Below are 72,089 nucleotides of genomic sequence, written 5' to 3' on the forward strand. Positions count from 1 at the left end.
CTCGCAAAATAAATATAGGCGTCTTAGTTGAAGAAGTGGTGCTAGAGGTGTACATTTATTTTGTGCTAAGCGTGTTGGTACATGTATTCAAGTTTAGTTGTGAAAGCAGACTCCCTACTGTTTGAACATTCTTAGTCAAACATCGCGAGCAGGAAAGTGCAGATTGTCAGTAACATCGTAAGAACTAAAGGGAAGGACGGTCTTTGATGCGTCTTGTGCTGCTTCTTTTGTCAGGTCTGTTGCCATGCAACAACACTAGTCTGCGATCAAGGCCTATTATGCAATTACTCACAGACACCAACATCTTTGAATGAATGAATGAATGAATGAATGAATGAATGAATGAATGAATGAATGAATGAATGGATGAATGAATGAATGAATGAATGAATGAATGAATGAATGAATGAATGAATGAATGAATGAATGAATGAATGAATGAATGAATCAAACAATCAATCAATCAATCAATCAATCAATCAATCAATCAATCAATCAATCAATCAATCGGTCGATCCAATCAATAAATCAATTTATCAATCCAACTATCTACCTAACTACCTACCTCCCTCATGTATCTCTATTTACAATGTCTTATAAATTTTTGAGGACTTACTCCGTCCCGTCCCCTTTTTCGTGGGGATGGGTTGGTGGGGAAGATTCCTTGTAACTCCCCCCCCCCCCCCAAAAAAAAAAAGCAACAACAACAAAAAGCTAACGAACATCGCAATCGTTGCGATATGCGTGCAAAGTGCAAGTCAAGTTAGTGAGAGAAATGATGATCTTATACTTTTTAATTCAAATTCCATTTGAATGAACTTTTAAATTATCAAAAAACAAACAAACAAACGTACAAAACATAAACATTTCACAGGAGTTGATATGCCCTGGTGTTCAGAGAAACTCAACAATGAGAAACTCTAGGTCTATTAGTTCCTGCCATACACAAACAAACAGAAACACACACACACACACTACACATCGCTTTAAATCTGATCGAAAAAAAAAAGTCATCAATAAGAGCGGGACTAAAATCATTATATCCTTCGCTGGAAAAACACGAACAAACTAAAAAAAAAAAAAAAAAAAAAAAAAAAAAAACCGACGACAAAACACTTCGTTAGATTTCCTTTCATTCAAGAAATCTGGGATTGATGGAGCAGTGAAATACTTTGACATAATAGTGCTAAGCAAAACAATTTCCTTTTCTCACAACGCCCCATTTGAGATTTTACGAAAATTAGAATACGGCTGCAATGAATGGAAAACACAATAATAAGAAAGTAGGCTTACTTCTCTGCCCAAAATATCGACTATGTGTCTCATAAATCAAGAATCATATCTGAAAGTGAAAAGAAAGAGAAAAAAATGACAACAAAAGACAGAGCGTAAAATTGTAACGCTGCCATCGGGGGAAACCGTCATACCTTTCAGAAAATTGATGTACACTGTGGATTGTTGGGTCATGTCCGATTAGCTTTGTTATTCTTAGTCGTATGGGCTGAAATGAAGACCAGAAGTACAACGATGGGTTACCTATATACAGTAATTAAATCCAGTGTGATGTTATATTCTATTCGCCATCAGCTGTTTTGCTAAGTCCTGCGTGCAAGGCTTGCGACATCAGAATCTGTATCATAATATTGAAATATATCAAGGTTCCCTGCCCGATATATCTCAAAGAAAATTGATATATTTGGGTAGCTAGAGCTACGAGAACAGGGAGAAAAAGAACAAGAAAAACAAGAACACAACGCACAACACGCACACCACAATAATAGCAAAACCCAATGAAAATTCAGATGAGAATCACATGAGTGGGTTACTTATATATCAAACGCAATGTGATTGCGACCACAACCCTAAAGAAAATATTGAGCAAAGTATTTCTTGAAAGTATTGTAATACCACAGGAGGGCGATAACATCTGCGAATAACATTACCTCACATTGCGACTTTTACACGGCATCCATAACCAGATAAATTAGGTTTCTTACCCTTGTGAAGTACAGGCAGTTTGCTACTTTTGAACGAAATGATACCAAGGAGGTCGGTTTTTAGTAATAACTCTCTTTCAATTCATCCAAAACACACTTCACATGCATCCAAACAAATCAAAGCAGAACACAATAAGCACCATAAAACAGAAATCTTAGATACGGCCTGCACCTGCAGCTCCATATGTTATGAACGTACGTGTTTATACTGTCAGAAATCATTGTCATCTGCTCTGGACTTAAATCAAGAATACATGTATTACAGGGGGCCTCACATCGACATTCAAGCACAAGAAGGACACAAATGAGTTTGAGTATAATTTGAGCACTTGTTTTTATTACAAGCATGAACTAGTTCACCCAGGGACAATGACATCAATCCCAGCACAAGCTAATGCATAACGAAACAAAACAAAAGAAAACAAAACAAAATCCCAAAACAACTTTCTATTGCACATTTGAAACATTACAATACCACTACTTTGTACCACGATAATTGCTCCCACTTTAAGTGATACTCTGAGCACCACTTCCTAAAAGTTATTCCAAAAAAAAAAAAGGCATCATCATGACATTTTCACTTACTGAAAAGTACAATGATCGAACAACAAATATCTGACATTACGAACTACACTTGTACCTTCAGGGATTCAAAGAACACAATTACACACACAATAATTCCTCCATCATTAAAAACTACTTGCGAGTTTAATGACTGACTGAATGAATACATACATTAATTCATACATAAATAAATGAATAAATACACCAAGGAAGAGACTGCCTAGCACACTTTTAAATGACACACCAGCACCACAGATCCAATATGGCATGAACACGGCAATTAGGGACCTAACTGTTCTGCATATTAAAGGGATTGTATAGTTTTGGTCGAGACCTAACCTCTGGTTTCTAACATTTTTGGGTGAGATAATGAGAAATCTCATATGAAATATGAAAGAGCATGTAATTCCAAAAGGAATTCAACGTTTATTTGATGAAAATTGGTCTTGAAATGGCTGAGATACCCAAAACAGAGGAATTCTAATAAAAGGTGTGACCCACCTTTTATTACGATTGCTTTGTTTCACTTTATTTTTGGATGTCTCAGCCATTCCTAAACCGATTTTCATCAAATAAACTTTGAATTCCTCTTAGAAAGGTATGCTCTGTACTAACGGTTTCTTGATATCTCGCAAAAAGTTAAAAGCCCAATTCTCACCTCTACTAATACTGTACCATCCCTTTAAATGCAATTCATTTATCACGCTCTGTGATTTAATCTCTGATGAATGGCATATAACTTCAGAACAAGGACTTCATTAGGGCACTGTAGGGTGAAGGTAATTAGATACAATAAAATGTTTAATCAATGTTCATTACTTTCACTTAGAATTTGCATAATGATCTATTCAGATTTTATCAGCTCCTGTATTACACAGTGGAAATTAAGGGTAAAGAGTTTGGATAGACAAATTCTGTTCGAGCAAGATATTTGGGACTGTAAGAAGTTTCTCATTACACAGGGTATATCAAAATCCTGTTAAAAGTAACTAAGTGCAATGAAGACAGAGTTACTGGACAAATCCACTCATTTTAACAGTATCTTGTATTCACGTTTATTATAACGGGGTACACCTGTCATGAAATATCTCATACAAGAAAGTTTAGTGTTCTTTGCTCCTCATGAAACCAATTCATTCATCTTTTCCTGATTGGCTACTGAAATAACCAAATATCAGAGAAAATTGACAAATTAACCAATTCCTAAAACCTCTTTACCCTGAGATCCCACAGAAAACTGAAACTTCAGAAAACATAGTCAAAACTAACATAATCAGAAAAATTTGGTGATACATGTAGCGCACTATAGCTCAAATAAAAAGAAAATAGACATATCAATTTTTCTTTCATATATATAAACACTTCATAACTTTTGAAAAAAAAAATAAACAGTTATGCCACAAGTAATGCAATCTGAACAAAATTTTCACACTAGTACTGCTATTAGTATTGTGTCATTTATAAATAATTAGAATAACAGTTGATTGTATACATTGCACAAATATCAGAACAAAAATGTCAAATAATTTAATTATTTCCCTCAAATATTTATCTCTAGTGTTTGGATGAAAGGGGTCTGATGCACTGTTTGCAGTCAGAATCTATGGAATAAAGACTAAAAGAACAACCCAATAAATGGAAAGGAATGTATGTACCCTTGACATTTTATTTTTCTTACAATGGTAAGACATACAATTTATCAATAACATACATGATACTTGTATTAATTTTACTAATCTTAAAGTCTAGTTGATCATCTTGCTATGCACAATATGAAAGACACTTACATGTAGCAAAGTTCTACAAGTGGCACAATAGTTGTCAAGCACTAAAACTACAACTCAAAAAAAAATGCAGCTTCGGTAAATTAGAAAAAAAATCATCACTTTGATTGACAGTGTCCATCATCTTTGACAGACACACATTTTATTTTTCTTTGCTCTATGACATTATTCTCATGCTTCATTGCACCACTCTCATCAGGGAATATCTTCAACACAAAGAATCTGTAATTCTCAGCACACAATGCCCCAAGTTCATGAATCTATTAAGAAAATCATAACCTCCACCTACTGGCAGAGGTAGAAATTATGGAATTCTTTATGATTATTGACCGATTCGGGTTCGTTGAGGGCAGCAGACATTTTATGGCACTGGGCGCAGCCATGAGCTCAAATTGCGGTGTCTCAGCCGACCCCCCCCCCCCCTGCTCTCCCCCACCCCCCGGGCAACATGTTTATCGCGCACTTGTAACAAACGTTCGCGCACTAAGCAAGCATTCGCGCACTAAGTACGAGACGCCCATTGGCTAAAGCAACCATGCATCAGTTTTTCATTCTGCGCGCGTGCTAATGTAGGGAGAGGGGTGGGGAGTGGGAAGGGGGGGGGGGGGTCGGCTGAGACACCGCAGTAATGGCGCTGCCCATGCCAAAAATACACATAGCGCGTCACAGAATCGGTCAATAGTTCCCTTGGAATAAGAAGCTCAAAATGTTCTTTTCAAAATGCAGTTAAGCCTTCATGCACATATACATTTCACACGATTTAAAAAAACCCCCAAAAAACTTATTTTGGGGACAAATGAAACCAGTAATGCAGCAATATTTATACTACGGATGAACGATGTTCCCTAGGTAACTTTCAATGGAAACAATTTTTGTCATATTTATCAGTAAATGTGATATTGTGATGAGATTAAAATATTGTAGGAGACCTTAAATTCATAACAATTTCTTCTACTGCAATGAAAACATAATGTACAGACATAATGCAAATAACAAACAAAGTACCTTCAACATGTGACTAACTAAACACTTCTCTTTTTACAAGAATATACTCTAGTTCCTGGATTCTTCATTTGCTATTGTCTTCAGAAATCCTTTTCCACAGAGACATTGATAAAATCAGTATGAAACATATCTATCAAATTATATAGCCAGTATCAAGTTAAATAATATAATTCCATTCAATGTACAAATATTTAATGCAATGTTACAATTAGGTGAAAAGTACATATATAATCAAAGGCTGCTGAAAGAGTAAATAAGAGAATGTCAAAATTTGGCACAATTAGTGAAAGCACACTAAAATCAACACTTCTTTCTGCATGTGAGAAGGCAAGATACTTATAATAAACATATGCCAACCTTGATGTCCATTATGTAATCAAAATCTACAAGAAAGTGACTTTACATGGTGCAAACAAGACATCATTCCTCTTTAAGAAGGTGACAACACTCATTTAAATAACTCCCATCAACACACACACACACACACACTCTCACACAAATAAAAACAACAATATAACAAAAGTAAACCCAACACCTGAAATGAAAAACCAAAATTTACACCATACAGGTTTGGTTCATATGACCTTTAACCTCCTCTGGGCCACCATCTCAAAGAGCCACTGGGTTTCTACACAGAGAGGTTGCTGACGGTAATGATGGGTTTATATTAATGTCAGAAGTACAAGTCATTACTAGTGAGAAAAGTGTGCTGATGCTAACTGAGATGGGGGAATCCCGAAGTGAAACATACCAATGGTAATGTAGGTCATGCACTCTACCCTCCTACGAACTTGCCATTCAATGGTGGCATCAACATCCAACTCTGGTTGCCTAGACGACACCAGAGTCTGCTTTGGAAGAGGTTTCCTCTTCCTCCTCCTCATCCCTTGCATCCGGACTACTCTTCTCTCCGACAACAGAGCTCCCTGCCTCCCCGTTAGCCCCCAAACTGTCCAGCTCCTCTGATGTGATCTTGGCACTCTCCAGGCTAGACAAGGAATAAGGCACAAGACAATTCAAAGTGATCTAAGAACTTTGTCAAAAAGAATCTGTAAATAAAATTGGCAAAACATGTAATTCTTCAATTGAACTATACTTGTTAGCCAGTTTTGACATGTATCTATCATACTTCTACTTCATAAGTGGAGATATGAATCATGCTCTCAGCATAATATCTCGATACAACTTCTCCTTTATACATTTCTCTCTCTGTTTTCACTTGGCATACCTGATCGTGTACTGTCACTTTCATTTCAATCCACATATATGTACTCTAACTTACAAACAGTAACTGGAAAAACTAATGGAAATACAAAACAAAGTTCAATATAATGAGAACTATGAAATAAATGTATAGTAATATAATATCTCTAACAATGTCACAGTGAACATCAAATGGGCAATATTCTCAAGAACTAAAATTACATTTTATGATGTTGTATGAAGTGTTACATATCACAAGTGTTATGTGTTTTTGGTTTTTTAGACGACCTTTCTCTTATTTCCTCTTCCTGTACCTGGATCTCTGTCATTAAAATGATAAATCAATCAACCAATCAATTTATCAGTTGATAAATCAGTCAGTCAGTCTATAGGTGGATCTTCATCAGCTGTAGCTTGAAGAATAGCATGCTTATGGGGGATCAGAGAAATAAGCCCGAAGTCAGCTGAAATGTGCAATCGCATCTTCACCAGCTCGAGCTTCAGGCACGGTCGGGTTTATAAGCTCGATGCTGGCGCATGCGCACTTAAACGAACAGTACCGGCGCGAACACACTCCGACCCAACTGCCTATATGTTCCTGTGTGGTGCGCAACGCATGCAGTGCCGATGTTTCGGCTCGAGCTGATGAAGACGTGTTAAGATTAGCGCGCTACATGTATTTTGCAAATTAGTTGGCTATTCTGCAAATAAGTCCAAGATTTTGGTGGTTTATTTTCCGATCGCAATAGCGCGCTATTTCGGTCTTCATTGCAAAATTAGCAGGCTATTTTCTGATCGGGCTAATTCTTTGGATCAGAAATAGCCGGCGATTCTTCAAGCTCGAGCTGATGAAGACCCACCTTTTGTGATAACTGTATGTCCACATAAGGATACATGTTACGTGATGCATCCTACAGAAGAAAAAAAAAATCATATTGCTATAGCGCAGCAGCTCATTTCAAACTAGGGGTCTATTACTGTAAAACCAGAAATTTTCAAGTGCATGAAACTTTTGTGAATTTTGTAAGGAGCCATGATTTGCAAAAGTAAAATACATGCGAAAGGTTTTGTCTACACAATGCATTAAATGCCACTGGCAATTCACAAAAGTTTCATGCTGCGAAAAAAGGCCATCTACTCCAATTTGCAAAAGTTCCATGCCTCAAATGTTTCTAATTCTACAGTATGTGTTTCTAGTGCAAACCCCAAGAAATCGAGTTCAGCCTCTCACATACCAGAGGCAGCCCCGTGCGGACCGAATAGCGCCCTCTCTCTTGGTAAAACTCACACTTTCTCCTTCCAGTGGTTGCATTCCATAGTGAGTTCATCGACCTGGTGCCTCAGCTGGTTCCTCTCAATGTTCATCTGGGCGAGGTGTTCAGTGAAGTCAGCAAACTGTGGGAAAGAAGGATATTCATATCATACACAGTGACCCAAACTTGCGCCTTGGAAAACTGCTATGTGCTGGGCACCCAAATAAGGTCTAGCTACAATGTTGCAACACTAAAGCATGGACCCTCCCTGACTAAACTTAGCTTTCAGCAGCATTTTAAGTTGTAAAAGATCAAACTCAAGAGAAGAAATTGAAGTGAAAACTTTTCATCTAAATCTCATGTATTTGTTTTAGATGTATTAAGTAAACTGACATATAAAAAAACAAACATCATCCACCTTGGAAAAAAAGAAGAAAATCATCAGACACCTTTGGTAACTATATATGTTTAGAGACAAGAGAAATCAAGCGACGTTTTAAAGTCTAAAGTACGTACACATAGATGTTTGAGTTGCTATCATTAGTCAACAGAAAAAGAACCTTGATGTCATTATGTTAAATAAAATGTACAAAGAATATAAAGCCTTCTTTACCCCACATATACAATGGGCTTGAGATGAATTTGCCTTCATGCACATCCCAATGCTTATCAGAAATTCATGCTGGTGATTTGAACATATGCTGGTATCAGTCTGGTGCCTCAAAAATAGACCTTGTATTGGGATCAAAAGCGCTTCAGCATTTGCATTTCCACTATCTTGGTAACATTGAGCCTTGTGAAGCATCTACTGGCTAGTCTCTATTGCTATTTGCTGCAGTATAGTAGATGCCGGAATTAATGAAAGAGTTAAGATTATCTTGGTATTATTTAGTCTTATGTGGCAACTACTGTCTAGCATCTATAGACATTTGCTGCAGTATAGATGCCAGCATTAGCAAAAGAGTTAAGAGCTAATTCCTGCTTTGTAAAGGATTACAACCATTACTTCAAACACAATGGTGACTTGAATGAAATAAAAAAAGAATGAAGAAATTTGTCTCATTCACAAAAACAAGTCACAATGAAGTACTGTATGAAATATATCATGCAAGTCCAAGAGCACATCATATTTCATGAACAGTAAACCTACAAGATATATACATATATATACATATATATATATATATATATATATATATATATATATATATATATATATATATATATATATATATATATATAATAATAATATATATATATATATATATATATATATATATATATATATATATATATATATATATATATATATATATATTATATATATATATATATATATATAATATATAAATATATATATACTTTTTTTGACAGAAGAAAGTAAGCAAGACCATAAATATCCACATACAATATTGCACCAATCATGCTTTAGATTACTGCTACGTAGAGATAGAAAGGAGATATATACCATAATGTAAATGAAAATAAAATGTAACAGACTAAACATAAACATGAGGTCTCCAAGTAGTGTGGGGACAGTGATTGAAGTTGAGAATCTGAGCAGGTGAAAATGTCTTCCTCATGACAACAAGGAACATACAATGACAGAGGTGAAATGGAATACTGTGAATCACGAAAAAAGTTGAGCTCTCCATGCAAATCTGCATTTGCACAGTACATGCTCTCAAATGATTGAAATTAAAATCTTCTAAAGAAAAAAAAAAGCTGAATTTACTTTCATACAGGGGCTTTAGAAAAGGGTGTCAACATTTTCTCCAAATCTTATTAACAAGTGTAGTCCTTTAGAATCCCAACATTTCTCTGTATCTAGGCCAAAATGGAGCTCTTTAACATCCTAACATTTGAGGGTAAAACAATAAAAATATTGAACCACAAAAAAATTACACAGATTCAATTCCTTTCACTAGTCATAGTAAGCCACTGCATAAATTCTCTCTCACAGTTCACGTAATGGAGGAATCTAAAATTCAGTCCAATTATCTGTCCTGTGGAACTTTTCTGGGCCTATGTGCAGAGTAAATTGAAGAGTCTAGCAGATACCCATGAACAGACGACATGGACTGACAGAAAAAAGCATGCAAGATTGCCAAAACTCATGATTGGAAATATCATGATGCAGAAAAGACGGCAAGATAGAAGTCAAAGCTGCGAGTGATGATATAGAAGCTGCATCCAAAAAGTCAGCATGTAGGTAATAGAGATATACAAAGTGCAATTGCAATGCGATATTACATGAAAATATGCATCATGACCGGAGGACACTGGCTTACAGGAAGACAAAAATCCGGGACAAAGTAACTTTTCAGTTACTAAACTTGTGCACCTCATGCCAAACAACACATATTCTTGGAATACAGGCTATGTTTTTCAGATATTTCCTAATGGAATCAGTGTAGTGTTGATCATACAACGTCTGGTAGGAAAATGATGCACTTCCAGAGATATGTACACGTGTATCAAATTGATGACATATTTTATGACTTACTGAAACAAGAATATTCCTTAGTTTCCCAAATACCTGTTTGACATACTCCCCCCCCCCCCGCCACACTCTTCATTTTGCTCCATTGTTTCATTCAAATTATTCATTCTTCATCTTGAATAAAACAAATCAAACATAACAAAAATCAGATAAAGACTCAAACAGTGGCAGTAACACACAGAATTATACATACAATTGCAAGTTCAGGGTTTGAGAGGAAATGAAAAAGAAACTACATGTGCTGCATCAAATCATCCAGGAATTGTACTTGCTGTAGCAGCAGTGACATTCTAAAGGGGGACATCAGTCTACTACATTGTGAACAAGCATGTAGTCTGGATATATGACTGTGAGTGGCACTACTATTGATTGAAAATCAGAATTCAAATTCTCTTTTTCTTATTTTTTTTTAGGGAGGTTAATTCAATTGTACAGAAAAATTATGATTTGTTTGTTTCACATTATTTTTTCTTGATTTAAAATGTCAGCTTGAGGATGGTGTGGAGTTTCTCTTTGAGTAGGGTTGTGCAATCTTCAAATATTTAACAAAATACAAATATTCTATGATTGCATTCTTTAACAACTGGTAACCATCAACTCTGAAGGAAGTGTAAGGAATGAAACCAAAACCTCATTAAAGGACAAGTTCACCTTCATATACATGTGGAATGAGTGAATGCAGCAATATTAGTAGAACACATCAGTGAAAGTTTGAGGAAAATCCGACAATCCGTTTACAAGTTATGAATTTTTAAAGTGTCTGCACAGTCACTGCTGAAAGAGAAGATTACTACAGTGTATGATTAATGTTACATGCGTACAACAATATAAGGAAAATATAAAGAGAATTTCACATATCTTTATTTTTTGAAAAAAGTGCACATTTCCTTGACTTGTCACGGAAGTATGTTACGGGTAATATTATTCCACCTGCGTTCTGAAAGAGGCAAGTCAAGCGTTCTTTTATTATGCGAGAAAAGTGAAAATGTGTTGAATTTTCTTTATGTTTTCTTTATATGGTTGTACACATGTGACATCACAAGCTGTAGTAGTCTTCTCATCCACCAGTAACTGAGCAGAAACTTCACAAATTCATAACTTTTGAACGGGTTGTGCAATTTTCCTCAAACCCTCACTGATGTGTTCTACTAATATTGCTGCATGCACACAATCCACATATGTATATGAAGGTGAACTTGTCCTTTAACCACAGAATTGGTCGCACTCTCCATAGCCAATAGAGGCATGGCACATCTATGCTTGACATGAAGTTTGAGATGTGCATCCTTCCTCTTTCACTTCCGAACAGAAGGACATCATGTGCTCGTGTCATAACAAAACACACACCGGCTCAATTTGTTGATAATGTTGCAGCAGGAGGAAGTGGTATCATATCATTATAGATACAGTATATTCCTCTTTATAGAATCTAGACAATGTCAAGTCTTAAAACGTGAAACTCAATTTATGTTGAACAGAGTGACACCACGAGGGACTATCAAACTTGTAACAGTAGATGGCGTTCTGTGCTTTCATGTATACATCCATCTACTGATCTTACTAGGGGGGGGGGTTGTTATTGTGCGTCTTACAATGCAAGTGTTATGTTTATGGCCCTTATTTTAGGAAGTCAAGGGTGCTACTTGCAAAACCTTTAATTCTACAGAAATACAGTTGAATTGAATTATAATCTTAAATGTTTGACAATGCTCATTGTCAATACATGAACTTCGAGTAGGCCCTTTGGAGAAGACTTTCCGTTAAATGTTAACATATGAATCAGTCAACACTAGGGTACTGAATACACCTGACTTCTTGCACGAAGTTTATAGAGGATGTCATTTAAATCCATAACGAATGCCAAGTATTTGTTACAAATCAGTACATTGAATCCATCTGGAATGGATGTACACATTCTGCCGGTCAAATCTTTGATATACTGGGATTCATTTGGCCCTCACTAAATTTTGGTTTGCTGAGTGGCTTATCCTTTGCCAAAACTCCCCCACCATAAAATTGTCCTGACTTCTTTTCTACGTGATTGTGGGTTTCATAATCTCTTTAATTCACAGGCACCATGACAACTTTTTTGCAGAACTGTCACATTTGATACATTATAAAATATTATTAGTTCGTCTCATTTCATGTTAAAGCGAAGGGGAAAGGTATTAGAATGGCAACCTAAATCTCAGCAGGTTATGCCTAAAAAAAAAACAAACGAAAAAAACAAAAACAAAACAAAAACATGAATACATGAGAGATTAACATGTTTAGATATCCCAATTAACAGTCCTGTCCATTCACAAAAGTCTTCCTCGAGTACACATGATGCATTCACAAGTATTAATAGTCATGAATATTCAGAAGTTAATGTCTATAGAAAGTCAATGCATGGTCAATCTAGTAGCACATGAGATATATATGACTGGAAAATAACTTGGAGCTGGGATTCCCTGAAAACTGTTTGAATGTTGTAGACGAATAAGTTACAGAAGATAGAAAGAGGTATTAGGTCAGTAAACCAGTTCACACGGAAGGGTGCTCTTAGATGCTGAATATTGTCGCAGAAAGAATACATTATTCTAGAGTAAATTTATACTTGCATAGACAGTAAAGAAAGTATGAAAAAAAAAGAAGAGATTTGATGTTCTAAATAAATGTGTAACTCAAATATAATGTCCAGAAAAAGAGATATTGCAGCTACATTCCATATGACATGCTATAGAGGTACAGCTCAACATATGGTCTTGTGATGGGAGTAATGCAATAAAAGATAATGGATCATGGATGGAAAACATGAATGAAGTGTTGACTTTCTAACTGATCAATAACCTATATTGAGCTGTACTCTGTGTCGTAATATATCAGTTTACACACAGGCAGAAATTTTAAATATGAGTAGATAATAGGCAAATATTGTGATATATTTCAATATACAACAATGGTATATAGATATAAGTATAGTACATACAAAAAATAAATATCATTCATAACTTCTCAAGATGCTGAAAATAATAAATATGAGCTGTGAGAAGAAATACCATGCTTCCACTAGCTAGCAGGAGAAATCAGGCAGAAAAGGCATTTTAAATTATCTCAGTTATAGGTAGAGTTAAAATGCTAGAATGGAACTTACAAGTGATTATATGAGATGTAAGTGATCATCACAAGTCCAAAGGGTGAAAGAAATCAATTAAATACTGAATTATCTCTCGGTAAGAATTATTATTATTCATTACATGAAGAAGTTATCCCTACAAACAATAGATACAATGTATGTGAAAAAGAATTTTGAAAAAAAAAAGAGGAAAAATATATGTACCTGTCAAATAAGAACTTACTAAAACTCGCTGCACACTTTTCAAAGAGAAGTAAATATTGGTGTTGTTATATCCTTCAATTTAACAGAACTTGCAAGTAACTACACACAATGCAAGGTGATAATTCCACAGGACATCACAGGTGCATAATGCTGGGCACTACAATCTGTATCTCACACACAGTTGTAGTATTTAAAGCAAAGTACCCAGTACGTAGTGAGTGCTATTATATACAGGGTGCAACTGTTACAGCTAACAAAACAATGACACCTCCCTGATGAAATGTCAAGACTGCAATTGATTTCAGAGACCAAATCAACTACAAACATGCTAGAGTCAGGGAGGTGTTTAATGGATTAAGGAGAAACTAAACAAGAATATCTCCTTTGTATCCATCTCCGTGCCGCTGACAAATTATGTTCTCTTTTGCAAGTATCAATAGACTGCTTTGACAAAAGACAGCCAAGTGTGCATCATTCCAATAAAAATACAACATACTGTCAAAGACTAGTCCCGATTATACTTGGGCAAGTGTCTACGGGAAATGGTGTTAAAACAAAATGAGCCCATCCCATAACAGGTTCATAGCAGACTTTATTCTTTAATGGGAACACACACACAAAAAGAAAGAAAATAGTGATGATCATGATAATAAATAAATAAATGAATAAATGATGATGATGATAATAATAATAATAATAATAATAATAATAATAATAATAATAATAAAATAATTGTGAAATTTTGATAACATGACTGCTCCTGACAACAGCCATGAAATAAGATGGACTTCACATCATACTAAAATTCAATGGAGGCACTCTTTGTGATATTTGGATTTTTGTACACTGAAATTATGACTTCAACTGGAAGCTAGGACATATCTCAACAGATGTGTCCCATTTTCTTTAATCATCAAACTTTAACAATTATTTAATTATTTAATTTAACTACTGTCACTATGTTGTTTTTATTTCTACTATCATATTACTATCATCGTTCCCAACATCATTATCATCAGCATCAGCAAGGTCATCATTAAAATGATATACCTTACCGAGGATTTATCATTACTATTCTAAACCGCATGCCCACAGGGGTATAAACAAGAGTCTTGCTTGGATGTGGAGTAATATTTGTAGAGATTACACCATAATGAAAGCTGATATAGTAAGAATACTGTTAGAGTAATATGAGAGTACTGGTAGTTAAAACATGATGGTCACAACACAGATCAAAAATACAACATCAATTACAGCTTAACAAGTCATTCAACTATGTCTTCCTTATCAGTGCAAGTTTTCCATAACATTTCTTTCTCACTTGATGGAGGCCCCTGATTTCTAAAGCTATGATACATTTTGAAAATATGGGTTCACCAAAAACAAAAACAAAAACAACTAGAAATGTCGCTATGGTGACTGGTATGCCTCCGTCATAATGCATGGTTCTCCGAATAGGTCTATAGCACAATGTCTTGACAATGTGTGATGACAGTTTCACATAACTGGCAAAATATCAAAATGACAGGTTTGTCATAAATGCATTGAATGTTCACTTTCCTTGAACTAGGTTTAATTGGATGAAAATGGCTATACTGTCTCAGAGTGCAGGTATTTGGGGATTTGAGGATTTGTACCCAACTTTTGACCCTTTTATAAGTTTAAAGAAGAGGTGAAATTTAGCACTTCCACTTGACCTTAGTATGACTTTTTGACCTTTGACCTTTTGGCAAGAAACTTCAAAGAGAATCTGTATTGGGTAATACATGTATACACTAAGTTTCAAGAAAAAATCCTGCAGGCATTGCATAGATACGAGGGAAATAGTGAAATTTTGAGCATTTGACCTTGACCTTGACATTTGACCTTGAGCATGTGCGCCCAAAAGATAAAATGCACAACTTCGCCCACTCATACATATACATGCAAAGTTTCATTATGATACCTCTAACGTTTTTTTAGATACGCTGTCCACAAAATTGATTACGGACGAAAGGACGGACAGATGGACGGACGGACAACATAATGCCTCCGGCAACACTTCGTGGCAGAGGCATAAAAAATGTTTGGAAAACACCACAAGGTACTCAATTCTACCTCTGGATCTAACTACTAACAGTGTACAAGTATATGGGATGTGTGTCATATGTATCTACCTAAAACTGTTAATGACACTCTATGGGTGACATGGCAACAGCGTATACCACCATGAATCCCACAAGAAATCTGGGTGAATGTGAATGAAATGTTATTAGCTGGCACCAAAGAACTTACTTGAACTCCGCAGCTTCTCCTATCAGCTTTCAATTTATCCTGGATTCAATTTCATGATTTTTTTTTTTTTTTTTTTTTTAGTTTGGAAAAGAATGGCAAGGGAAGTACAAGAATAGAACCGCACCTTTAAAACAAATCTTACACTCCAAAATCACATGTAAAAATACACACTATTAAAAAAAAAAAGTACCTTAAAAATATGTACTTAATCATTGACAAGTGAATGATACTAACTTGTAAAAATGGGGCAGCAATAGAAATTATTATGGTAACAAGAGTTAGCTGGGGGGGGGGGAACTGTTTATTCAAGAGCTCTGTTAGACCTATATTTTTACATGGCTCGTGGTCAGAAACACTTAACACATAAAACAATACTTAGTTCTGATGCAGTATTTTGAGTCATTTATCTAACATTTCTAGAACCTGCTGCTAGTGCTCCAGCTAGTATCATTACAACCACCACCACTCCTAAATCACTACAGTTACTATTACTATCACTACCCCTTGTGCACTACCATCACCTACTATTACTACTACTACTACTTCTATTACTACTGCAACTACTTCTACTATTACTACTACGTCTACTACTCCTACTACACACTACTACAACTACTATAATTACTAGTACTGCTACTGCTACTCTTATTGCTACTGCAACTACTGCTACAAATTTACTTTTAATGCTACAATGTTCTGTTACAACTATTATTGCTATTCTTGATACCACAGTGGCTCCAGCTTAAAGGGGACCTCCGGATGATTTTCAGACTTTTACATTTGAACAACTGTAAATCAGTTAAACTGAATTTACAGTGATTGGGATGAGGAATGAGAATGAGAATGTTTTCAAAATTTATAACAAATTGCAATGAACAAGGATGATGACATGGCAGCCTCACCATAAGAATGCATGAGTTGGGGTTCAAGGAAGCAGAACAAAAGAAAAAGGCATGCATAGATTCTTCACAGGTGGACTTGTTGAGCAAGTGGTATTGTAATGGAATTGCACTGCTACATTTCGGAAATATATGAGGCTCTGATGTCATCAACACTGTTCAGTGTAATTTGTTTAAGATTTTCAATTTATTGGTTTCTCTGCTCAAAGACCACAAGAAATTCCACGAATCTATACATGGAGTTGTTGATTTATGTACTACATGATGTGAAATTATGAAAATCGTCCGGCATGTCCCTTTAATTGGGAGGAGTCAGGAACAAGCTTTCTACCAGGCATTCATTTTACAATATTACTTCTGGTAATGGGCTTTAATCCCTGCAACTATTTCTCTGTATAAATTCATCAGTTTTTAGACATCAAGGAGGGACATCAGAAGTATTAAATCAAATACATCCCAAATAAGTAAGTTAAGGTTTTGATTAAGTGGTTAAAAGAGCGCACAAAAACACATTGGATTTACATCACATTTATACAGTGTTCCTGCTACAGTGTGAGCATTATGCCACAACTATTTCTACCACAGCCCCTACTACTGTAACTACATCTACTGCCCATTCTACTACCATCACTACTTCCCTTTTTAGAAACCACTACAACTGCTGCCAATTCTGCATCTACTATGATCATCTCTACTTTTACTACCACCACTGCCACACTTCTACTGCTGCCCCCATTTCTGCAACAACTATCACTCAACTTCAACACAACATCAACACCACCACTGGTACCACTACCACCATTACCATCACTATTACAGACACTTTCACCATCACTATCCTATCAACTAACATTACTAACATTACTACCAACACTCTTTCCAACACTACCACTACTACTACTGTAACTACCTACTGGCGGACCAGTAGGTACCCAGTTTCCATTTTTTACTGGTCCATTCCTGAAAAAGTTACTGGTCCGACAGGGATTTCTACTGGTCCTGGACCGTCGGACCAGTGCCAGTGTGCAACTTCTCCCACTACCACTACAACCACCACCACTACAACATTTCAAACTACCTCTACCACCACCACCACCACTACTGATGCAGAGTGTAAGTATAAAGGAAGAGGAGAATGTGAATACATACGTGGATGGCCTGTCTGGCCCCCTGCTGAGCGGTGTCCTCCAGTCGCTGCAGCTGGTGTTCTTCCACACCGGTCTCCACCAGAGTCTCCTTGATCCGGTCCCGCTCCTGCTCGTAGTCCTGTGTCAGATGCTTCAACTCTTGCTTGTGCCTGATGGTTGAAAATTTAAAGGTACTGTTTACCATCAGGAGCAGTGATTTACAAAAATTTTCAAGTTATCACATTTGATGCACATGTGCAGGTTAGTTGTATCACAAAACATCCTACCATATAAAAATTTCCCAATAATGCCTAAAATACAAGGAGATGTGACTATTTTTCTCACTAAACCATAACTGTTGACGGTTTAGTCTAGAAACAGTTTCATTATAACCATTGTTCACATTTTGTATATTTAACGATACTTAACATTGATTACATTGATTAACATTTTCACATTGGTTGTTTCTACCCCTAACTTACATTTGAGTACTATTGTGAAGCTGGGTTTTGTTTCATCTGCATAATAATGGTAAATAATGCCTTCAATTGCACACCTAGAAATGAGCTAATGAGAGATAGAGAGAAAACCCAGTGTGTTGTTGTGTAGCTCATGTGTATGTTGGTACCAATGACCTAAGTTTTTTCGCAGTTGGTTAGGCACTTCATCTGTTTTCAAAGTGACACATAAGCTTGCCTAATGTAACGATTTGTTGAATTCATGCTCAAAGAAAAAAATACTTGCATAGAGCAAGTGACCAGAATAGTCTATCAATTAACACTTGGGGAAGTTTTCATTTCATTGCACTGAATTCTTTAATGACCTTTTCCTATCAATATTGTCAAATACCAGTCTTGCTTTTATAGGTGTCTTGCTAGCAAGCATGATCTATACGGATCACATATCACATCATAGATGCTTATCTCAGTAAACTTAAACACCAACATGTCAGTTGGTACAAATCGGAATTACGAACTGGTCTATTCAGACCAAAAGAATAAATGTGGTTTCATGAATGTGGACTCACATTATTAAAAAAAGAAAGAAAAAGAATGTAATGAAATTCAAAGCTTCCACATGTCTTTACAGAATAGTTCAGTTATTCACAATTCTCCCATTGGTCCGCACACAAAAATATCAAATCATATAACTTGTGATTTCACATCATACGACAACTACAACTGTGTTATCTGTGGAGGTATTCACTGCTTTGTTATTGAAACATAGTAAGTTTTTTTATGTCAAAGGATTTTATTTCCTCACGAAGACCAACCAGCACGCAAGGACACTATTTTAACCTTAGTACAAGACAGGCAGCCATTTCCACACACCTGTGCTGAAGAGGACAGTGACTGGCTTCAGAGTCCTTTCGTCCAATAATGTACATGTATGCTAGGCAGGATTTGAACCTCTGATATCCTGATTATGTGTCTATAGAGCTTTATCCACTATACTAGGGCAATGAATGCCATGTCAATCTAGACCAACTCACTGTTTCTTTATCACATGGAGCTGCTCATACATCTCGTCAACGTTGGGGACAACCTCATCCCCAGCCTTATCCACTATACTAGGATATGAATGCCATGTCAATCAAGACCAACTCACTTTCTCTATCTCATGGAGCTGCTCATACACCTCATCAGTCTTGAAGACAACCTCATCCCCAGCCTTATCCACTATACTAGGGCATGAATGCCATGTTAATCTAGACCAACTCACTGTTTCTCTATCTCATGGAGCTGCTCATACATCTCATCAGGATTGGAGACAACCTCATCCCCATTCTTATCCACTACACATAGGGCATGAATGCCATGTCAATCTAGACCAACTCACTGTTTCTTTATCACATGGAGCTGCTCATACATCTCATCAGCCTTGGACACAGCCTCATCCCCAGCCTTATCCACTATACTAGGACATGAATGCCATGTTAATCTAGACCAACTCACTGTTTCTCTATCTCATGTAGCTGTTCATACATCTCGCCAGCCTTGGAGACAACCTCATCCCCAGCCTTATCCACTATACTAGGGCATGAATGCCATGTCAATCTAGACCAACTCACTGTTTCTCTATCTCATGGAGCTGTTCATACATCTCATCAGCCTTGGACACAGCTTCATCCCCAGCCTTATCCACTATACTAGGACATGAATGCCATGTCAATCTAGACCAACTCACTGTTTCTCTATCTCATGTAGCTGTTCATACATCTCGCCAGCCTTGGAGACAGCCTCATCCCCAGCCTTATCTACTATACTAGGGCATGAATGCCATTTTATCTAGACCAACTTACTTTCTCTATCTCATGGAGCTGCTCATACATCTCATCAGCCTTGAAGACAACCTTATCCCCAGCCTTATCCACTATAGTACCTACTAGGGCATGGATGCCATGTCAATTAAGACCAACTCACTGTTTCTCTATCTCATGGAGCTGCTCATACATCTCATCAGGATTGGTGACAACCTCATCCCCAGCCTTATCCACTACACATCGGGCATGAATGCCATGTCAATCTACACCAACTCACTGTTTCTCTATCTCATGGAGCTGTTCATACATCTCATCAGCCTTGGAGACAACCTCATCCCCAGCCTTATCCACTACACTAGGGCATGAATGCCATGTTAATCTAGACCAACTCACTGTTTCTCTATCTCATGGAGCTGCTCATACATCTCGTCAGCCTTGGAGACGGCCTCATCCCTGACCCTCTCCGCCTCCCTCAGCTCCCGCTCCAGCCGACCAAGCTCCTCCAGGAAGGCATCGATGGCATCGGTGTCCTCGTCGTCGCTGGCCGACGACGCTCCGCTGTCATGGTCGCTGTCGGCGTGGTAGGAGCTGGAGCGTCCTGGCAGTCGTGACCCTGGTGCACCGTTACTCTGAGATGGAAAAAAATGAAATTGCCTTCTCATACTGTCCCATTTTCCAAAAAAAAAAAAAGAAAAAAAAAATCAAAACAAGGGATAGTGTATAAGAAAAACAAAATGACAACCCAGATTTTGTCATAATCAAGGTTTTTGGGTGACCTACTAAATAGAAAGAGTAAAGAATCAATGGGACAGTTTAAATCATTTCACTTTCAGGTCACAATAAGAAGCAATAGTAGCTTTGAGGGTGAGGGATTGTTAGTAGTTACCCAATTAGTTAATCAAAAACAGGATTTTCTGAACACTGTTGTAAGAGTGATACTGCTGAAATCTACTGTTCTATTTGCTTAAAACTGGAAATGAAGTGGAATCTTTTGAAGAGGTTGAAGTGAATATTAATGGCCACTGCCCTCAAGGCACCTGCTGACATACTCAGCTCAGAAATAAGGAGAAATAAGGACTTGATGTGGGGCCATCAATAAGTAGCCTTTATGAAGAATATACCATTCCTTAGTAATAATATGTACACTGCATCTGGCCAATATCCTTGTTATTCACATAGTGCATTCTACAAAAAGTAAAAATGAATAAGAATACACAACTTGCACATTCCTTGTTTGCCATAATAACCTGGTAAGGAAATGTTTCTAAACATTGAATGGTGGTCCTTCTACTGGATGACAGGTTACAGCGTAGAAAATGTTCTGTGGAAAGTACTGGACAATCTTGAAGTGGGAATATTGATGGGACAAGCTTTTATGTGGGATACTACACGTAGGATCTGGGAAATGATTTCATGATCTGGTGGATGTTCAATGGATGAAAAGGATTGGTAGTGGAACATCTGTCAGTGTGTGTAACCCAAGGCACCTCACAACACAAAGCACAGTATAAACAGTTCCTCACATGAGCTGAGGAATGCCATTACATTACTACACCTATTTTGCGCATTGACATTTGACCTATCCAAGCACCCTGCTTCCCATAGATGGGGGGAGATGGAGGGGGTAGGAGGGGGTGGGGTGAGAGGTATGGATAGTGGCTCGGGAATGGTGATCCCTACGTACCAGTTTAATTCTTCTTGCACATAACTACTATATTTGACGTACTGTAATCATGACCTTTTGTAATGTACTATGCTTCACAAGATATGAGTAACATCAAACAATATGACCACTGGGTCATGATGCGTGGTTGTAGGATTATCACTGCAGAATCTTGACAATACCAGGGATCCGTTTCATGAAGTCATCATATAAAAGTCTTAAAATAAATCTCAGAATAGCCAAAAGTCTCTTTTAAGACTTTCATGAAACGGATGCCAGGTTGTCACATTACCTCTTTTAATCATTCAATAGAGATCCCTAAGCCCATGAAACACAGGACAGCTGTTCAGTTACAAGTGTTTGTCAAGCACATTTGAGTTTATTTTAGCTTAGTTTTAGTGTTGACCATTTGCACCCCTTGACAAGCAAGGTTAAATATTGACTGTTTAAAAAAAAAAAAAAAGCACACATGAGCTTTGAGATATAATTACTAGAAATGAAGGGGACAGCCAAAAAATCCCAGAACACAAATAGTGTATTGTTGAGAAGAGAAACATTAAAGCTTTTTAATGTATTGATATAACAAATGCATATAGGACTGTTACATTTTGCTTTTTCTCACCACTGCAGGCAATATTAATACAAATATCTGGAGCATAAGGTAAACAGCATGTTAAAGTTTGATAATTACAGTGCACGAATGGAATGTCAGGCACATAGAGTTAACTGGAGAAAAAAAAAAGAAGAAATTTCTGTGTACCCCATTTTTGGGACAATGGTTAATTTATCCATCACTATGACCCTAGGAGGTACTAAAATAGCTACACAATGTAGCACATTTAAAAACTGGGTTTTTAAATGGGTCCTATGGGACCCCCTTAACCCTGCCACACCACATTATCTGCAGAAATGTACTACCACATGACTGACCGTAGTAGCAAGGTATGGCCTTCAAGGTAAATTCAAGGTAAATACTCAACATTTGCCAGAACTATTACATAATTAGATAAATTCTCCGGCATCAAAAGATGAATATGGCATATCAATGAGCATCGACATGTCTTCCTTGCAATCTGGCAAAGGCTGTTAACCCTAGTATTGAAATACTGTAATCTTGGACACAGAGAGGGAAGACGTAGAAAGAGAAAGTAGTCCATGGATTAAAATATTTGCAAAAAATTGGAAATATCAGCATCTTCCAGAGAAACAATAACTGTGCAGTCAGACACTATGAAATAACTCGAGCATAAATTGCTTCGCTGATGTGCAGTTTGACTCTGTAATCGCTCTAGGACTATTTTCATGAAAATGATGTTTGTCGTGGTTGGGACTTTTTTTTTATCGTAATGCAATGGGGGTATGATGACACAGTAAAAAAAAAAATGCACGGCATGAAGCTAGGCCACATATTCAGTAACTGAGCAACGTACATTTTTGCTTTAATATGACAAAAGGGAGCATATATGACAAAAATGATGCAAATAATTGAAATTATTTTCTTTGATCAGATACACATTAGCACCAGTCTGCTTCCTCATTTTGAGTTTACGATATTAACACATTTGGAAGAACATAAATTTTTTCGTTCTTTGACAGACAAAGTTCAATCACTGATTGGAAAGTTTTTGAAATGGACTCAAAATCTGTAGTTTACTCTTTTCTACTGTTACTTGCTCCCTTTTGTCACAGAAGAAAGGCAATGGGACCACATGATTCTATTATGACATATGTGTATTTTGCAACTAAACTTGATGGAGCAGGAATTACATATCACTGCAAACAGAAGAAAAAAGAAAAAAGAAAAAGAAGGAACATTACCGAAACCTCAAACACTGCATTTCTTCTGCCTCTGTACTATATGGGTAAGAAAGCAAATAAATGTGCGATGCATTTCATGAAATTCAGTGGTACACTGGAATACAGATCACACACAAAAAATATTCTAGCATAATGCATTCATGCATGCATGTGTGCAACTCTATAAAAAGAGTTCATTGTTCTCATTGTGTGAATTCCATGCACCGTTCATACACTGCAAATCAGCTTCCTGGATGCAAATCCGTCTGTAGAAATCTGTCAAGCCTACACTTAAAATCACAATACCGGGCACAGAGTTGTCGATATATGGTGGATTTGTTCAATATCTCATTGCAAACCAGAATGTATCCACTGGTTCCAGCCTGTGTAAAATACGAGCTCTTCACTGGATTGGTGCAGGATGCAACAGAAGTTCACAGCAAATGGCCTTTACACACCAACGGTTGATGGGATAAAGGAATGGACATCTTATACTGAAAACATTATGATGCATCCATGGCATTTGTAAGAAGTTTATCTGAAGTTTATCTGAGGTTTCATTTCTTTTTTCTTCATTTTGCCATGGACTGTGGGCAGGGCTATACAAATTTGAACACATTTCCCAAGATATTTTTTTCCATATTATTTCAGTGTACCTAGTACATATGGCATTCCCTTGAAGTGGAGAGCATTTCAGGAACAAGATTAGCCATGACCTAAATGCTTGGACAAGTGCATCAAACAAATCACAATTTTGAATAAATGACTTATGAAAAGCATTAAACAATCTGATCCTAGAGAAAAAGGAAGAAGCCTAAAGTTGCACTCAAAGGAAGATACAAACATTCAAAGCAACAAATGTCTTTGCATGCCTTACTTATCACTTTAATACCTGGCAACATAAAGATAAAAATAACAGCAAAAAGAAAACATGAATGTATGCATACTCGCAAACACACTGGCTCCCATATTAATGCTTAGATTAGGGATTTTTCTTACTCTGGAAGATACAAACATTAAAGCAACAAATGTCTTTGCATGCCTTACTTATCACTTTAATACCCGGAAACATAAAGATAGAAAAAACAGCAAAAAGAAAACATGAATATATGCATACTCGCAAACACACTGGCTCCCATATTAAAGATAATATAAAGTTTTGGTATTACCTCAAAAGTTTCCCTGAATTTCCTTGTCTTAGTTTGTGTTTCAGGTTAAAGTACCTTTCATAAAACTAACACTGTGAGACTTACTCGCCCCAAAGTGCTCTCATGTCTTAGCAATCATGCAATAATGGTTTCGTACCAGAGCTGCCGCCGTACGGCGGCTACGTAGTACACGTATTGTACGAAACCATTATTGCATGATAACTGCGACCAGCAGCGTGCAGCCCCATACGCATACTGAGTAGCTAACTGCGACCAGCAGCCCCATACGCATAGCTAAATGGGGCTTCGCATTGTAGCTTACAGGATCATGACAGATTTAGTATCGCGGGTAAATATCAACTTAAAATCCAAAAATTTCTTCAATTTGAAGACTTACCAGTTAAGTTGAAGTATTGAAAACAGGCTTCGGGCAACGTTTGGTTTTGCCAATAGTCCCTTTCTGTTCGAATTGATGACTGAATGTGACTCGGTCGAGAGGACCTTGGGAGAGCTACACTGAATTGACGGCCAGCGCATGCGCACACAAACATCTTATCCGTTCATGGATTTGAAATTTGTTCGCATGTGATGTGTGCGTATGCGCAGGCCGTAGTAATCAGTGTATGTAGCTCTCCCAAGGTCCTCTCGACAGAGTCACATTCAGTCATCAATTCGAACAGAAAGGGACTACTGGCAGAACCAAACGTTGCCCGAAGCCTGTTTTCAAGACTTCAACTTAATTGGTAAGTCTTCAAATTGAAGAATTTTTTGGATTTTAAGTTGATATTTACCCACGATACTAAATCTGTCATGATCCTGAATGCTACAATGCGAAGCCCCATTACGCTATGCGTATGGGGCTGCTGGTCGCTATGCGTATGGGGCTGCTGGTCACAGTTAATTGCATGATTACTAAGAAATGAGAGCACTTTGGGGCGAGTAAGTCTCACAGTGTTAGTTATATGAAAGGTACTTTAACCTAAAACACAGAAATTCAGGGAAACTTTTGAGGTACCAAAACTTTTTATTATCTTTAATGCTTAGATTAGGGATTTTTCTTACTCTGGAAGATACAAACATTAAAGCAACAAATGTCTTTGCATGCCTTACTTATCACTTTAATACCCGGAAACATAAAGATAGAAAAAACAGCAAAAAGAAAACATGAATGTATGCATACTCGCAAAAACACACTGGCTCCCATATTAATGTTTACATTAGGGATTTTTCTTACTCTGTCCCCAGACCCGCTGGCGGAAACTGTGTTGAGAGTGGAGGATAGCCCCGGGATTCTTAGAGTCGACTGGCGGATGTTGCGCTCTGGTCGGAACAGGACAATCCAGATCTTGGGTGCAAACATGCACATGATGCCTGGAAGAGAGGCAAAATTACTCTGGAAGTGAAAATCCACACCATGCTCAAGTTCCCCCTACATAAACACAGTAAATGCCAAGTAACAAAGTGGTCAGAGTTTCAACAAAGTGGATTCTATCATAAACTTAATGACAGTATAAAGTTTTAGGGAAAAGATGGCTGTACCTGCTCAAGTTTCAACCACACCATGTTTTGTGCTCTAAACCAATAAATTAGAGTGATGCAGTGACACTGTCACTAGCTAATAGCATCATTTGTATTTGCTGTTTCAACATGTGAGGCTTCAATCTTTAATGCTTCCCTTGATTCACACCAAAGTGCGATGAACCCTCTCATGTCTGAGGGTCAATTTTTCTCCTATCATGAAAAGTATGAGTAGGAGATCCAAGAACAAGATAAAAGCCTCTAGCCATTTCTCTGCATGACAAATATTCAGCACCTTATCTACCAAAGGTCTTCAACAGTATTTTAGAATCCATTCTCTCAGAAGCGGATTTTGAGACTGATTTGAGATCGACTTTCATTGATCCTCACCACAGTAAGCCCTATGAACATCATTGCTATGACAACACACCACCAGCCCTTTTACACCAAGTTCCATCAAAAACCAACTACTGTATTAGAGAGGCCTATAGTGTGGTGTGGTATTTTGTGAAGTTTGTGCTCTACAAAAACTAAAAAACTTACAAATATTTCTGAGTGATGTCAAAACATGTGCAAAAGTACTTTCATCTCGAAAATAATAATCAACCAAAGTTCACTGTGATTCACTAAGTGCAAAAAATTTGTTGTGTGAATGTATTCACTTATCCTGTTGAAGACTAGTTCCAAGTATAGTTGGGCATGTACCTATGGAAAGTGTGTATTATAGAAAAATCAGCTTGTCCTCAATGGGTCGAACAATTAATGTATTCTTACCTGAAAATCCACAAGCCAGACAAGAGAGGGCACTAATCATAGACTTGGTCCTACCAGCAGTGGTGAAGGTAGTAGCAATGAAGATGAAGGCAAGTAGGGAGAAGGTAAGCATGGAGAAGCAGATGCCTCGGGAGTCGTTGAACTGCCCTGGCAGCTTGCGGATGCGGAAAGCCTGGAAACTGCACAGGAGTGCCAGCAGGAGGTTGTAGACTGGGTGGCACAGAAGGAGAATCATTAAAAACTGTCATTTGGTATCAACCTTATCTTTCTTTTTTTTTAAAATCTGAGCAACTTCATCATCATCATCATCATCATCATCATCATCATCATCATCATCATCATCATCATCATCATCATCATCATCATCATCATCATCATCATTTCTGGCCATAACTGACTGCCAAGATCAATAGCACAATCTACCTAACTAACACCTTTAACTAAAGAAGTCCTAATGGCATTTGCTGAAAAAATTGTCATCATCAAATTGGCACCTCTGAATTTTCTCTGCATACTGTATGCAATAGAAAGAATAAGTGCAAATGGTTAAATTCAAGTTCAAAATAATGACACAAAAATTTGAAATACACTTACTGTAGTCTTCTAGAGTGTGTTGCAAATTTAAGGATCAAATATGAATTCATTGATTATGAAAAAGGTTTTGGATAATTCTGCAACTGACATAAAGAATGGTACATGATCACAACAAGGGCTTACACAAGAATTTTTTACTACACCGAACATAACACATAACACAAGTATGACAACCCCCTAACCAAACTGCAGAAATGTGGTTTCTGGAAATTGATTGGTTTAAGGACACTGCTCTTCAATCCATCACTGTGGTGAAGCCCCCTGATTTGTTGAAAGATAATCTTGCAAGGGAAAACGATAATCTGCAGCCAGTGGTTACCATCATTTCATGCAGAAGCAAAATCTGCAATTTGATAGAAGCAAGCAATGCATGGTTGCGTATCTACCTACCGTTACGCATCATCATACTAGCAATACACTATAATATCATCCAGTGACACTTGCAACATCAAAAAGTTGAACAAGACACTCACTAAAAGCAAGAATGGAGCTAAGGATTGAGTTCTGGCACACCAGGTTAGTGACATAGGGCGATGAGAAGTCATACACTGCTCTGGGGGGAAACAGCTGGATCAGCAATATCTGAAGGCAGGCTTGAACCAAGACTATCACCAGAACGAACATCACCTGATACTAAAGACGTGATAGAGAAAGGAACAAATGAGCAACAGGAGCTGTTTCAAATTCTAAAATTTACATGCATGGTTGCTCTTATCTGAAATGTGCCATTCTTGGGTTTATCCAAACAGCATTAAAAAAAAAAATAATAGCTCACCTTAAAGGGGAAGGCTAGTAACTGATCAGTGGAAATCAGTGGAAATGCTGGGAGATGATTGTTCCAGTCCTTATGGGATTCATTCAAGAGTTCATTGTATATCTATTGTTGTGTGAAAATGATTTGCTTCAGAACGGTCTCATATTCAAGTAATGTGCAGATTAATGCTCCGTCACTGACCAGGGACGCTAACCTGGAAGCATTAAACTGCACATTACTTGAATATGAGACCATTCTGAAGCAAATCATTTTCACACAACAATAGATATACAATGAACTCTTGAATGAATCCCATAAGGATTGGAACAATCATCTCCCAGCATTTCCACTGATTCCCACTGATCAGTTACTAGCCTTCCCCTTTAACCGCTTGATGAAAATTTACATGGATCAAAATGCATACCAGGTATGTCTGAATCTCACATTCATGTTACTTATGATGGAATTCAGCGGGTCATGGATTTTCTGAGATAACTGAATGCTAATAATTATTATAATGCATGGCCTCTGCTATCTATGGCATATAAAAAGTTGTACTGGAGGCACATAACATCTTTCACATCACTTGCACTTCATGTTTACGTCTCAAATGTACTAGAACCCTAACATTCAAACCACAACCTCTTGGAAAATATCCCTTTGACTGATTCTTCCTGAAGGTCAGCAAGATTTGTAACCTCAGACCGTAAACTCACCTTGATGTTTAGAAACATGGACGGCCTGCCATCCGAAAGCTTCCTGTTGAAGATTCTAGAAATCCTATTGGTCTTGGTGAGGAGGGTGGCCACATAGAGTGCAAAACTGCAACCAAGAACACTAATCTGAAAGGAATAGGATGGACAACCACAAAATTCCTAAGCTGCTGAGCTTAGCTGCTAAGCTGATGTTTATCCTTGCTTATTGAATGCATATCTCTTCTTAACCCCTTTGAGGATGGTTTGATTTTGCTACAACACACATTTCCCATAGATGCTTGCCCGAGTATACTCAGGACTTGTCCTCAATGGGTTAATGAGGTGAAGTGGATGACAGTCTCTTGTTTGAATGTTTTAAATATAATTACCTCTAATGCAAATTGATCTGAAGACTGAGTTGCAAATCTTTGTACCTGGATGACTTTTGAATTGTGATTCTTTTCACAAACTGACCTGGAAGTTTTTACATCATTCCAGTGGATTGCCTTTCTTTATCACCCAGTAACAGTGGTACAAATACTGTACAAGTTATTGCATTTATAGAGAGATCAAAATAACCCTCATATCTCTATCTTAACTATGTTATTTTTTCCCCTGAGTCTGATCAATTATCCATTCATTTTCCACTCCTGTACCACATAAATCGTAACTGTATTTCTGTTGAAAACCATCTTCTGCAATGACTTGTCCATTTGACCCATGACTTTTGATAAATGCAGCCCAAAATCCATACTAAACTAGAAATGTCGCTTTGGCGACTGGTATGCCTCCGCCATAATGCATGATTTTCCCAGTAGGTCTAGATAGTACATGTGGACACTGTGTGATTACATTTTCACAAAATTGGCAAAATATTGAAATGACAAGTTTGTCACAAATGTGTTGAATGTTCACCTTCCTTGATGTAGGTTTATTTGGATGAATAGGAGAGCATGTATCTAGGGATTTAAGGACTTTAACTTGACTTTGACCCATTCATACATTTAGGCATTGAGTAATTTTCAAGGTACAGGTGTGGAGAAAAAGTGCAATTTCTGAATTGAATAGTAAATTGTTACCATTTTCATCTGGCCCTTGACCCTAAAATCCATAAGATAATTACTTTCAGGTAGAACATGCATAATATGTACTAAGTTTCAAGGTAACTCGAGCCACTTCCGAGATATGGAGGAAAAAGTTAGTTCAGCACTTCAGGGGCGGATCTAGCTATTTATAAAGGAGGGGGTTGGGGCGGTATGCGAGGGAGCGTAGCGACCGAGCCCGAGCAAGCGGAGCGAGCGAGGGGGGGGGGGGGGGGGAGGGTGTGGGAGGGGGTGTCCCCCCTTCCACAGTAGGGAGAATTTTTGAAAATCTGTTTGTGAAAATGCGTTTTCTTGCATCTAAAACACCACTATTTTTGGTATAGAGGTCATTGCCATACAAGTTTAAAAAAAAAGATAAGATAAAGAAAAAAATGGTCCCCGGATTTTTTATTTTCTATTTTTTATTTTATTTATTTATTTTATTTTTTTTTTTGGGGGGGGTTGCAACCCCCCCAACCCCCCCTCTAGATCCGCTTCTGCACTTTCACTTGATCTTTGACCTTTTGACCTTTGAGGCAAAAAGAGAGAAAAAAAAAAAACTTTCCAGAGAATTTCTATTAGGTTACACCCGCATACACCAAGTGTAAAAAAATAACCCTGCTGGCATTGCATAAATGTGAAGGTAACAGTAAAATTTTGAAGTCTTACACTTGACCTTTGACCCCTGACCTTTGACCCCATGAACCCTACATTCTCTAGATAATCACTTACAGTCAGTACATGTATATACTATGTTCCACGAAGATACCTTTAACAATTTTCCAAGGTACGGAGAAAAAAAAGAAGTTTTAATATTTTTACTTGACCTTTTGACCTTTGACCTCATGACCCAAACTTTCACCAGAGAATCTTAATTGGGTAATACATGAATACAATAAGTTTCAAGAAAATCTCTTCAGGCATTCAATAGATATGGTGGAAATAGTGAAATTTTATGTATTTTACCCTGACCTTTTGACCTTTGACCTCATGACCCAAACTTTCACCAGAGAATCTTAATTGGGTAATACATGTATACACTAAGTTTCAAGAAAATATCTTCAGGCATTCAATAGATATGGTGGAAATAGTGAAATTTTATGTATTTTACCTTGACCTTTTGACCTTTGACCTCATGACCCAAACTTTCACCAGAGAATCTTAATTGGGTAATACATGTATACACTAAGTTTCAAGAAAATATCTTCAGGCATTCAATAGATATGGTGGAAATAGTGAAATTTTATGTATTTGACCTCCACCTTTTGACCTTTGACCTTGAGCATGTGCACCCAAAAGTTGATAGGCACAACTTCACCCCCTAATACACATACATGCCAAGTTTCATTAGGATACCTCAACAGGTTTCGATAGTTACCTTGTCCACAAAATTCATTACGGACGGACGGAAGGACGGACGAACGGAAGGACGGACGGACGGACGGACGGACGGACGGACGGACAACTCGAAAACATAATGCCTCCGGCACCACTTCGTGGCGGAGGCATAAAAATAGACTCAAATTAAAGCAGACCTTGAACTTGAACCTTGACCTTTGACCTTTTACAGGATAATTTGCAACCTTATCTGTGAACTGCTCCGTCAAGCTTGCATACAGTGTGACAAAAATCAACAAGGACATGGCTATAATTGCAACTGAATTTCATGAATTTGAATGGATGTGCTTAGTCTCTTGCAAAAACCAATCACAAGCAAAATCTAAGAATGACATGACCACCAACTAACATTCTTATTTATCCCAACATCCTTGCCAAAGAGAAATAAAAACTATTTAGTTTCCATTATTTCCAGTCCAAAATTAAAAGTGTATTTAAGGCAGTTTCATACTAATGTTAAATCTTAGTCATTGCTGTTGTTTTGTACCTGCAGGTTACACATGAGGTCAGTGGGCTTGGCCAGATAGAGGAAGCTGCAGATCAGCGTCATGACGATAGCTGTCAGGAGGATGTAGCTCAGCTCCGTACTCGTGGCCTTTATGGTGGGCGTGTGCCGGTAGTGCACATAGATGCCGAAGCAGAAGATGACACCGACGAAGGCCACCACGGCCAGGATGCTGATGGCGATGCTAAAGGGGTCTGTCCACTGCAGATACTGAACGGGTTTGACCACACAGGCGGTCTGGGCCTCATCGGTCCGCTCACCCTCTTGGCAGGGCGAGCAGCTCTCTGAGTTGTTCCCTGCACTGATGTGTCCCTCTGAAGGTGAATAACATTCCTTCCTTTTAGCATCACTAACCCTTTGATTGAGAAATGCTTTCACTGCTACATGGCCAGTCCCATTAATAAAGTTCACATTACTGCATCTCACTGATTTGGGGCTTGTAATTCATCACAATCAGTGGAATTGCAAGCTGGAATCTAAAATGGTGCCTAACAGAAGCATGTGCCTAGTGTATTAAAAGGAAAGATTTTTTTTTTCTTTTTAGGCAAGAGTAATTCAATATAATCATTATGCATGGATGCACAATGGAGGTACATATTTATCACAAACTGCATGATTTTTTTTTCCTACTAAACATTTGATCCAATTACTAGAGAGTACCAAAGTGTGATGTCATGCCATTCATCGCCATGGAAACCAATCATAAACATTCTCACCTGGCCCAAAATATCTGTTAATACTAATGTTGCTAACCATGCTTACACCTGGTTCCATCCCAAGCTACAATGAGAGACTGTGACATCACTTCAATACTCTATAGTAACAAGAGTATGTGAGGGCTGTTCCACATGATATCACCTTTTTCAGGGGACATCTGTCTCCGAGTCTGATATAAACCCTCCTTGTCTCATGCTCAAGAAAAATAAAACTGCAAAATCATTTGCAAAAGATATCAATGACTTGGGGAAGGCTACCACAGTGCCATGAATATCTTTTCAGGAAGAATAAGCACTTTACAAGAGTCTCTATTTTATTACTATCATTATTATTATTATTATTATTATCATCATCATCATCATCATCATCATCATCATCATCATTGATATCATTATTATCATTTCATGCCTAATATCATGCATAAGTTGGCTATTTTATCATTTTCTTTTAAACATTTCATGATGGCAAAGATTGTAAATGTCTCTCACACTATTGGCATACCCTTTGGGAAAGAAGACATGAGGTCTTTGATTACAAAGTAACCTTTGACCTTTGACCTTTCCTACCTTCGCATTTGGCACAATCCCAGCAGCATGTAACAGACTGCCGGATGAGGTATGACCCCGGGGGACAGTCTGCCGAGCAGCGGGACACTGGTTCAACACCCCCATTGGGCCACACCACATCGCCAGTCAACATGAACTTCTGGTTTGGATCCCACACTCCCACTTCCTTAAACACATACTCCCCATCCACATCCTATATGAGATGACAAAAATTGAATGATAGATGCGATATGATATGAAAAGATGAATATATTATTTCAGCTACGTAAAAACAAAACCACAGAAAACAAAAACCTAAAAAAGATATTTCAAAAGGTATCAGTTTAGAAGCTCCATTTTCCACTATATTCATAATTTCCTTATCATATCATCAAATCATGCACTGATTCTTTTGCACAACAAACTGAACTGATAACAGAAATATGATAGATAATCACATAATATCATGACGGTGGGATAAGGGTCTGTGAAAGTCAAAATATTTTTGATTTTAGAGGTCATATACACAATTGAGGTGGGCATTTTGAAGCTATCCCCTTTTCTAGACTCTGGACTTGCCAATACATTGTGCAAATGTTGTGAAATAGACTTTGAATAGCTGGTCACTCTAGAAAGAAATACCATGTGAACTGATATCTACAATTATTCTCGTCCATCAGCACTGTTCCCTGCTACCAACTGCCTCTGACAGTGGAAGAAAACTTCTCAAGTATTCACAGAATCTCATGCATCTATTGAATGCATCACCTTCTGATAGTTTGGCAATAATATACACTCGCATGATGGGATACCTGGAGATTGAAGATGAAGTATTGTGCCATGGGGTCGCCATTTTCATCGAAACGAAAAGATGGATTGGTGAGACCGTTAAAAGTCACATTCCTGACATACTGGAAGAATTCGTCTGTGTCGATCGCAGATGTTGTGGAATTGACACACGAAGAGCCTAGTTTGGTATGGAGGTGCAGAACATTGCAATAATAACCATGTATATCTCCAGTATGTCAAGTCATGTCATGCCCTTTCATTTTATTTCTGTCACTTCTAAATTGCGTTAAAATTTACTTCGACTTACTGAGAGTTACATCAGTTCATATGCTAAACTAAAACACACAAAAGAAAAAATTGGCAACTTTGCTCTTAATACTCTCTATAAATGACACTGCTGACACTGAGATTTGGCAGTTTCTTCTTGAAATCAATTGAAATTTGCACCTTAATATCATGGATATACACTGTACATGACTCCAAACAATTGGGAGTATCTACGATAAACATCTAAGGTTACATACATGAATATTATATGACACTTTCATGGGAAGAGAGGCAGAAAAAAATTCTTGTCGATTTAGAGAGCTATTTCAAGCAATAACTGTAGAAGTTTGTGATTACTGCATATGCAATGACAAAATTAAAGCAACAGCAAATCCACACAAAGAGTATGTTGGAGATACAGTGTATATGGTTGCAAAAAAAATCTATGGAATACATTAATATTAGGAAAATCTAGATAGGCCTATTCAGAATTCATAGCCCTGCTCTTGGAAATAATTTACAGTATAGACTTTGACAGAATGTGTAAACTGTACCTTGGCATTCATACAGCATGTTGTGAAGGCCATAGGCCAGTGAGTGCACTGCATCAATAATGAAGGATGACCAGGCTCCCTCGCTCCTAGTATCCAGCATGTCGGCAAAGGTTTCGTTGCCATGGCAACTAGGCACTCTCTCATCCTTTGCCTCTGTCGGGTCAAAGGTGCAGCCATGGCGAGCACCCAAGGTGAGTTGGTACCAGGGGTTGCGAGTGTTAGCACTGGGATCAAGGGATGCCAAATACCTGATAGACCAATCAGAGCAATTCATTGTGTGGCATAAAGGACCCCTAATTTGAATAGCATACCAAATACTGTATGACAAACAAAACCTTTACAACATTGATTATTTAAACTTTACAAGTTCAGTAATTATCAAATCCTTGAACTCAGTTTCATACCAAACAAAGACCTGACACACTGCTTTACGATCAGATTACACCAAAGGATATGATGCCACCCTAAAAGGAAAGAAGACATCAGTATGTATATGTCCATTAATGAATAAATAAAAGTGCTAATGGAACTCATCAAATTGAAAAGGTCTTTCTCTCCACTTGTCTTTCTCCCCATAGATGACATGATGGACAGATTATCAAATACTCCTTAAAATTTGTTTATCCAATTGATAAAACATTCACATATAAAATGCAATGAAAGGGAATTTTCACATTACAATAAAGGGAAGATAAATACACAAGGAATTTGACAAAAAAAAATCAGAACATTCGGACACAAACAACTAATTATCTATGCTTAGGTGTCATATTTCTTTTTCCTGAATAATGCATTCTGCTCACGTACACATAACACACACTTTCAGAACAACATACAATGGTAGGCCTTTGCATAGTAACGCACCTGCCAATCACATTTTCTGTAATGGAGCAATTGAAAAATATGTGACTACGCAAACAAAATTATGCTTGCAAAATATACTCCAAGGAAGAACTGCTTGTGAAATACATTTCTCTCTCTTCTACAATGTACTTCTCTTTCTCTCCCTCTCTCTCTGATTTAGTACAAATTTTAGTCCCTGTCACTGATTTCAAAGACACTAAATGCAATGTAAGTACATATCTCAATGAAGAGTGACTGAATCGTGTGAACATAATTGAATCAACTAATTGAATCAGTAAAGATTGAAAGTACAGTGTAACACAGAGTAGAAGTGAGCATAACAGGTGTCTCTGTAAGTCAGCCATTCTCAAACTTGAGTTCTGCACGGAATGCAAACTGTAATCAAATAAAGCTCACAACTTAGTTAGCTTGGCAGGCACCTTGCCAAGAGTGATTTTGAATTCAATTAAATTACATTGGAATGTAAGTGTGTGTAGTGAGATGACGTAAATAAGCAGAAGATACACCAGAGGTTTTTTCCTAGATCAAATGTGTCTATTCTCTCTCGATTTCTTTCCTTTAATTTTTCGTTCTCTAAGCAGGAACTTAATATGCCTGTATCATCACCTTTTTTTTTCCCCTTTTATGATCAACTCTATCTTTGGTTCTTCTCTCATTTCATTCCTGTCCTGCCTTTCTCCTTCTATGTCCTTACATTGAATTTTGATCCCTTTGCTCTAATCTTGTTGCCAAAGTGCATTCCTGACACAGTGTATTCGTCTATCTATTAAATTCTACAGGCAAGCTGAGAAATATTTGGGCAGAGTGGAAGGTGATGTGTACAAGGAAGGAAGTTGATTCTGTTAAACTCTAGCAGAGTAATGATCATAACAACTCTTAGAGCCAGTGGAATTCTAATTACTGAGCAACATAATGATAGAATGAACTCTGTGGTTGCTAGGAAACAGATGTGGGGGGGGGGGGGAGGAGAGAGAGAGGGAGATAAAAGAGCCTACAAATGGGAGAACAAATTATCAGTTGCTAGGAATTAGAGGAAGAGAGAGATAGCAAGAGGGGAGGGGGGTAGAGGAACTTGAGAGAGAGGGAAAATGACTTATGTTCGATGGGAGAACCCTGTTGGATGCATCGCCAAGATAACCATAATCTCACTGTACAGTTATTTGTTATCCTTCATACACATACACCTGTACTCCTATCACTTGGCTACAGTAATCTTTTTTTTGGCATGGAGACGAAAATTGAAGTACATCCACTAATTCTCTCCATTGGGACTCTCAATCTTACAGTGAAATACTGTGAGATTTTACAGTCTTGCCATGATTAAAAAAAAAAAAACCCAAAAAAAACATAAATAAAAACATGAAAACTAAGACATATAATCATTTGATGCTCATTATCATGCATTAGTTTCTCTGATTAAGCCAATAAAAAGATTTAAATATTTTGGCTATACGAAATGTCATTCGGATTTGTTTCTGAGCAAACACAATTTCTGGTAGTCAGCTAATAATGCAAAGCTGTCCAGCAGATGTGCTGAACAACAAGCAGAGTAAAACAATTGTAGATTACAGGAAAACTCTTTAAAAAAAAATAATTTTGACTTTAGTAACATCTATCATATGCATCACTTTGATTGTACTAAACAAATTTCCAGTCAAGACTGCAATCTAAAAGATCAATCAACAAAATTACTGCTTACAAAACACAAAAAACACAGGCTACTCACCCTTTAAGGTTTGGATCAATGCTAGCCTTGGGGACAATGCCAATCATACCCTGGACAATGGGCTCAAAACCGGACACCACAGCCATTGAGTCCCCCCAGGAGTCACTGGCAATCCAGGTCCGCCCAGTCAAGCCTTGGGTCCTGGCCTCTATGAGGGCGCTGTTGATGTCAGTCTTGCTCATAAACGTAAAAATCACCTGAGGCAGAGAAGGAAGAGTTATACAAAAATCATTGTAGACACAAAAGAAGTTGAAAATTGACACACACAAAAAAAAAAAAATGACGTAAAAAAATGGATAACATGTACAAATTATAACTTGATTATAAGGGAAGTTTGACCCCACACTCAAACAAATGTTCACAATGAGAAGTTAAACAAACCAAACAGGAAACATTTCAGAGAATTTTGGAAGAAAAAAATGACATCTATGGAAATATAACATTCCTTGACTTCTTGTTGATTCTAAGTTTTTGATTTATAGATCTTTCTGTCTGAGTTTATTCTTTCTTTTGAAGTTAACTTCTACATGGATCAGTTTTTCCCTCTTAGGGCAGAACAGATCATGTTGATCTTGGAATGATTCCTCAGACTCCATCCTTTGAAATCATCTCTCACTCCTTTCCTTCCCCCTCTGCACTCCCCTCAAGGCTGACAGTTGCTAGTACTAACACACTATAACTGCACTTGCCTCAATCTTGGCATCGGCCTTCAGATTTGCGATGACGTCCTGTAACGATGTTGATGCGGCGCTCTCGCTACCAATGAAGTACTCTTGCACAACGCAGACATTCCTGGATGTAAGGTTGTCTTGGAGAGCGTTCTTGCCGGGCACGCCGTAAGAATTCGCTGAGTAGAGGATGGCTACGTAGTTCCAACGCATGACCTCAGCCAGGTCGGCCATGACCCTGGCCTGGTTCTCGTCAGATGGTACGGTGCGCAGGAAGTACGGGTACTGCTGCTTGTCACTCAGGATGCGGCTGGAGGCAGAGTAGCTGACTTGGGGGATGCTAAAGAGACCTGGGAATAGATAGGTTAAACAAAACTATCATTTAAACTTGGAGCTGTTTGACAGTCTGTGAATGCATGGTGAAATTGTATGGTTGAGATATATGAGAATACTCACTCACTCCCAGTGAAGAGTTTACTGTCACTCTGCAAAGTCTCAATCAAGTTATATACTAGTACAAAATATCAGGTTAAGCCATATTATATCATAATGTTTGTTTTTAATACTAACATCTACGGCCTATTTCACAGAGGTTTTTAATCACTTCATGTTGTAAAGATTGCAGTTCCTACAGATGTATGGCAGCAGGTAGAACACAACCAATGACTGGTACAGTGCACTCCCGCTATAACAAACATGGATATAACAAAATTCTGGTTACAATGAAGTACAAATTCAGGCCGCAACATTATCCACTTCATGCATTTTCATTGTTTCTTTGTTCGGTTATAACGAAATCTCGATATAACGAAATAAAACTGCCGGTCCTGAGGACTTTGTTACAATTTGAGTCCACTGTATGCATTCATTTTAAATTGTGCCATGTTGTGACTGCATTTATTGGGTTACTGTAAACAGAACCCTGAAATAGGGAGAGATAGACTCTTACCTAGGAGGGTCGCAAGTCCAATTGAAGTTGAGCTTGATCCAGTTCCCACGACACCGATTGTCTGGCTTTCGGCTGATGGACATTCTGTACTTGGTTGGGAACTTTCAACAAAGTTCAGTGCTTCCTGTGTGGGATGTGAATAAAAGTGACATTATATGGCAATCAATTCAAAGTTAATTGTTAAGCGTTTCATTTGTGACTTTTAACTTACTGGTATACATGCAAATGATAATTCATACTTGATGGATGGCCTCTGAGCTGCGACTCTGTCCTTCGATCTGCAGATTTACACAAATATATTATAAATTTCTCTGTTTAAACTACACTCACAAATATACTAATGATATGTTTTGATAAAATTAAGTAAAATAAACACATAAAAAGATGAACAGTTAGAATATCTAGTTAGAGCATGGGTCATGACTGCCACAACCCAAGCCAAATCATCAATTACACAGTGCAACACATGCATAAATGACATGTAGACATCTACCACTGCGCTTTGAATGAAAATATGCTGCCATGGCCTGTCTACATGTATGTCGAGGCTTCTTTCAGTAACAAGAAAACGACAATAATCGTACCATTTGTTATTACATCCATCGCAGCCTTCACAATACATTGGTCTGACATACATGTACCACTCGTTAGGCCCTACCATATGATATAGGCCCATATCAATGTAAGGAATATGACAGCTACGATATAAATTTAGTTTTGCTTCTGCAGGATGTATCCCACTAGATCTCTGTGATTTGGACAAATCAACAAAAAAGAACAAACATATCTGAATGAACATATGTCAGCAACTGTTGCATATAAAGACTTGAAACAAAATATATTATGTGTAGGCCTAGACTCTATTTCATATTTTATAAACTTTCAGTGTACATTTCATTTGTTGTATTCATAAAAAAGGCATCTGAACTGATGACATACCGTCAATGCTCGATTAGGATCTGAGCAATCATTCCTGATTTCAAAGCCAAGTTTGTGATGGGGCAGTGTTTCTGTGCTGTTGTTGATGACATCCACGGCATACATCATACTTTCTACCCACATCCCTGCCGGAGAGAGAACACGGCCGCATAAGGCTCCATCACCACCCCGAATGTTCACGGCAAACATCCCACCCAGCACAAAATCCCCATCCTGTCTCGCAAAGGTCATCGCTGAGTCGGGCAACTCGAATTCAGACTCCCCATCGTCGCCTGCGTCGGTAGTGCGTCGAAAACGGTCTAGCGATGGTTGGTTTAGAATGTGGACATCGTGAAAGAGTTCATTTCCACCGGCAAAGAGATGTGCATACGTCGTTGGATTAGGCAACCACCATTCTGTGGGCGTTATTTGTGGATCATCGCCCGACGATCTGCTGCCTGCTGCTGCGTACGGATGCCTGCTCTTCACTGCTGGCACTGGTACCAATCTTTTCGAGGGCACACTGTTGTTGACGGATACCAATGACCCATTTAAATGCACCTGAAAAAATTGACAGGCGATAAAATTCGGAAATATGACGGTGAAAAGTACCGAGAAGAGACTGACGCTCAAGCCAAACTCCATGCTCTTTCTAGACCTACGAAGTCATAGTTGTAATTTGCCGAATTTTCCCGCGTTACGTTAAACACCGACCGTAGCAACACTACACTGGTGATCCTCGCTTACTAAGTATACTAGTACTGTACTTGTACTGTGTGAGGATGCGAGGCAGGAGTAGGACCTAGAGATATGTGCTGTGTACATGATTGTCCACACTTCCGGTTGCACCAATTTGGGCGTGCAGTGCTCACCGTGATTTTGGGATGCTGGTGGAAATCGATTATGAATACCAGCTTAGCTGCATCTTGAGGAGACATTGTAAAAGTAACAAACGTTAACACGCAAAACACCATAGAGTGATCCAAGTACTGCAGATTATGGCGAAAAGAAAAGGAAAACATTAGCAGCATGTCATTGAAAAATACACCCCTCTTGACAAAATCAGATGTTCCAAATTGGTGCACGCGCAGAATAATCATGCAATTTCGATAATCAAACAGGTGGTGGGTGTCGATTATCCTAATTTTATGGGTATGAAACTTGGTGATTTCTGTCTGATATATATAGTACAATGTAGTTCTTTCTTCAATGGACCTGTAATGTTTGTTGTAAATGATATGTGGGAATGTTGGTGACAGTAGGTATTTTCTTTTCGATCTCCCTTTTAAAGGGATGGTACAGTTTTGGTGGAGATGAGAATTGGGCTTTTAACTTTTTGCGAGATACCAAGAAAACACATATGATATAGTACAGAGCATTCCATTTATAAGAGGAATTCAAAGTTTATTTGATGAAAATCGGGTTTGGAATGACTGAAACATCCAAAAACAAAGTAAAACAAAGCAATCGTAATAAAGTGTGGGTCCCACAATTTATTAGAATCGCTCTTTTTTTGATATCTCAGCCATTTCAAAATCAATTTTCATCAAATAAACATTGAATTCCTCATTGAATTACATGCTCTTTCTTATTTCATATGAGGTTTCTCATTATCTCACCAAAAAATGTTAGAAACCTGCAATTAGGTCTCAACCAAAACTATACAATCCCTTTAACCATCTAGGCCCTATAAATTTGAACATACACTGTATTTAGACAGGATAAAAACGATCAGCTAAAAGCTGTTTTACATCGAAGTCCTGTGTATGTCGATAATACACCGGATCAGAAAGGTGTCTCTTTCCACGCCCCATTGATATACAGCAGCCCTGAAACTACACGGCATGATTATCTCTCCGGTGTGGAGGTTTGCATAATTATTTTGTTGTTTAAATGAGATCAAAATATTACGCCTACATGCTATATTGATTCAGGTTTTAAACTGTTGTTTTAAGTTGTGTTTTTTTTCCCCTTCTACGTGTAGATTGATTTTCATATATCCTCGTTGTTTGTGTGATTCTTCGTCCTTGAAGGAATTTGAATCAGGGTAGGCGTTCATTCTCTTTTCCTCTCTTCGTTATTGCTCGATATTATGCATACATTTTAGAAGCCGCGGAACATCTCTCTTTTTTTTATTTTCCTCTCATAGAGTCATATGTTCTTGTTTAAGTTTCATTGACTCTGAAATAAACTCGGTTTGTTGTGGTGTTCCACAGGGCTCTCTCTTAGGTCCTCTTTTATTTATTTTATATATCAATGACTTCCGCGGAACTCATCCTCTCTGCTGTCTTTTCTTCCGATAGCGGATGACACAAGTCTTTTTTTAAAAAATTTTCACTCAGATCCTTATGTTTTGCTCGATTCTTTGAATAATGAACTTCATTGCAGTTGATATTTGAGCGGCAGGCAAATAAAATCTAATTATATGGTTTTCAGTAACACAATGAAATATCTTCCAGGTTTAAGTATTAGTGAATGGATTACAGATAAACCAAATAGATTCAACAAAATTTTTAGGTATTTGCATTGACAGCAATCTTTCATGGAAGGCCACATGTTGATGATTTATGTAAATTGTTGTGTAAAAATGTTTGAATTATTCACAAACTGAAACAACTCTAAAGACCCAAAGCCAATATTGCATTCTCTTTATACAACTCTATTGTTACCTTCCTTGAATTACGAAATATTGGCCTGGGGAAATTGCTCAAGGACTATTAAAATCGATTCGTTATTTTTGATTCAGACAAAATGCCTTGCGGATTATAAATCGTGCACATTTTTTTTTTATCACACTAATGAATTGTTTGTTTCGAGTAATTTGTTAACAATTTCTGATTTGTATTTGTATCATGTTGGAATTTTTTATGTATAAGTTGAATATTGGCGATCTTCCTAGTATATTTTCCTCAATGTTTGTTAAAAACAGCGATATCCATACTTTATACCCTACAAGACACAGTGAATCCTATCATTTTTCCCCTGTTCGTACAGTTTTAGCCCCTAAGACATTATTTCGACCTGCTCTTCTTTCTGGAATGAGTTAGATTCTGTTCGTTTGCAATCAAGTTCTCTAAGTTCCTTCAAGCAAAATCTTAAAACCAATTTTCTAAAATCCTACGGTTAATTATTTTGCCTTGATCACTTGAAAAATTTCTGCATACTCAAAATGATGCCTCGCTCGGATGACTTCATTTTGTTTGATCAATTTGCTAAATCATACAATACCTTGTACATTCCGTAAACTTTATAATATTCTCGATATGTTGTATTTTTGCATGTTACGTCTTTTTTTTTTTTATTGATATACTGTACTAAAAGCATATATTATATTTTTGGAACCTATATCAAGCTTTGCTTTTTAGTGGGTTTTCATATGACACATTAATTATGTCCTTATTGTGCGATTTTGTTTCAAACTGACTGTTGTGTTAAAAACAATACTTTTTCTAAAAATGAAATGGAATATAAAACTTGTATGTAATGTGGAATATGGAACATGAATAAAAATACAACAACAACAACTTAGGTATGGATCATATTCCTCTGACGACCTAAAATGTTAATATTTATGTCGCGTTTCCATAGTCAAGACCCGAATCGTAGATCGTCCCCCTGGCCCCCGCCCACACAACCTCACAAATAACCCCACAAACACCCCCACAAAGAAACAATGAAACAAACATACATGCAAACAAACACACACACACATACACACAAACAAGCAAGCAAACAAACAACAACACACATAAAGGCCAGCACTGTATTCTATACGTCATATAAATAAGCACAGAATGACTTGTTTTCCACGATCAAAAACTCTGGTGACCAACGGGCGTACATGCAGGCTTGCACGTTCAGAATTGTGGTATGTATACACAGGAGAAATGTAGCTGGCGCCATGTATATATAAATACGATGTATTCATGAAGAGAACAGCATTTCGCCCCACGTAAACACCGAGGTGTAAGGGGCTGCCATTCGAGGAAAGATACATGCGCCAGTCATATTTGCCAACTTGAAAGAGTGCAGCACATCACAGTATATCTTCTGTTGCCATCGCCGATTTATATAAATCTCAGCTCGATTTCTTCCACGAACGGCGATAAACAAGCGGTCTCGTTGCTGTTTCTAAAGGAACGCCGCACACTGCAGCGGAGTTGTACGGTGTAGTCACTCTCTCCCTCGCTTCTCATCTGCTGGCGCTGGCAGAGACAGAGCGTGGGTGTTGCACAGGATCTGTGACTTTCTACCTCCTATACTGCAATGTGGTGAAGGTATAGTATCGCTTGCCAATGCCAACAGATGAAGGTATACTTGCAGGTTCGCAGTACTCGTGAAGATTCACAGAATGAGGTCTATAGATGCATCATAGCAATAACATAATAATTATAAACTTATATGTCTTGTATATAGTGCTTATGTATCTCAGTTGATTGTATGTAAGATATCATTAATGAAGCTGTCGTTGGGAAGCCAAGGCTTATGCACTTTTCAAAAGGTAAGTATTTTACCATTGTGCACTTACTGTTATAGAATTAATCTTCTAGATTTTAAAAAAAAAAGTTTGGATGCACTGAGTCAGTGATCGTAACACCCCGTCCCCTCCCAACCATGCACATTACGAGTGACGATCAGTGAAGCAACGCCAAGTGTATTTCTACTACTGTAATGGAACAATCACTGGTTTTCCTGCATAACGTGTCTCCGAAGGCCGGTGTATTGATATTCGGTGTTATAGTCTCACCACAGTAAGTTTGTGTTTGCAAGTGCGTTTTTTCCAGAGGCGTTCATTTTGTACGTTACACATCTGCAACCAGCTATCTGTTTATGCATGTATTTCATAATCATTATAAATAACACAGCCTAGCTTCAATCTATCTGGAATGGAATTCTTCCACTGTATATAATTACGATACAATCATGTTTGTGGTCATGCTCATAGTAGTCATATGAGATGGTCCTAGTATATGCGTTTAGTACAATAGTATATACCAGTCAAGAGAGAGAGGGAGAGATAATGCGAGATATTGTAGGAAAAATAGCAACTTTTTTTTTTTTACCTGCATGCTTACTTTTGTCAATGTTATGGTGGCTCCGTCTGATGTCTACTATACAAAACTTCAGGCTCCCATGCGCATGCACCAATACGCCTTTTGTGTGTGTGTATTGTCACGAATAACCTCGTGCAGTGACACTGAAAGAAATGCCTTACAATATTATTATTCTCTGAAAACATTGTTGTTCACCTGAAAATGATGAGTGCTCCTTGTTCAGAATAGTTATACATGGAGTGTGTATAGCTATCAATAGAAGGGGGTCGGTTGTTCGTGTAGCATAGCAGAATAAAAGAGGAAGAAAGCGAGAGAGAAAGAAGGAGAGATAGCTAGGGGTGCAATGTCCGGTGTTTGTGCGTACGTGCGTGTTTGTGTTTCATCTATACGTCTGTCAGAATGTTTACGCACCGCAAACTGGTCTTTTAGAAGTGACATGAATGTTGAAATAAAACTGCATCAGTTTCGACAACATCTTGACCCATAAATGGTTTCCCATTGCAAAAGGCAATGTATGACTCTCTATTCATCAAACTCACCGTCGATTTTCGTCTCACCTCACTGTAGCCTTCTGTAAGTCTGTCGTTGATTGATTTTGATAATCTGACAAGATTTTATCATTCTGTTTATAAATGACTGCGCAGCCAAAATGGATTGGAAATACGATTATTGATTTGTACTGTTGGTTTGATTGTTTTTGTTATGTGTGTGTGTGTGTGTGTGTGTGTTTTAGGCAGCAAACTTGAAATAGGCCTAGTGGCTTTTATCACCTGTCTTAGGGTGGCTTTCCATATTTGATAGTACTATGTACATGTACATGTACATGTACTATAGTTACTTAGATAGTGGTAATGCTTATTTTCATAGTAATCGTCACTGTTGATGAATGAGTAATTAGGGGAACATTTCCTTGTGCAATGTCGTCAAACCAACATAACATTCACAAATCGACTATCTCAATTATTATGGTCGTCTTGTTTTGAAAGAAACTTTTAAATTTCAGAAGGGAGGTGTCTCAACCTCCCCGCTTTCAGGAACAGAATTGTTCTCTGATATTATAGTAATTAGTGCAGCAGAAACAAGGCCAGTTGAATTTGCTACATAGTATGTGGCATTGGGGATGTATATATATATATATATATATATATATATATATATATATATATATATATATTGTCACTCATGATATCATTGCTGTGTTAATTACATATGCCACAGCGTAAACTCACAGTGTAAACTAATCAAGCCCCTATATTATAAAGTGTGGAGAGTTGCGCTCGATTTCGCACTTATTCTTATATAGCTGCGATTCCTTCAATTATGGAATTAAGTGACGATGACTAATATGGTATGCCGCTCAGCATCCTAAGTAACGGGTCTTGCATTCACACCAATGATACAGCATGCGCCCTGCCTACTTATTCCCCAGCTTGTTGATATCACCATAATCGATTTTGTCTCGAGTATACAACGGTCTCGAAGCGGATGCTGTGAGGAGAGATCCTGATGTACCAGGCGGGACAGGGGAAGTGTGTGTGTGTGTGTGGGGGGGGGGGGGTATAATAAAAGATGGATAGACATATGGATGGAATATATATTGGTAGATAGAGAGTATAAGTATACTGGTTAATGTTTAGCAGTGCATGTGGATGAATGAAATAGATATCATTTTATAGTAATAGATAAATGGATAGATCGATAGATTGATGGATTGATCAATAGATTGATGGATAGATAGATAGATTGATGGAAACATGTTTTAGAGGGAGGGAGGAAGAGCGAATGAGGGAGACATGGAGAGAGAGAGGGAGAGGAGAAATACTGTAGAACTTGATAGAGATGGTATTTTGCTCAGAAAAAAACACAATAAAACATAATACAATGTAACAATGATTTGCTTTGAACTGTTTTATAGTCCAATATTGTAAACAGGTATGCAGTATGCCTGTTGTATATTCCAGTAAAGTATCCATTTCAATGTCAATACAACCACGTCGCTTATGAAAGATGTGCATGTTCAAATATACAATGCACAAAATACGAAATATTCTCAACAACGCAATAGCATTGCATGGTGTTGATAGATCTGTTCAACTCACTAATCTTCTCTGCTGTACTATATGACATTGTCATTATCCTACATGGCACTAAATATTCTAATCAGTCTGATAGAAAGTATGAGGAGGAGCAGTATATCAAAACCTGTCGTATTTTATGTTGTCATGACCAAGTGTATAGGCCTACTCCTACAAAGACCTGTATTGAACCATTCTAGAGAAAAAAAATACATTAGTATAATGATCTCAATACCTTATAATGATATCGATTGAAACAGATTGAAACCATTAGGTTTCCATATTACGTTAACGTTAGATTGCCGTATGACTTGTAAAATTGTCGCTTAACATCGTTCAGGTTTCGCTATTTCTTGCCATACCAAAGGGAGACTGTGGCTGGCAGCGCCAAAGCGTTGTCTGATGCATGCAGCGATGAAGAACCCTTGACGAACCTCATGCACTTGAACCCCTGATTTCTTTTTTCTTCCGCGTTTCGGGGTAATTGGAAATGATATGTACGCTCCGTGCTGTCGTATGACCTCTCACCTCTCTTTTCACGACATGCGAGAGAATTGTGAGAGAATGCAGGAACGAGGAATACATGTGGAACGGTGCAATACTTTTCTTCAATTACAATATCGAGCGTTTTTGCACATATTTTTATGCATACATGCTCAGTACGTGTCTAAGCATAGAATGTGTTATTGAGTGTTGTACACAGATGATAAATACCATTTAAAAATATGGTATAATAATATTCTCCAAGCTTCCTTTTCACGAACATGACGAAGGACAGACATGAAAGACATTGCATGGCCTTCCATGAATTACGAGTGCTGTGACCAAAAAGATGCCGTAGCGTGCAGAATGTCTGCATGCCCGTCGGCAAGTATGTAGTATCATAATGTCATTTTGGATTTTTGAAAATCATTTCCGCACATAAATCGGTGCATTGCTTGGCGCGGTGCGATGTTGTATTGGGCAATGTCTGGGGAGTTAAATCGCCACTGTACAAGGCCAGGCCTTCTCTCTCACAAGTTTTGTAGGGGAGATTCATTCAATTCTTATAAGATATTTTCAGCAACAGCGGTATCAAGGAATAAACAAACTGCCAGCATCATCACGGCAAAAATCTCTCACTGACCTGCACCTTAACCACTTTGCTCCACGTTATTTCACCTGCTCATAAATTTGTGTGTTAAGTTTGTGCACATTTGACTCTTTGGCACAGAAATAGTTAATTAATATTGTAGAAAGGGTTCACTACATGGTTCAGTCATGAATGACTAGTGACTAGGATCGCTCAGTTGATGGCGGGTTTATCCATACCTTGCAATCAAGTAGGTCTGATTCAAGTCCTAGCTAAGCAATGTCGTGTGTAATCGCGCCGTCTCCTCCTTGTACAGAGAAGTAAAATACTCTGCTCCTCGGATAGGACATTCATTGAGGACCCGATGTGAGAGAGTTACGGCCAAGTTCACGCATGCAGTGGCATGTATCAGATCCTATACTTTATTGTCTTGCAAATAGCAGGATGCAAACTTATTGAAGTGCAGCTGCACCCCACATGCACACAAGAAACAAGGCGAATGATGCCGTCCCGTCTTGGTTTGTCTCATCAGGTGATAAGCAATACAATAGCTCAGACAGTATCAACCAGGCACATGGTATCATACGAAAAGAAGTGTGGACATCCAGTGGACCTCCCGCGGGTTTGTCCCAACTTGCCTAATCTTTCCACGACTCGGGAACTATCAAAACCCACACCACAGATCCAACCATGGAGCTACAACTGTTGTAACTCCGTGATCCAAGATTGCATCAGTGTAGTTTGCACCCGAGGAGGAGGAGAAGAAGAAAAACAAAAATAATGTGTTTTCTCTGCGATATAGTTTAGGCACGATGCAATGACACAAAAGGGAGGAATAACTTAGAAATCCATTTCATTTCTGCATCTTGCGTTTCTTACACAGAAAAATCAACACCCTTGAACATAATCCTTGATGTAACCGGAAGCCATGACCAGGAACCGGAAGTATCGCGTTGCCGAGTCGGACAATGCAGCTACCAGCAGCGGTTCGGATAGGAAGAGACCACCTTGCCACAGTTTTCCGCTCACCACGTGGCGATGGATCGTGCTCACTGGAGTCCATGTGTGTTACGTCTTTATGGATGGCATCCCTAACAGCGGGGGTGTCTTCCTTGTCCACTGGAAGGAGCAGTTCGACGCGAGCACGGCCGAGCTGAGCTTGGTACTGAGCCTCCAGTTTGTGTGTTACCACTTAGCAGGTGAGTGAACATCCAGGAAGGTAACCTAGGTAACCAGATAGCTTGTCTGGCATTTTGTCTAGTGTGGTTGCGTATTGACAAAGGGTTTATAGATGGTTCAGTCAAGGAGGTACTAGGGACTAAGTTCCGCCTTCCCTCAAAGGCCCGCAGTACGATAGATCTCTCGAGGAGGGACATGAGTCATGTATAGGCCTATAGGAGGTAATTGTTTTTTTGTTTGTTTGTTTGTTTTTTTGTTTTGTGTTCTTTTTTGTCAGACTGCAGACTGCATCTTATTTTGTATCAATCGCTTTCTTTTAGTACAGCTCTGCTCCATATTTTCTGAATTTACTGCAGGGGCTGTCGCAGGTGCGGCGGTACACAGGTTCGGGAGTCGACCAGTCGTGATCGCAGCAGGTATCACCAGCTTCACGGGCATATTTCTCAGCAGTCTAGCGCCCTCACCCTTGGTGCTCTACATAACGTCTGGTTTACTCGCTGGTAATATGATATGATATAATGATGTTTATTAATTACTATGTATACTATCACGTGCAAAGTATTACAACATAGATATATATTATGCAGTATACAGAGGGTGAGTTGTTGTTGTTTTTTTTTTGAATCACCAGGCATAATTATTTTATTAACATGTCAAAAGACATTTTGTTAAGGTATGTAATGTTCATGAAGTTTTAGTTTTTTTTTTTTTTTTTTTTGTTACGCATCCGGGCAATTACCCCCCCCCCCCCCCCTGCTAAATAATGGTTAGTGGTAAGGTTAGAGTAAAGATTATGGTTAGGTTTATGTTTATGTTTAGGGTAAGGAGTTTGGGTTAGGGTTAAGAACAGGTTCAGGATTAGGATTAGGATTACGGCCAAGGGAAGGGTCCGGGGTAAGTGCGGAGGGTAATTGCCCTAGACCTTTTTGTTGGGTACCCATCCTACTTAGATGGTCTTTCTTTGGTGATGTGCTCCGGGCCCTGAAGATAGAGTCATGGATCAAACTTCTGGTGGTTGGTCGGTCCTTGGTGAGGGCTAGCTCTCTTGCTGTCACTCCGCGACAGATTTTCTATCAGTTTAGCATTTAGTGATTGCACCGGCCTCTGATTCCTGTTGACGCCATTTTCGTCATACTATCTTACTGGTCCAACTGGACAGCCCTATGCGCCGTTACGTTGTCATACTGAGAATGAACAGGCGTTGTGTGTCAAAAGAATAAAAACAAAAAAGAAAGAAAGAAAGAAAGAAAGAAACAAATAAAACAAATCAAAATGTTACCATCTGGATGGAAACAAGTGAGAGTCCAGAATCTCCCTATATTTGGTGTTATCCATGTTCCTGTCCACGACAACAAGATCACCAACTCCATAGCTGCCGACAACCCCAGACCATTATTATGCTAGTTCGAACCGGGTCATTCGAGCCTGACGCAGGGGGTACCGAATCGGATCTTTGTGGTCTTTCTACCTCTTCATTGTCTGGGTTGTTTGACAAACATATGCACTGTATGTTTCCCCGTGGTTAATTTACAAGCTGATTTCACCGTTTGACGGCATATATACTAAAGCACTAAGCAGTCTGAGCCACGGAAACCCTTTGATATCTCAGGCGACGATTTGCCCTGACGATTTGTCGGCGCCGCTCGTCAGATTTATACTTGTCTATCGCAACCATGGTGCCTGCATAAGGAACTTGGTAGCCTTGGCTGAGAATGTGAACAATATGTACATTCATTTTATACCGAAATATCGGTCACTATTTAATAATTTAGAACAAAACGCTGCTAAAACACAGCTAATATTCACCACTCGTACATGATATGTGAGTAATTTATGCAAATGATTATGAAATTATACTGTAGATGAAGGGTTTGAATGCAAAAGCAGATGAACGTAATTATCAACGGGGTTTTTTTTCTACTAAAGTAAGGTCATCGTCAAATAGAAAATAGTCAAATCTTTTTGTCCTTTTTTTTTTCAATGACACTGCACTCGTGAGTTTAATGTTCAAATCTGAATAATATTCTCGACATTGTTAGTTGCCAGTTACGTGCGCCATGAAAATTATTTCCTGTCGCCTTTTTGTGACGCGTTCTGCTTACAGGCTGTCATGTGTAGCGTGTATAGTGCATGTATGAAATAATTTTGATGTACGCAAGTTTCAAAGACACGTACAGATGGTTAATTATGTTCAAGGTAAACGAAGACGTAACTCGACGTCACTAATTCTTCATTCACAGGATCGGGGTTCGGCTCAACTCTCAACGCTTGCACGGTCAGTCTAGCGGAATACTTCCCTGACAATTATGGCTTTGCGCAGAGTGTGGCCAGCGGGGGATCCTCCGTTGGCATAGTCGCCCTACCGCCTCTTACTCAGTACCTGGCATCTCAGTATGGGTGGCGGGGAACTTACCTCGTGTTAGCGGGATTAGCGGGAAACATTATCGTCTGCGGAATGCTTCTCCGTCCAGTCGGCAGGTTCCTAACCAAGGCCGTTGCTCAGCCGGAAGGGCGGATGCAGTTGAAACAGAACGGTACCGAGAATGCATCCACGCAATTCGATGGGGACCAAGAGCTTGCCGATAATGGACAGTGCCAAAGTATAGACCCCGAGGAATGTGAAGGGGCGCCTGCTATCGGGCAGGATCACATCGGGCAGAATCACAATCAAATTGGAAAGGCCAATGAAGAATATGGATCGAGCTCAGGTTGTAAGAATGGATTTATAAAGCTGACGAGTGTTCGTCAACCCAGCTTATTGCAAAGACTCGGCAACACGACTGGATTCTCATTCCTGTTTAGCCACTACCGATTCACCCTCATCGTCATCGTAATATTCTTTGTTGGCATCAGCTTCTCCGCCGTCGTCAACAGTTTCGTTCTCAGCGCGATCGACCGGGGCATCAGCGAGCAGGCTGCGTCTTTCCTCATGTCTTTTTTTGGCATCGGAAGCTTTGGTGGGAAGATCGTCTCCGGAGTCGTTCTTGGGAAGAACCTAATGCGCATCACCACTATCTACATCCTGTCAGTTTTTGGGTGGGGTGTGTCGGTCATGCTGTTGAGGGCGCCCTCCAACTACGGTGGGTTCATTGTCGTCGGTCTCTCCGTGGGGCTGTTCAGCGGCATCAACATTTGCACCAGTCCTGTCATCGTCAAGCACGTTGTCGGGGTCGACAAGCTTGGAAGGGCGTTTGGCGTTCTCATGGTGTTTGCAGGAACTGGCTGCCTAATTGGACCGGTATTAGCAGGTGAGCTCCTTTTTCTTTTGAACTGTTTTTTTTTTTCTCTCCCTCTGTTCTATATCATTGAATGAAAATGTATTCATTCTTTTCTTTTCGTTCACAAAATGCAGGGTAAAATAAATTTATAATGCAGCTTTTTACGTCAGAACTTCCTGTCACCTGCTGAATTTGTGCGCTTGCGTGCATCTCTGAGTATGGCAACAAGGGTAGTGTAGGATGGAATGGTGTTGCGACCAGAACACACATGCGCAACGTTGTGATGGGGTACAAGTACAAGTAATAATTCTGCAGACTCAAAAAAAAAAAGAAAAATTATTCATAGGGTATATGTTATTGAGGCATTGAGTTCTGGGACATTTTTTATAACCATGACCTGCTGCTGATAATAATACACTATATCTACCCCAGCTATGAACGCTGCCAGAACAACCATTATTGATAAAATGTTCAATTGTTGTTATTATCCTATTTTACTTCTGGAGTCTCCGAAAGAGACTACATTGAGACCTGCTTTGCGTGTATGCTCTTCCTACAACTCCCTCGTAAAATAAAGATCAAATTTCAAACAGGTAAGTTCTCATTTAATCTTTCCATTAACTTCACAGAGTCGACATCATAGTAGATCAACGCCCCCCCCCCCCAAAAAAAAAAAAAAAGTGACATCGCTTCCTCACCCCACTCCCATCAAATAAACAAAAGAAAATTCAAACTAGATGAATTATTTTGTTGCAGGTGGATCATTTCGCTGTCCCTATCTGAACCGTTCTTTCAATATTTTCTCTGATTCATGTGCACTGTCCTGTATCGCTTTTTCAGGAGCAATCTTTGACGCCACAGCCAGTTTCGACATTCCCTTCTACTCTTTTGGCGCGGTCGTGACTCTGGGTGCCTTCCCGCTCCTCTTCCTGGGCAAATTGAAGCGTCTGGAAGAACGCCATCAGCGACAGAACGATAGGATCTGCCATGGAGACGTTGCCGAAGGCGACGAACACCCAGACGCAGTCACAAGTGACCCCCATGCGACGGACTCGAGGCCGAACGATCAAGTGACGACTGATGAAGAAGAGAAGTGGGAATCTGCGGTCTGAACCCACACAGTGATTTTTAGAGTACATGTTGTAGTATTCATTATACTGCGTGGGAATTAAATTCCTTTATGCTGTTCGTTCCCCAGTCATTCCATCGCTACAAAGTTCATTCCATGATTCCTAGAGAGTGCAAGTGTTTTGCTGTGGCCCTGTTGATAACGCCCAGGACTCGTAAACTTTATTGGGTCCTGGGTTCGAATGCATCCCAGGCAGTACCGGCGTAATGCAGGCTTATAACGAGAGCCATTTGGGGGAGAACTGCTTACACGGAGTTGGCTACGTTTAGTAAATAAGCAATACTTTATTTTTGCTTAGTCGTCCTACTTTTATACTTCGCTGTTCTGTCTATTAAGCGCCCAATCCCAATCTAGACCGAGGACCTTTACAATGATAACTTTAGCATGCATAGCACTTTGACTTTCTGCAAAATAAATGTTGCACAATAAATGTCATCCGAAGTCATTAAACTATGTTTCGTATTCATATCAGTGTGAAAGACGTGTTCCTTATGATTAAAAAAAAGTGTTTTAAATGTTGAAGATATAAAGATATATCTTGTATTCATATCACTGCATGTGACCGACGTGTACGTCGGTCTAGAGATGCTGACAATTTGTCATTATTATACTGTATCTCCTCCAGTGTTTGTCGTGCAATTTAACACAGAACGTTTTCCTACCTGATATAGTGGGTATAGCATCACTGAAATATTCTACACAATGGTATCTTTCTATGGGACTTGTCTTAAAGGGGATGGCTAGTATAACTGATCAGTGGGAATCAGTGGGAATGCTGGGGGATGATTGTTCCAATTCTGGTGGGATTAATTTGAGATTACATTGTATATCTATTGTGTGAAAATTATTTGCTTCAGAACGGTCTCATATTCAAGTAATGTGCAGTTTAATGCCCCGTCACTATACAGGCATGCTAACCTGGAAACATTAAACTGCACATTACTAAGTACTTGAATATGAGACCATTCTGAAGCAAATAATTTTCAAAAAACAATAGATATATAATGCACTCTTAAATGAATCCCACAAGGATTGGAACAATCTTCCCCCCGCATTTCCATTGATTCCCACTGATCAGTTACTAGCCATCTTCTTTAAATTCCATCTTATTGTTATTTTTTTGATTTTCAATGTTTCTTTGTGTCATTACATCAGACGTGCTTTCTGGTATTCTGATATATTTTGTTATATGATTTGTTCAGAGTGTCGGAGATGTGAGATATTTTTGTGTGTTTGTATAAAAGTCTAAATTAAAATGAATGTATAAAACGAAATTCAGAAAATATTGATCTGCGCTGAAATTACGATTGCCATTATCTGAGTGTGTATGAATGGTTTCGTGTATGTAATTATGTCTTCTTATTACTATGCTACTCCTTTCATCATCATCATCTTCTTCTCCTTCTACGTATTCTTTCAATTTCCGTACTACCTTCTTCATGTAGAACATAATTGTTTTAGTGCACGAGACTATTTCTATATTATGTTACTGTAAAAAAAAAAGTCAGATGTTGTTTTCTCCTGTAATACCTCAAAATATTATTGGACTGCATATTTGTTCACCATCTAAACAAGGTTTTCAGAGTATAACATTTACCGTCCATTTTTATATTTCCGGTGGTTCTTCGTGCACAACTTCGCGTATATGACGTAGCAATGTCATATTTGTTATGATATACAAACGGTGTGTTGTACTGGGGTTATGAAAATACGAGAATTGCAGAAATGGTCTATTACGTTATAGAACGTGACTTCCATATTGCAGAAATGTCGGATCATAATAATACACGTGTATTTTGTGTTTGAAATTTGGAAAGCGATAACCAATCAAAGGATATTGTAGTACTGTACCTATAGTTCACATGCCTCTATACATAGTCTGACTCTGCCACAACTTTTGTGTCACGGGTTGTGATAAGCCATCTGTCATGATACACTTTTTATAGCTTATCAAACTGAACGTATCAACCAAGAAACACGAATGAAAGGTCAAAAGATGTTAATATTGCAACTTAGCATAAAAAAAAAAAACAGTGACAAGACGTTTTGGAGACTACAGCTGCAACGTGTTCACCGTTGATTTTTTACTGTTGTCGTGACAATATTAACTTGCAGTTATCGTAAATATCAATCTGTCCGTCTATTGGTACATATTTCCTTTTTCGTATTTCGTCCGCACTTTTCAAATTCTTCCTGATATTTTCGGTATAGTTCAATTCAGCATGTTCACGTTAAGATGTGTATTAGTGCAGGGTTCCATCATATATTCCAAATCATTCACGTATACTACATATTTAACTGGTTGCTAGATCTCGAAGAGATAGAAGATACATGTATAACATATAGCATTTCTATGCGACTTTCAACTATCATTCCATCCAGTCAATTATGATTTTATTGATCACGTATATAATTATAACACAATTTGCTTTTAGGTTTAGTGAAACCCGTCGATAGTAATTGATGACGTCAGGATGGTGTTTACCAGAAAATCGCAGGAATGCCAAGTGCACGTCACAATGAATGATTGTATAGACTCCAAAGGGTATAGACCAAAGTAGTCCTACTACACAAAGTGTGAAAAATATGATATTTAACCGACACTTTGTGATAAAATTCTTGCGCCGTTTTCTCTAGGGTGACGTATGTTAACAATGATCATCACATGCCAAAATGTTTGCAGAGCATATAATGATTATTGTGTGAGAAAATAAAAAGGTGTATGATTTGCCAAAGAATCAATTAACTAGTATTGGCCGTCATTTCCATTTTCCACTGGTGCATGATACTCGTGAAATTCAACTAAGTCTTATGATAGTGCCAGCTGAACGAAAACGCGTTCATTCTCAAGAAAAGAATAATCAGCTCCAAAGAAGCAAAGCAAAAACACAAACATAAAAAAAAACCACAAGTAAAACACTTCGATAGAGAGTGGTTGAGCTCGATTCGGGGTTAACATTATACAATAATTTTCTGCCGTTGAACCTTTAGTTGCAGCAAGTTGACAGCCTGGTGATGATGTTACTGTACATGTATTTACTATGGACCAGATCCGTATGGGGCATATTATACAGATTCTTTTTCGTATGAAGTTTTCGAATCAGGATGTGATTAAATGTGCCAACAAATGACATTATCAAGACGTAGACGTTGCAGCAAAAATGTTTTTGATTGATCTCGAGGTGACCAAACAAACAAACAAAACAAACAAACAAACAAACAAACAAACAAACAAACAAACAAACAAACAAACGACAAAACACCTAGCTCAGTATCTCGATGAAAATATCACGTTTAATCTCCAGATCAGCTATAAAACTCGTTAACTTTGCAATTTTTTTTTTGTTCGTTTGTTTGTTTGTTTTTTCGTCGTCCGCGGTAAACTGACTGATGTACCGTTTGCTCCCTTTTGGGATTTATGTAGTAGCGGGTTACGTGCCATCCGGGTATTTGCGTACAGTATTACGGCGAATGTATAAATTACAATATGTATTCACACATAATAGTGACGTGTTATGCCATCAGCTCATAATTAATGGATTTTGCTCATACATGTTTAGTGGTAATAGTCTACTAGTATTCACGACTATGTAAGTGAATTCCACAACATGGTTTGCTGCTACACTGTATTTAGGTCTACTCGTTAATTCAACAGTTTTTTTTTTTTTGGTTTTTTGGGGTTTTTTTTTTACACATGACCGATGAAGCAATGCATGTTGAAGGTGACTGGAATGAAAAGAATAAAATTAAACAACAATGAAAGAAAATCCAAAATTTCTCACACACAAGGAACCAATATATGGACTTCACTGGTTTTTACTTGTATTCAGTGATTTTATGTTATTTGCCCTTCCCCCGAAAAAAGCATCATTTCCTCAGATTGGTCATTGTAACTCGAGAATGATGATGATATACGACGCATTTCTGTAATAAAATAATGTCATTAAAAAAGGAGAGCAAAGATTTGTATGCAAGTGAATGGGAAACTTCTCATAGGTGTCTCGATGGCACCACCATCGCTTATCACCGTTTTTCTGAGTGTGTGTGTGTGTGTGCGTGTGTGCGTGTGTGTGTGTGTGTGTGTGTGTGTTGGGGGAGGGGATGGGGATGCGGATGGGCAATTTGAATTTCTGGTGCTACTTCTGGGTTTAATCTGCTGACAAGCAATTAAAAAAAAAAGAAAAAAAAAAGATGGAGGTCTCAGCGATTTTCTGTTGCCACTTCTGGGATCCGAAAAGTGGGGAGTCCAAGTGGTTAGACCCTATGTATTCCTATGTATTTGAAGAAAAACTAGAAATGTCGCTACAGCGACTGGTTATACCCCCGCCAAACAACATTTCATAAGCTTTGGTCAAAACAACATTTCATAAGCTTTGGTCAAAAAACTGACGAAGTAGTTAAATCCGCAAGATCTTTCCTTGATCTTCTGCCATTAATATGCCGTTACCATGGCAACGTACTTTCGGGTACTGTCGAAAAATGCGTCTTGCACATCTACAACCAAAGGCACACATCTGTACCAAGTTTCATGGAAATTGGGCAAAAACTGAGGAAGTAGTTTGCAACACAAAATTTTCCATCATTTTGGCTCATAATATGTGAGCTGTTACCATGGCAACATACTTTTTGTCACTGTCAAGAAATGTGTCATGCTGACCTATATCCTAAGACAAACATTCAATATGAATTCCATGAGAATTGGAAGAACACTGATGAAGCAGTTTTGCCATGAAGCATTTTGCCCTATATTTTACCAATAACATGCCGTTACCATGGCAACGCACTTTTTGCCACTGCGGAAATATGTGTCTTGCACATTAACATATTCAGATGAATTATTGCATCTGTACCTAATTTCATAAAAATTAATCAAAAACTGTGGGAGGAGTTCGCGACGCAAGATCTGTACCCATTTTTGCCCATAATATGCCGTTACCATGGCAACGTACTTTTGGGTACTGTCAAAAAATACGTCTTGCACATCTACAACCCAAGGCACACATCTGTGCCAAGTTTTATGGGAATCGGTTGAAAACTGAGGAAGTAGTTCGCGACGCAAGATTTGCAACGGACCGACCGCCCGACCGACCGCCCGACCGACCGCCCGACCGCCCGACCGTCCGCTGATTCCTATACCCCCTTCAAACTTCGTTTGGCGGGGGTATAAAAACAAAACGTGTGTGTTGGGGGGGGGGGGATTATTTCGCATTACACTTTATATTGTTCGAAAGTTTGTACAGTTTAGCATCGAGCATCGAATACTAGTATAGGGCCTACTTAAAGGGGAGGGGTTCCAGTTATAATCATTGTGAAAAGCGAATTGACAAGCTTCTTTATATGCAAACTAATGGCAGAGTTGTGGCGACAACATCATTGTGTCTAATAAAGTGTGACTAATTTTATCGTTGTATCATGGTTGACTTCAGAATTCTGTAGATGCATTATCTACATGTCAAATTTTAGTGAAATATCTTTTGTTCTATTTGCCTTTTCTCTTCTCATCGAAGTCAACCGAGCACAAACTAGAGTTCATACCTTGACAATAACGGTATAGGCCTATGTTACACTGCTATCCAGACCATGCAAATATGTATTCATCTTGCTACGTGCATACAAAACATAAATACTAATCCATAATACATTGTAATTAAGGAAGAAGCTCCATGACTGTTTTGTGATTTTATCTGCATGTAGTTAGTATACTATTATTCATCAACGTAACAATGACCGTCATTTGTTCAACCAAACGGAGTGTATATATTTTCGAACAGTAACATGTTATTGCGCCATCTATTGCCTTGTCTCACGAATTCCAGTTCTTTGTGCGTCAGGAGTGTCGTAAAATCGTACACGAGCATAATGAAATACAATGGCGACAGCGCAAGAAAAATCCAACGATCATGGATCGATTCGGGAAAGATCAGACTCATGACATGCTTTACAAAAATCCAAATTTCTCTGTGACCATTTAATGAAATTGAATAGAGTTTTATGCAAAAATTGGTACACTGCTATTAGATGTTCTATTTTTAGACCCTGAAATAGCATTCAGACAGTTTAATCACATTAAAAGTTAACAAAGCAGAAATCCGATTGTATTTTTTTTTTTTTTTTTTTGGGGGGGGGGGGGACATACTGCAAGGTCAACCTTACCTAAGAAGAATCTATATGGATGGGACTGAAGAAATAGCTTCGTCTTAGAGAAAATATGACTTATGAGGTATTATATAAAATCAAACAGACAAAGAGTTAAAAAGACCTTCAACGTAGGCGATTATTTGACTTATGCAAGGTCAACTTAAGCAAGGTTGACTCTAATTGAATCCCCCGATGAGACAGGCTGGTGCTTTCAGCTCATAAATAGCTGATCACTCTCAATGCCCATAATATAGGACATATAAATCTCTCTGACATGCAACAATGAAGTATCCCCACCCCCCCTCCATGCAGGGCCACCATGTTGCCGTAGTTCCCTCTCTCCCCGTCCATATCTCTTTCTCCTTGCATGCATTGCTCTACCAACACAAATAGACTGCGCAAAACATTCACTAATGTAGTAAAGGAGCAGCTTGCCTTTAATCTAGTACATCTAAAATGTCACAATATAGAAGCAAAATAGTGTAAGTACAAGCATAATATACAGACTTCTTCAATATTTTCTCTATCAGACACACACAAACAGTATTTTATGGTAACAGCAAATTGTATATTGCAGTCAACATACTAATCAATAGTCATAATTATATCAAGCAACATATCTGAAATACAAAAGGTAAGATTAGCGATCATTTCATTTGTTTTGGTTTTTTTCTTCCAAGGCGAGGAAAAATAATTCATACAGGAAACAAAACAGAATACAATATGTGCCAAATAATACTGGAAATTACTGTTCAATTCCAATAAAAGAATTGCCATAATCTGAGCAATCATGAAGATACTAGAGGTATCACTGCCATAGCATCTATGGGTTGTAATCACTGTACACTGCCATCGCAGGATGAATGTCAATTCCATCCATATGGAAGCTTTTGACGCCCTACTTTGAACATTGCAAATTAACATCATGGCTGTGGATAATTACTGTTCTATACCTTTTTGTGCCAGGATATTTGACAGCTTAGTGTGAACAATGCTATGGGGTTTTCTGTGCCAATCTGCTCTGTTCTTTAATTCAGCTCTGTTGCAATTCTTTGTCACAGAAACTGGATCCTTATATAGACTGGAATGAAGCTCCCATGTGTATATAGAAAATACTCACTGAAATAATGCACCTGCCAGCAATATTTCATGACCTAAAAAATAAAAAATAAAAAAAGCGGAACACTCCACTTCATTCCTCACAGTGTCTCACTCATATCTCTTGTTTAATGTTGGCAGCCTTGTGAACCTGTATTTTGAAAATCACATCTTTTGACTGTGAGAAGCACTCACAAATTTTTTGATCACTGCTCACAAAATCAAACTAATAGGTTAACCGTAGGTTAGGTTGTATACCACTTAAACTGAATGCATGGGTGTATTCTACACGAGGAGGGTTCTTGTTCTGAGTAAAAACTCTATAAACTCTGTTGAAGAAAATGGGCAAGATAAAGGAAACAAATACCAATATGCAAAGTAATGTCAGTAACATACAGTCAAGATATATGTGTCTATAAATTCAAACGGCAGGAAAATGAAAACAACTACAATAACAAGTTAAACAGTAATATCATTATGAATGCATATTCAATATATCTGTAGCTGACACAAACACAAAATACAGTTTGAAACACTTGGAAATCTTGTGCTGAACAAATTATAAAAATGTGACACTTGAAGACGTGATTCTACTGTCTGGTTCCATTTGTGTGAGGTATGTAGGAACAGCTCTACCGACTTTGGCTACAATTTTAATGCATGCACATTGTTATGCTTTTCATGTCTGAACTTTGGATTGCGCTAAACGATTATTGTATTACTGACTCAGAAAGGTTTTTCTTTCCTTTCCGCACATTGTACTTACAGTCCATTGCATATCTACCCAGGCAACTGGCATTGCTGAAATGAGTTTACGATATGATGACATAAATGGTATCCCGGGGTACCAAATAAAAATCAGCCATTTTGTTGAATTATTTATTTTTTTAAAAAGGTTGTACCCTGGGTGCCAAAAAGAGGACATTATTTTGGTGCTGGAGCTAGCGCGCGCTAGCCACTGCACTGCACTACACTAAAGCACACGCTAGTGGTAACGCAGCTTTAATGCACGCATAGTAAAACATGCAGTGGCATGGGAAGGACTATGTACACGCACACAGTGCATGCATTTTTCTCTGACTGTTCTCGAATGGACATGAGGTGGCGCTACACAACACGGTAATCCGGGGTACTACGGTACCCCGGGGTAACGCGTGGTGCATCATATGTACCTCAAGTACATGCATCTTGTAATGCTTTTCCAAGGATTCAATTGCACAAAAGTAAAATCTTCATATCTTCTAAAAACACCCAGTTCAAATAGTTGGGCCCATCATTTCTTATACTAATATTATCTCTGACTACACACCAAGAAAAAAACAAAACAAAAACAATACATTTCATTGTGTCAGAATTCATATTCAGAAACAATATATTTTGAAGCAAACACTCACCAAAATACTTCTACTTTCCAGCTATTATAGAATACTCTTTATTTCATACCATTGCAGAAGTAAACCAACAATTACCTGTTGACCGACAGACTTTTATTGCTGAAAGGCAATACTGATTGATCAAAACTTAGGTTCATGAACGCATGAGATCGGCTATAGCAAAAGATACTACTTTACTCCAAGAGGCTATCTACCTCCAAACAAAGAGGATGTTTGAAATAAATTGCACATTGTGAGCACCCAACAGCAACTTGCGATCCCCCTTTTTTTTCTCTCTCCTGTGACAACAAGCAGCCTCATTTAGATACATAATATGTGAATAAACAACTCAGGGTTAACACCCAGATAAAAGTATAAATATTAGATTTTTCAACTTGAAATCAATTCACACCACACTGCAGACTACATAATTATGTATATCGATGAGACAAAAAAAAAATTATTACCAACTCAATGAATGATTGAACACAAGATTTCATAAAAAAAAAAAAAAAATGAATGTAACTACAAGGCAATTCCAATTATAGTTACATGCAAGTTGTAGACAGTCATAATGCAAACTTATTTAACATGCAGCATTTTGTGAGTTTTTGTGTCACTATAACTTTTTTTTTAAAAAGATGATACAGAACTTATTTTCACCCATAAAATAATAACCTTTCTTTAAATTTAGACTGATGACAGAAGCAATACATTGAATGTAAGGAGTCAAGTGGCCAATTTCAGGAAAAGAATGAAGCTAATCACACCACCATGAACTTTTGCTGTAAAAATTCATGGGAATGGCATGCCAGCTTAAAGGGATGGTACAGTATTGGTGGAGATGAGAATTGGGCTTTTAACTTTTAGCGAGATACCATGAAAACACTTATCAAATAGTACAGAGCATACCATTTTAAGAGGAATTCAAAGTTGATTTGATGAAAATCGGGTTTGGAATGACTGAAACATCCAAAAACAAAGTAAAAAAAGTGATCATAATAAAGTGTGGGTCCCACACTTATTAGAATCGCTCTGTTTTGGATATCTCAGCCATTTCAAAACCAATTTTCATCAAATAAAAGTTGTATTCCTCATGGAATTACATGCTCTTTCATATTTCATAAGAGGTTTCTCATTATCTCACACACACACAAAAAAAAAAATGTTAGAAACCTGAAATTAGGTCTCAACCAAAACTATACGATCCCTTTAAATGCATGTTATATATTTTCATAGCAGAAATTATGATCCTCTGTGTCCCTGAGAAATGGGTGTTTTTCACAGGTCTGGGGAAAGTATTGTATTGATACATTCTTCTACAATGTGAAAACGAAAGCAACAAGGTGAAGGTGTCACCTTAACTATTGATATAAACAAGAGCACTGCACACTTAATGGTAACCTGAGCTTCTACTCAATTTCCAATCTGATGCCAGCACTTGGCTCAAGAGAACTATAGAAAAAATATTAAGAGAAATAGATAAGAAAACTGCTGCAAAATTAGCAAATGTTTATGAATTTACTAAAAAGGTACCAACATGATGGTACATGTTGCAATGTATCTTAAAGTCAAGCCAATCAAATATAAAATTAATCAGTATGGAAATACAACAGAGCAAATTAGACCTCATCATAATAACAATTCGACAAATTCACTAAACCTCAACAATTAAAATGAGTTTATATCATTGAAACAGTACAGAAACTAAGACATTACTGTAGTGTATAAAATATCCATTGAATTCTAACTTTAGGAAATAATTATTTGTTTCTTTTTCCTTTTTAGATATATATTCATATCATCCTCTAAAATGTTTATGACTGACTCATACAATAACTTGAATATGACCTCTACAAAAGATCAAAACCTTTTAACTTTCACTTTCAAATCATAAATCCAGATATGCGAACAACCTCTCACATATTGAATTTTAAACTTGTTTGCACAAATGAAAAAAGTTACCAGTATTTCAAGGACAGGAATGCAGTCTATCATAACCAAATTTTGTCATGGAAACTGCAACCCACTTGAGATCACATCACACAAAGTAAATAAACAAATATGACACTTTAAATATGTACTTGTATACTTTCATTCATGCTATCTTAAGTACGCACTTTTGAATATACAGTGTATGTAAGACTATGTTTATAGTGTTTATATTCTTTGCCATAATTACGGTTACAATCACACTTTGGCATAAAATTTTTGTTTTCCATTTCTACAGAAATACTGGAATGCTATGACAAGGAATGGATCACTATCCGATGAGGAAAGGGGAGCGAACTGGAAATAATGGATGCAAATCTGAGGCAATGCTTTTGCAGAGCAAAGAAGCAGACATGTTCTTGTCTCTTTTCTCCTTCTGGGTTCAATATTTAAATCTTTAAGTGCAGCACATTAATGGTTATTGGTCCACTCCAAAAGAATCCTGTAAAATGAAATGCTATATCATATCCCATCATTTTCTAGGTATTTGCATCTTTGTAATTACCCTAATATCAGGGTGGTCCACAAGGGTTTTTTGCATGTCGCTGCGACATGCTAAAGTTTTTGCACGACATCCTTCAAAACGTGTGACATTCCCCTCATGAACACGAGACACATTAGCACTCTTTATTTTTTTCTTCTTCTTCACCCCATCACATACTCACTGAACACAACCAGGTGGTCACTTTCAGTCATGAAATTCTCCGGACAACCCCCCCCCCCCCCTTATTCCAGGACTATGATTAAAAAAAAAAAAACACGCTTAATAGGGCGGGTGGCATTGGATGTTGAAATATGGCATATTCTGGACAGCAGAATGAGTTATTAAAAACAGCAGGGCTGCCAACATTGGAAACTAGTTGAGAGTGAGACTCCCATAGACCAATGCTATAATTTCGGAGTCAAAATGAGTGAGATCAATAGAAATGCATGCAAATGAAATAAGGAGTGAGAAAGGACCAAAATGAGTGAGTCTCACTCTCAATGAGTGAGAGTTGGCAGCCCTGAAACAGTCAGTGTACTGTATTGTAGTACAAGTTCAAGATGTCTTTGTCATTTTTCATAGCATCCCCATTGAGGAGTATATCATATTAAAAATATATTCAAAAGGTCTTACATGTAGGAGTAAGGACGATACATTAACATTTCAAGAACAATTTAAAATCTTATGTCATAATCAAACATAATAATTTTTCAAATACATTAATGATTTTTATCCTGGCATGGCAGAGTGATCATGGTGATCAAAGTGTTCAAAATAAGGCTAAGACAGCACCAGAGAGCATCTAGAACCCTAGAGCTGGACCCTGGCTGCAAGGGGCTTCGCGGTCGTGATTTGCGCTTTGCGCAAACATACTTTCACGCGCAAGATCACTTTTTTCCCCTGCAACATGCTAAAATTTCAAATTGTGGACCACCCTGCTAATATACAGTTTTGAATTTCTGTTGAACATCTCAACCAGCTTCATGATGTTCATATTGAATAATGCATGTCAAATTTAAACAGTTTATTTAAGACAAAAAAACACATGCATTTTGAATGCAAGGTGGCAGGTGCTAAAAGAGCAAAAGTCACAATGTAGTTGCCAAGGCCCTATTCCATAAACAGACACCGTCATAAAATACAGTGTCCACCTGTATTTTCACGCAAATGTCCTTTAAAAGAGTTTTACTTGAGCCAGGTGCGATTCCAGACTACCAAAAAGAAAAAAAGGCAGACATAATCAGAAATAAACATAAACAGGATATCAACTCGTTAATCACTATTGCCCATATGTATATCAATTCACTCATTTTTTTTTTTCATAACTCTGTCTCAAAGTTTGACTTGAAATCAAATTGTCATTTCTACAAAAATTATTTTTTTTTTTCACTGTGAAGAAATTGGGACACAGTAAACAACACTTCAACCACAACACTACAATCCCAAAAAGAAATCTTAGCATTTTATTAATTTTAACTCTGGTACTGTGCACAGGATCACTAGTGTTTGTTTATTCCATTTGTGTGGTTGTGTGTGAGTTGGTACATGTGTTCATAAAAGAGGATTTATGACTTACACTGTTATCAAAGCCTGGATCAGAGAAATACTACCTCCCAGACCTTCCAACCTTTCTGACCAAAATGTGTGCGTATGTTGGTATGTCTATTTGTACATAAGTATGCACGTGTATATATCATCTAAAATTTACAAATGAATATTGTATACTTATAAAAACTCCAGAACATAGCAAACTAAAATGAGAGAAATTTGAATATCCATTATGCATGTATATGCATATATATGTGCATGTGTTGTGTCTTTATCACACTATGTATCTTTAGGTGATGTACCCTGTGAGGTGAAATATTTTACAGCTTGTCTATCTGTTTTTCCTCTATACCAGGGTGCTACATAACTTCTTTTTTTTTCCTAACACTTTTTTTCCTAACAGTCGGGTGAGCAGATTTTAGAATTGCTGCAGAACACTTGCCTAAACATGAATTTTACTCGACCGATATGAAAGTATAGAAACTTAAGAAAATAACAGAGAAAATAACTTGTTAGTCAAGGGCTCGATAAAACACTATCATGTGAATAAACAGCACACATTGAGTCACTGGGGCTTCTTAATGCAATGTATTGGAAAGTTGCTGATATGAAATTAAAGCATGTTGTATTACTACACAGGCATTATCTTTGGGGTTCAGCATGGTTGCCTTTGTGAGTTTGAAAAAAAGGTGGCTTCAAAACTTTTTTTCTTTGGGCAAGCCTTTTTTTCTCATTGTTCCAAAACACTTGCCCAACTCTGATTTTCACTTTCCCCAAGCAATAGGGCAAGCGCTTATGTAGCACCTTGTCTATACAAGGAACCAGTATCTTTCCTCAATATGAGAAAGTAATGAACAGACATACAGCTAGTCCTGAGATATGTCTCCTACAATGATCCCAAATGGGAACAACACACAAAAGTGCAGATACACTATACATCTCCATCTCATAACACAAAGTTACTTCAAATGTAATTTCATCCCCCCCCCCCCCCCAAAAAAAAAAAGACCAACAACACAAAAATTATAAAAAGAGATATTATCCACACAGCACTTCCTCCCTCATCAGCTAGAAAATTCCTGGAAATATTAAGCAAAAGAAAATAATTGCATTTCCCCCATTCTACATGACATGAAAGATGATATCATCTGCTAATATCGTGTCAAGTAAGGTTTGGCCAAAAAACTACCAGATAATCAGACTTTCAACTATCATCTATCTGACCACATACTTTGTGAACACAAAAAGTGTGATCCTTTGAGTCCCGTGCACATAAAATCTGCCTTGCTTCATTAGAACAAGCCTTGTCTCCAATAGATGTTTGCAATCTCATGCAAACTTTGCTGATCCACATCACAAGAATATAAAGAAATGCATATCATCTCATATTCAAATTTTCCTCCGTCTTGCCTTTTGCTTCTAAAACCATCCTATTCTCTTCCCTTCGTCTTTTTCAAATCTCTGTGAGGCATTAAATAAAATGTGTCTTTGGTTCTTTTCTTAAGAAAAGCTATGTCTGAAATTTTCTGGCAAGAAAAAACCACAAGAAAAAAAAAGAAAAGATAAGGAGCAAAGGAGTAGGCCTGCTCACTTTGCTGTCACTGAGCACTATTTATTCATCTTTATCATTTCTCTTCAGAGTGAAAGTAGATTCTTCAAGTTAAAGAGAATGCATTGGGTGTTTGCACATTGTGAAAAGAAGAGTTGAGACACTTTAATTGGAAACAGTCATCATGCCTTTATCAGTCTCATCTTTGTTCTTCATGTCCTTGTGCACACAGTCTAGTCACTGACCGTGTACTCAATGAGGTATATTTTATTTTCCTTCAGTTAAAATGATAGCTGGAGGATATGAAGACCTCCTCTTTTCATATAAAAAAAAATGTAATCTTTATCCTTTTTTCCCCTTCTCTAACTATGATGCAGTAAATCACTGTTAAAACTTTCACTCTTTGATAATACTACACTGACCCTAATCCTGGCATCTCAAGGATATTTTTAGTACCAGGCAAAACAAGCTCTCATACTTCAAATTCTTTGTGAGGTGCCCTAAAAGGCAAATAATTACTGTAGTATGAGCTTAGAGAACCATCAGAATACTGGTTGTTGTATTTTTGTGCTCAGCTATGTAAACAGGGTATATCGATATACTGTTATATTTTGTTGTTCTACATTTTGCCTTTGGTTGTTTTTCTCTCCTCAGCCATTGGTCTACACTACCAAAGTGTTAGTTTAAAAAATCAACATCATATAGTTTGTACACTGTGATCACTGTGATAAATCAAGCGCATTCATTATTTACCACATTCTCGTAACGATACAAAACTATTCTTTATGATTATGTGAATTCTGATTTGCATTTCATAAACATTAATGAACATCAATGTTTTCTTCACCATTTATCATTTTTCCCATATAAAGGAGAAATTGGAATTTTTTAGAATGAGATTTGTAACTGATGCAAATTCTTACTGCTCTGTTTATAGCTCCTGAAATTCAGTACCAGCTAAGAAACACAATCAGAGATCTCTCAGCAATATTCCTCACCAATGAAAATCATTTCACTCGGTAGTGCTTTGTTATTCCTCGGCTTTGGAAAGTTGGTGAAGATGTGCAGTCAGCAAAATGTTACCAGCAAACGTATTCAACTTTACGAATGTAAACTCCATCCATTGATATGCCTTCACTGTGAAGTGAATATACCGTATGAAACATAAATCCCTCCTTTGTAGAGAGAATATATCCAAAGAAGTGAGGTGTTGTAATTACTACATGTAGAATAGCAAAAGGGTGCCAACAATGTACAAGGTTGGTAGAATCCACTCCTTGTTGCTTTTCAAGTGTAGACCACGAGAACCCTTGTCAGCCTGAAACTCTCCACCACTACTAAACAATGAGAATCTTGTGCAATGCACCCTGCTTGGAATCCTCTAGGGTCAAATGTGCGGGATGCCCAAGTCATTATATCATAATGTACAGCGTTCCTTTATTCCATATCACATCATCTCATACCCGGTATTGTGCAGACAGGCAGCTATACCTGCCCTGTTGACTGTTCAGCCTTAGCAGTCTTCCTCTTCCCAATCTTCACTCTTTCACTTGTCCTTCTTGACGACCTCACCGTTCCAGCTTTCCGAGTCGGTGTGAATCAGCGACTTGACGATGTACGTGTAGACCTTTACGTGGAGCGGGAAGAGGGCGTGCTGGTGGAAGAAGGCGCAGACACGGTAGAAGGGTCCGTGGAACGGGTCACTGACCGCCGGGCACACCATGTTGTTCAGGTTGGTCTGCGTCAACTGTTTCGGAATGTGCAAACGAAGGAAGACATAATAAAAAGAACTTTGTGAATCTTCAGGACTCGATAGCATATTTCAAATACTGCTAAGCTTCCCAACCAGCATGCAAGCATTTTGCAAATATTTGCTTAAAACTTTGTGTTGGCATTTTCTTCAGTACACTTAGTGGGAGCATTATCTGATGGCTTTGACAGTGAACTGTATTTCTGGCTATCATATGGTTAGATTTCCCTCTCTATGTATTTCTTAAAACTTGACTATGACAATTGCTTACAAACATTTTCTGGCATCCTCTGGAAGAAGACAAACTGTGATAAAAGCTACCAATAACATTGATGAATCGCAATTTACAGTGTGGTGAGGTGTGATAACATTTCTCAGAGGCGACATTGAGATGAAAAATTATTTTCTCTCTGGTTTCCATGAAGACTAACTTTATTACTACTTTACATTCTCACTTCAGTGCCGATTGTGCATTAGCATAACATGGCCTTTATCAAGCAAATTTCCGCTATGAAATATAATATAAAAATTATACTCTGAAACAAATGCTGCAACTGGCACTTTTGCACACGCTTGGCATATTTTGCTTTTATTCTTGTGGTTATATCTTATTTACATGATGATTCCATAACCACTGCAAATATTATCAGTTTGATATTTCAATTACACTTTGATTTAATGTATGATTTGTTCCCTTGTATTTCTTCTGTGTTTTCCATACAGTCCTCAAAAGGGGGGGGGGGCAGCAATAAATTGAATGCAATAAATTGAATGGTCAGCCGTAAAATCACAAGGTTGCTACCTGGACTGCCTCTTCCACTTTGAGACAAGTGTAAGTACAGGGATAAGCACTCAACACAGAGAACATGTGATGTAATTTTCAGAGTAAAACACACTCCATCGTTGACAAGGCGAGTAATAAAATGAGATGTACAATTGTAACAACTGCCTCATATCGAGCTCCAACACCAATGTTAATATCAAAGCAAGTTATATTCCAATCATATTTACTAATCCCCAAGTGTTATCTTCACACCACAGCAAAGTAGCACAGGAACTGCACAACGAAAAAAACAATTTCAAGTTCAGGATCATTACTGGAGCTAGTGTTGAGATTGCACTAACACCAGCACTAGCACCAACTTGAAACACCCAATGTATGAAGGGATGTGAGTGTGTTTCAAATCTTGGAATTACGAATAGGAAGTGACCCCGTGGAACGATAGGAGTAACAGCTGGATGGTCACATGACGTTTTAAGTGTTGTAACAGTGGCCATAGAAATTAGAAACACACCTTCCACATGATTGCCACTGACCTTTGATATAAAGTCTACCCAAAGGGTTGAACGCAAACACTTATGGAGTCTAATGGTTAATCATTGTAGTCCATAATGACCATGGCATCAGGGCTGCTTCCAAGACAGGAAACCATAATGCCATCTAGAGTAAATATGGAGGTAATGTGAGCATTTAATGATGTTTCAGTTCAAGCAAACCTCTGCCACTTGATATGGATATAATGGTCCCACAAATTGATTTGATGGGTGAGAGCAACTATCAGCAATGTTAAACAGGAAGCTTGCTTGGTTCCTCAAAAGGAAAAGTATGAATACATGTAATGTATCTAAAGGGCGAATCCTGGTATTCTGGAAGGAGGGGGTCAAAATAAAAAAAATAAATAAAAGGGGGCTGCACACGCCCGCTTTCATTTTTCTTCTTTTAACATAAAAATAAAGGAGGGCGTGTGTCAAGTGCGCCCCCTCCTTGATCCGCCACTGTATTTGTTGGATGACTGATTAACATGACTTGGCATGTTAAAGGTTATGGGGGGGGGGGGGTGAGGGGGGCACACTCACGACTCCAATGATCTGTAGGACAACGACGTGGTAGAGGAAGAGGAAGCCTAGGGTGAAAGTGCACCAGGAGAAGTCCCACATTCCCTCCGTCTTGTACACACCTGAGCAAGGATTGAGAAGGAAAACAAGCCATCTGTGAATGGATTTAACAACAATCCTTCTAGGACTGCAAAGAGGTTCATCATTACCTGGTACCATCTATCATGCACTTGACATCTGGAAGTGATGTTTTCTTGATATCAGGGCTGCCAACATTTACACATTAAACTCAAGGAGGTTCCAAAGGGCACATACACAATGTGTTTCACGCCCCACAGCAGATAAAATATTAGATTCCCAAACCAGGGAGGCTTTGTATCCTAATCTTAAAGGACAAAAAGAGAGTTTCAAATTTTCAGAGAACTTCCAGTAGAATCAAGGATATTTGGCAGCTCTGTCTGATCATGCATTGATG

General features: G+C 38.0%; 3 protein-coding genes across 4 annotated transcripts in view; 1 reads left to right on the plus strand and 2 right to left on the minus strand.

The window, feature by feature from the left end:
- Window positions 1-5,842: 5,842 nt before the first annotated feature.
- Window positions 5,843-40,839, minus strand: LOC140244270 (metabotropic glutamate receptor 3-like). 2 transcript variants are annotated; one of them, XM_072323910.1, is made up of 17 exons: window positions 40,141-40,839; window positions 39,202-39,325; window positions 38,274-38,602; window positions 37,585-37,781; window positions 34,995-35,242; window positions 34,197-34,351; window positions 33,406-33,598; window positions 32,105-32,436; window positions 29,159-29,284; window positions 28,162-28,321; window positions 27,095-27,304; window positions 26,037-26,173; window positions 20,588-20,823; window positions 17,954-18,101; window positions 15,906-15,944; window positions 7,842-7,948; window positions 5,843-6,338 (listed from the first exon to the last, which is right to left on the minus strand). In XM_072323910.1, exons 1-17 carry the CDS (start codon window positions 40,762-40,764, stop codon window positions 6,182-6,184), a joined length of 3,522 nt encoding a protein of 1,173 aa, XP_072180011.1. In that variant the 5' UTR covers window positions 40,765-40,839; the 3' UTR covers window positions 5,843-6,181. The 2 variants fall into 2 exon arrangements, with proteins under 2 accessions (XP_072180011.1, XP_072180012.1); XM_072323911.1 differs by lacking the exon at window positions 15,906-15,944.
- Window positions 40,840-49,248: 8,409 nt separating this feature from the next.
- Window positions 49,249-54,241, plus strand: LOC140244358 (monocarboxylate transporter 9-like). Its single transcript, XM_072323999.1, has 4 exons — window positions 49,249-49,519; window positions 49,856-49,999; window positions 51,740-52,747; window positions 53,558-54,241. Exons 1-4 carry the CDS (start codon window positions 49,249-49,251, stop codon window positions 53,827-53,829), a joined length of 1,695 nt encoding a protein of 564 aa, XP_072180100.1. The 3' UTR covers window positions 53,830-54,241.
- A 15,255-nt stretch (window positions 54,242-69,496) lies between these two features.
- The window catches only part of LOC140244536 (transmembrane protein 164-like), a 14,791-nt gene continuing 12,198 nt past the window's right edge, over window positions 69,497-72,089 (minus strand). Inside the window, exons 4-5 of the mRNA XM_072324162.1 lie at window positions 71,636-71,736; window positions 69,497-69,775 (exon numbers count right to left, since the gene is read on the minus strand). Of these exons, the coding sequence (XP_072180263.1) occupies window positions 69,575-69,775; window positions 71,636-71,736 (302 nt within the window). The 3' untranslated portion in view covers window positions 69,497-69,574. The remainder of the gene's footprint in view (window positions 69,776-71,635; window positions 71,737-72,089) is intronic.

Source organism: Diadema setosum, chromosome 21 (assembly GCF_964275005.1).
Source record: "Diadema setosum chromosome 21, eeDiaSeto1, whole genome shotgun sequence".
Lineage (NCBI taxonomy): Eukaryota > Metazoa > Echinodermata > Echinoidea > Diadematoida > Diadematidae > Diadema > Diadema setosum.

Bases quoted from the DNA above. Each gene is read 5' to 3' on its own strand.
- LOC140244270 (XM_072323910.1), bottom strand. From the start codon at position 40,764: ATGGAGTTTGGCTTGAGCGTCAGTCTCTTCTCGGTACTTTTCACCGTC. The intron at 39,326-40,140 runs GTATGTCATCAG...CATCCCACACAG, and splicing joins ATCCTAATCGAGCATTGACG to GAAGCACTGAACTTTGTTGA. The intron at 33,599-34,196 runs GTATCCCATCAT...CATCTCATATAG, and splicing joins ACTTCATCTTCAATCTCCAG to GATGTGGATGGGGAGTATGT.
- LOC140244358 (XM_072323999.1), top strand. From the start codon at position 49,249: ATGACCAGGAACCGGAAGTATCGCGTTGCCGAGTCGGACAATGCAGCT. The intron at 50,000-51,739 runs GTAATATGATAT...CTTCATTCACAG, and splicing joins AACGTCTGGTTTACTCGCTG to GATCGGGGTTCGGCTCAACT. The intron at 52,748-53,557 runs GTGAGCTCCTTT...TCGCTTTTTCAG, and splicing joins AATTGGACCGGTATTAGCAG to GAGCAATCTTTGACGCCACA.